Source organism: Benincasa hispida, chromosome 9, assembly GCF_009727055.1.
Source record: "Benincasa hispida cultivar B227 chromosome 9, ASM972705v1, whole genome shotgun sequence".
In the NCBI taxonomy this organism is placed as follows: Eukaryota; Viridiplantae; Streptophyta; class Magnoliopsida; order Cucurbitales; family Cucurbitaceae; genus Benincasa; species Benincasa hispida.
This window is the reverse complement of record NC_052357.1, coordinates 67324731-67385070: the sequence shown is the minus strand read 5'-3', so window position 1 is coordinate 67385070 and position 60340 is coordinate 67324731. Positions and strand designations below refer to the sequence as shown.

The window sequence follows — 60340 nt, the reverse complement described above, 5'->3', positions numbered from 1 at the left end:
CTTAACTATTTGAAGCTTTGAAGATTAGAAGATTTCAATAAACTAACCGTATCTTCACAACCTACAAGCTGAAGATTCAATCTTTTCAAACCCAAGGGCCAAACCCAAGCCCACCTGTGAATTCTATAAATTGAAAGCTCTCCTCGTTTGGAGAGGTCAGCAATACTATACTCCAGAGAGCTTATAGAGAATTCTTTACAATCAAAAGACTCTTTGACTCCTGAAGTTGACCACACCTGAAGACTGAAGTCCTTCAAAGATACAAGTATCCTGAAGATTGAAGTCCTTTGAAGACGCAAGCATTCTGAAGACTGAAGTCCTTTGAAGATACAAGCAATTCTACATTTAGAGAGTCCAAAGAGAATTCATCAACAAGCAGAAGACTCCCAAGACTCCTAAAAATGCACTCTTAGAAGATAGAAGTCCTTTGGAGATACAAGTATTTTTCCAAGACTTCAACTCTACGATCATCACGCGCTTCGCTTCCTCAAATCAAGCGTACACATTCAACTCAAAAAGAGAATCAGAGGATTAAGTACTAGAGATCGAACCAAATCGCATCAAATCAACATCAACATCAACACCAACTTGAGTTCAACTCCACGAAACAAGTTTCTCCGGAAGCCTCGTGCGAACACTAATCCTTCAAGAGGATCAACAAGCCCAAAGGTCGATCTTCCAAGAAAATCAACAAGCCTAAAGGTCGATCATCCAAGAAGATCATCAAGCTCAAAGGTCGATCATCCAAAAAGATCATCAAGCCCAAAGGCCGATCATCCAAGAAGATCATCAAGCCCAAAGGCCGATCACCCAAAAAGATCAACAAGCCCAAAGGCCGATCACCCAAAAAGATCAACAAGCCCAAAGGCCGATCACCCAAGAAGATCAACAAGCCCAAAGGCCGATTGTTCAAGAAGATCAACTAGCTTAAATTTTATAGTTTATTTTGAAAGCATCAAAATACTGTGTATTATAGATTGTACTCACTTTCCACAAAATTAATACAAATACAAAGTTCAAGTCACACGAAATAAATTTCTATTAAAATCTCGTGCGAACAAACACTATTTCAACACTATTTTAATACCCCATTTGCTTTAGTATTTCCTATTTGTTAATTTTTTTTTTACTATTTTACATTAATTATTTGCTACAATGTTTATTACTTCATTCTTAAACTAAAATAGTTTACACCTCAAACACGTACTATTATAGCCCAAACTAAAATAATACACCCCCAAACACAACTTTTATAACTCAACTCAATAACTTATAACAATAATAACCAACTTATTGCCCTAAATGCCCCTAGATATTTACACTAAATTTTAGATCTATATATTTAATATATAACCAATGAAATTTATTTAACATTTCTTCAAATAGACACAACAAATACGTTTTTCTCTAGTTTAATAGTGGAAACCTATTTTAACTTTCTAACTTTTTCATGTATAATTTAAAACTCATTAAACAAATATTTGTAACAACATCTAATATTGAAATATATTTACAACTATTGAGAATGGTAGAGAGACAATATTTTGTTATATAGAATTGAAATCTTACATACCTCCAGTCATAACAATCAAATTTGAAAATTGATTTAAAGAAGACCACATCGTTGTTAGCTTATCAAATGCTTTAATCCGTGTCTTGATGGGAATCACAAGCTTCTTTTGTTAGGCTAGAGAATCTATAGAGAAAAAAATATATTATAGTATCGTTTGAATCGCATATATTGTTTCATGGGTATAGATATTAAATATATGAGATTTGAATGTAAGATCTTTAAATGTTTAGGATAATTAATGTTTGTGTTTGGATGTGCGTGATAATTAATATCAGAAAGTTAAATATTATAGGGATCGAATCCCGAGTGGAAGCATGTGAATGTCTTGCATTTTAAAATTCGATTTTTGAAGAAACAAAAACAATATTCTAAAACAGAACATTTGAAGGATAGACATATGAATGAGATGGAGAAGGGAAACTAAGAGGGAAAACTATTTCTTACCTTTGAAGATTCTCAAGCTTCTAGCAAGATCCTCTCGGTTTTCCAACAAATGTTTCCTCGACCAATCTTACTACCACGAGAATAATCCTGTTATTCTCTAGGATTCTAATGAAAGGATAGGTGGTATCCAACTATTAGAAGATAAATAGGTAGTGAGATTTCTTTGGAGAGAGTAGAGATAATTTTCTTTTGGTGGCTAGGCTAAAATTCACCAAATGAATTCATGCCCTAAAAGGGCCACAAGGAAAAATTTATATGGAGAAGGGTTAGCCCTTCTCCAAGACTTCCCAATTTACCCTTGTGCTCAATTAATTAAATAACGTTTATTTAATTAATCAACACATTAATTAAAGAGACATTTTTAAATATAAAAAATATTTAAAAATATTTACACTTTATAGCAAAATGTTTTAAAAGTACAAAACACTTTTGGAACCTTTGGCATAAAGTGTAAATATTTTTGTGGTTTTTCTATTTATAAGAATTTATCTTAATTAAATAACCATCCATCATTAAATCCAATTTAACATATATATTTAATTAACATAAATAAACATCGTATTTTTATGTGCACCGCCTCTTTATTAATTTAATTGATAAATTCTTTACGAATTTAATTCGATTGAATTAAATATTTGAATTTCATTTAAATATTTCTCTCCAACTGAAATTAAATTATAGATCGCATCCATAATCAATTACAAATTAATCACATTAATATACAATTTTTTCAATTTGATTTGAACAATTCAAATTATTCCTCTTTAATATCCTTTAGTGAGCTAACAAGTGAACCTGATGGACATGTAGAACAAAAGCTCTAACGATATGAGATTAATTGACTAAACTCATTAACCAAATTAATCCATATTTGTTAACGATGGATACACTCCACTAAAGACCTACAACTGCACTATTCTCACTGTAGATAAATTTTTGTGTCCACAAAACAGACCAATAACAATAATTAGTCATTCACGAGTGTTCATAACACCAATAGGGCCCTTAAGTTACCTCTATATTCTTAGGTACCCGTGCTTCTCTAATGAACAATTTGTTTATGATCCAACCAATAAACGGAAACTCTTCTTGGGCTAATGAGAGGATAGAGCCTTTTCTTCAAGTCCCGGAGACACCACTTAAGGGACCACTCGTCTACTTACCCTGGAGTCAGGAAGAAGTGAATTTCATCTTATATTATTATGTTCTCAGCTCCTCACTCGGTCTCTGTCCCCAAAATGGTAGGTTTACTGAGTCGGCAAACTGGTCACCCTCACTCACATAAATCAAAGGACAATCCTCGTGAACAGAAGTTCATAATACACTTAGGATTGAGACTAAGTTGCACATCCAATTGAAATAGGAACCTAACTAATTAACGACGTTACATCTAGTGATTACTCTTTCGCGGTCCGGTCTTTTCCCAACTCATTGCATAGGATACCCTCACCCGCATGTTACCTATATGAACGCGTTGGATCATTGCGCTTGTATCAAATACAAAGTGGGTCGTATCCATAGTGTCACCAAGATAAGGTGTCCAACCTTATCCCTATACTATAGACCCTTTAGGTTGTATCTTGAACATTGATTCCTATATGTTTCTACATACAGTTCAAGACTCATAACACAACCTTGGATGTTAGTTTATTGGAATTAGGGTTATTAAGACAAGATATAATACAAAACAATCAATAACATTTATTGAATCAATATCAATAACTCTTTATTGATGACAGTTAACTAATAACATTTACTATCTACGATTTTTAGGGTATAAAACCCAACAAATATATGTGTTCAGTTCGATAATTTGTATAAAGAAACTAAAAGTAAATAATTACTTAATTAAATGCAAAAGATCAATTAAATTTAACATTCATTAATGTATTGTTATGTTAATTAATTATTTAAGTAATAAAGTAAAAACTAAATAAATACCTTTTAATTAAACATAATTAGACCAATCACTAAAAATAGTTACATTAATAAATAAATTAGTCAGAATATTGATAATTAACTAGAATAATTCATATTAAATAGTTAAGTAGAATTCCATGAAATAAATAGTAATATTAAATATCTGTCTGAAGTCCTCTGTGAAACAAATGGGAGCTTTGGGTACATTCTTCTTCCATCAAGAAGAATACATGGAATACAATGATTTTAAAAAATAAAAAATGTAACCACTTCATCTCCCATAACTTGAGGGAGATCTTTTTGAGTATTGGCCACTAAGAGACCATAGGAGGCCAATTCAAATGAATAACTTACTTACTATAAGTGTGAAAGTGATGTTGCAGAACTTTGACTTTAAAGTTCAAGTAAAGTTCACAAGAAGAAACTTGAGTTTGTCAACAAAGGTGGCAAACCAGATCTACCTAAATAAATGGCAGCACAACATATACATATAACCCATAAAAATTATTATAAATAAAAATTTTAAAAAAATATTACACTTTATTTTCTACTTTTAAAGTAAATAAATATTTTTTTATATTTAAAAATGTTATTTTTTTTAATAATAACTAAATTATATATAAACACACAAGATATTTGAACCTAATATTAATTAATTTTCAAGAAAAATCCCTATGTTTTTTAAGGCCGATTTGGATTGACTTGAGAACAAATATTTTTAAAAAAACTCATTTTTATTTAGATACTTTTGATAAAAATCGATTAAAATACATTTAAAAATTTATTTTAAGTGGTTACCAAATACACCAATTTATTTCAAAATGACTAATTTTTTAAATTAAACATTTGAAAAATATATTTCAAACACACTCTTAATTCGTGTGTTGAAACATATTTTAGTGTGTTTGAGATATATTGTACGTCGTTTGTTTTTTTCCCCCTCTTAAATCTCGTTCAAATTTAATATTCTCGATAGTAGATTGAATTTAGTGGAAGTTTTGTTCTACGACTTTATGTTTTTTAACTTTCACAAGAAAGTGTGAAGTTCAAACATTTGTCCTTAAAGAGATGCAGTATTACTACGTACTCTGAACATGACTCAAATAATTGTAACGATTTTTTTGTTTTATTATTCATAATTCATTGAATATTGCTTACTAGTTTTCTAGAATGTATTTGAATGAGTCCTATTTTCATATTACGATTGATCGATTACATTTAAGCCACATTCACGGAAGATATATCGCAATAAATGAAAGATAATTTGGAATGTGGGACTCATTTTTTTAAAACGTTTGTTAGTGTTTACTGATGTTCCATATTTGTACTAACAAGTACGTCCCAATTGAAAATCTGTAATTAAGTAATATAATATGAACGACGAGCGTGAGATGATAAATTGAATTGCGTTAAAAAAATTACATCGTATAGTTATGGTTATGGATACCATTAATGCTACTATTTAAAAGGGAAAAAAACTATAAACTTTGACACATTTATCATTATCGCTTATGGTTTGGCTCTCAGAGGTAAAGGTAACTATAATAGTAATAGTAAATTTGACACAATTCTTAATTTTAGGTAAATACAATGAAAAGTGATCTATTAACATTTGTGATTGTGATCCATTATGATTGATCTATCAATCAAATTCGATTATGATTACAACAATTTTGATAAAGTAGTAAATGTGGCCTAAGTACACATTTACGGGAGATCAACGGCGAGATGGGAAGGAGATCATCAAGGCACGCTACATACGCGCCACGTGGAAGTGGGACTTTATGCCATGTATCGGCATTGCATGTGATTGGCAGCATTTATGAATCAACTTTTAGTTTGAAATTTTTTGAACTTTTCGCGGGAACGAGCAAAATGATAAATAATTTTTGTTTAAAGGGTCATTTTCGGACATTGACGTTTATTTTTAATTATATTTGTCTCATTAAACAAAGTTTAAAAATATTTGTTGGTGTTTCGTGACCCCACGCAATTATTTGGTAGCTTCTAGCTTGCAGGGTCATTGGTTGGACAAATGACCATTTTTTCCCCTTACAAATGTGATATTGTATTAATCAAATTGGCTCCCGTTTCATTAATAAAATTGTTTGAGCTAAAATGGCATCTTAGGTTCTCATGCTTTGGATTTTGTTCCATTTTTATTTTTATAATTTTATTGTCTAATTTTAGTGAAATACAATTTCAAGAAACATTGAATTTACTAGTTTTATAGGTGATTTTTTTTTCCACAAAATTTTGTTTTATATATTAGTATTTTCCCCCTAATTTTTTTTTTATTTATTAACATGTTTTATGATACAAATTGAATGTCTCGTTTGATAACTATCTAACTTTTTTTTTTTTAATTCTCAATTATGTTTTAGTGCTCTTATAGTAAACATTTGAATAGTAGTCAAAAGACAAGTACTTAAAAACTACTTGTTTTAGTTTTTACCAATGGGGCGTGAACCTAGATTTAGAGAGAGTAAGAAGCCATATTTACCATTAAGCTAGCTTTTAGTATTGGTACTATGTTAGTTATATATGTATATAAACTCACTAAATATGCCGGTGATTTTCACAATCTATAGTACATATAGACTAAATTTTCAGAAACAAAAAATCAAATAAATATCTCAAAATAATTTTGCCAATATACTCTGAGGAAAAAAAAAATGCGATTTTTCTATGAAATCCTGTCAATTTTGTGCAGAAATGACAATAATAATAATTAAAGCATCTACACAAAAGCATACCAAAGTTACAAATTGCAACAATAAATCAAATTTAAGATAAAAATGCAACAATTTTCAAGTTTTGGAATGCTTTGTTATTGCTAGAACCGAATATTGATTGTTGTGTCGTAGATGATTCACTGTCTTGAAAGAAAGATCGGCGCGACCTCGGTACTAAATCGAAGACCGGTTACTCCTCATAGTTAACACAACTCTCGATCTTTGGCGTGCACTCGTCTGAGACCGGGTTGGAATTGGTGAAAAATTGTTCAAAAAATAGTAGAGAGAAGAAGTAAAAATTGGAAATCTTGAAAATAAAGAAATTCTACCTTTGATCTTGCAAAACTTTCTTATTTATAAAGAATATGAGGAAGAAGAAAATGACAAGAAAACAACTAGTTCTCAACAGCTATAAACGACTAGCTTTTAACATCTATAAATAATTAGTTTTCAACGGCTATAAACGACTAGTTTTCAACGGTCCTAAATAACTAGTTTTTTCATTTTTGTGTTTGCTATGAGCCTTGACCCAAAGTCATTTCAAATAGTCCCTCACAGATGACAACAAAGCAACGAGAGAAAAAGAAACTTAAAAATCTTGAAAACTTTAAAACTTTAAAAATGTTTATGAGCAAAGAGAGGAGAACAAGCTTAAGCATCAATATCTTACGATTTGAATTGATGAATAGTGAAGTAGGATAATAACTTTATTAGAGAAAATGAGATTACTTCTCGAGCTTTTAATAATTACGGTTGAGCCTCCACAACATGTTTTACTCCTTAAATTTTTATCCATTTTGCGATAAAAGCGTGTTATTTAAGGCCTGCACATAGAATCTCGGGTCAACGTAAAAGCTCTAGAAAAAGACCCTTAAACTTTTCCATAGAAAATGGTCACACCTTTACAATCACGCTAATTGCTTCATCGAGTCTATTGCAATAGACCACTAAAAAACTGAGCTATGAAGACTTCACATCTAGTTCATACTAGGATGAACTTCATCAAGTTCGTCAAAGAAAAGCTATTAAAAAAATAAGTTATGAACATTTTACAATTATTCATCAAGTCCATGCCATGACCACCCAAAGGAAGGGCTATGAAATTTTTAAATGTTTTAGTTCTGTCCATCAAGTCTGTACTAGGACCACCCAAATGAAGGGTCATGAACCATCAAGTCTATCGTAATAGACCACCTAAATAAAGGGCTATGAACCACTATAATGGTTTGAATCTCATACTTGTTGAAAATTTTAAAATTACGCTCCTTGTCATGCCTTTAGTGAGAGGATCTGCAAAATTCATCTAAAACCTTACAATTAAATAATCCTATTTTTAGTAATTGTTTCTTAGCTCCGTACTTGAGGCATATATGCCTCATCTTGCCATCATACATACTATTCTTGACAATTTCCATGGCAACCTGTGAATCTTAGTGCAAAAAGATTGATACTGATGAAATGGTACCTCTCCCAGTAGACTTCTAAGCCACTCATACTGATGTCCCTTACAACGGTGGCTTCTAAGCCACTCGGCCTCTTGTTCTGCTAATTCTAGAGAAATAAATTTAGATTGCATGGTGGACATTGCCCATACAAGTTTGTTTTGCAGATTTCCATAAAATAGCTCCCCTACCCAATAAGAACATATCCATTAGTGAAGCTTACTTCGTCATTCTAAGTTACCTAGTTTGCATACACTACCCTTCTAGTTGTTAGATTTAGTGTCCTAAATCTCGTATATCTTGTAGTTTGTATTTTGAAATAACAATTTTTTAAAAAAAATAAAGTAAGAGGTATTTTATTTGACATTTAGACTGTATTAATACAATCTAATAAACTAAGATCCAAGGTTAGGTGATGTCACTTAAATAGTGGGTGGTAGACATATAAGTGGTTCGTGTTCAAGTTGAAAGAACCCGAAGGTCTGCAACGGAAGCGAGCATCGTCCCAATTTCAATTTTATCACAAAATACAAAAATTAAGAACAAAAATTATGCAATTCAACAAAAAATATTTTACAGCATGCAAGTGAATGAACTCTTATACAAGAGTACCTCTGAATGTTAGCGAATCGTTCCAAACTCATTTTGACAGAATTACCATATTTATAATCAACCATAACAGATATGCATTTTATAACTAATTACAGGCATGCTTAAAGCAATAAATAACAAAAGAACAAGAAAACATATCAGTCGAATAACCTTTCTTCACCGATCGCTCTTGAACAGGGATTGCTCCTCTCGCTTTCGCTGGAACGTACAAGCAATCATTCACTAAATCACCCGTCGTCTACCCAAACGGACTCCACACGAAGACCGCAGCAATAGGGATGACACCACCACTTAGAACCCTCGGTATTCTCAATGTGAGAATCTAGAAGGTGTGGGCTCTGTTGGTTTTGGTAGAGGAAATGAGGAAATGAAGATCGTATACAACGACCAAGCAAGTGGGTGAAGGCTTATGTCTATCATATAGACGATGCTTAATCATTTAGAATAAGTTACACGATCGTTTAGTAAATAGGTTACGATCGTATAGACGATCGTTCAGTAAACGCTCAGGCGTACGATCGTTTAGGAAAGAGCAAGACGATCGTTTAGCAATTCCTATGTGATCGTCTAGAAAGAAGTGCGCGTGTATACGATCATGTAGAAACGTTGAGCTATCGTGTAATCTCCCGGTTTGCTATGCGATAGGCTGTATACACAATGCATGAGTGAATGACCGATCTTTTTGCAAAATGAAAACGATTTTCATTTCATTCTTTAGTTACAAAAACTGAATAAAACCTCTCACCATCACACGGTTACGGAGAAAACGCCGGCACAATTATCCTATAATTGTCCAAAAATAATAAATATAATCATATTATATTCATCAACTATGGTTTAATATCACATATAAACCATAGTGTTTTCTCCTCCACTAGATATAAATCATATTTATATCATTTTCCTCCAAATAATGTATCTCATACATAAAGTTAATAATATCATATATAATTAATCAGTTCAATCATATTAATATGATTGAACTGCTTCTTCTCAATTTGAACACTTCAAACTGACCAAAAAACTGATTCTCAACTTGAATTCATTGAGCTACCAAGGGGACCTTATGGACATATGACTCGAAGCTCCAATGGTACGTGAATAGCTGACTAAACTCTTTAGCCACGAGATCCATCATTCATTAACTGTCAGACATTCCACTAAAGACAGACAACTGAACTCTTCTTACCACAGATATATTTATGTTGGATTTATACCAGCATGCAGTGAAAGGGAACATGATCCATAAGCACTCTAATTCATTAATTTTGGTTGAAAAGAAACATGCTAAACATAGTATAATGGGTTTCAATAACATACCTTGGCCGAACTAACGAAATCTCTATTTCCAGCTGCTAAATCCCCCAAATTCTTGTGTAAACCACCACAAGATCTTCCATACTATTCTTTTGGTCTATATTGAGTTATGGGACTCAAAATAAGTTTGAATCAAAGAGAATATGGAGAAAGCTCACCAACCCATTGAAGGACACCTTCTTCATCCGAATTTTTCAGCAAAAATTCAGTTGGTTCATCATTCATTATTCACTCTAATCTCTTCAATATATTGCAAACTATCATGCAAAGAGATGTGCTGCATGAGATGCAACTCATGCTTGGAGTAAATCAAGGAAGATGTGGTAGGTTCCTTGTGAGCAAGTTGAAGATGAATTTGAAAAACCTATTTTTTAAGTTTTTGTATTTTCCAATTTCCAAAATCTATTTTGATTTTAAAATTATATTTTATTTCTAAAATCAAAATTTATCAATTTTACAAATTAATTTTCTAATAAAATTAATAAATAATTATTTAAACAATTTAAATAATTNTAATTAATTTAATATCCAATATTAAATTAATTTTGTACACAAATTCATCTTCATATATTTAAATTATATTTAAATATATTTTCTTAAATTCTGTTTGATTCTAATTTGAACGTTTCAAATTAACTTATCATGCTACTCTGAAGCTAATCCATTTCCGAGCTAGTAGAGGGACCTCATGGACCCACAGATCATGGGCTCCAACGATCCAAGATTAATCGGCTAAACTCATTAGACCAATCTAATCCCCATTCGTTAACTAGTGGGTCACTCCACTAAAAACCATAATTGAACTCCCCTGTAGATATATTATGTCCACTCGATATAACCATAATTAGTAAGCTAACCATTCACAGGTTGTTCGTAATAACGATTGGGTCAAATCTATATTTTACCCCCGAAATTACCTATGGTTCCTTAAGTCCCCACTAATCCCCTAATGAACAATTATTTTGTGATCCAATCACAAAATCGAGTCCCTCTCATACCAAATAAGAGGGCGGGATCCCTTGTTCAAGCCCCATAATCAACACTTAAGGGAGCAACCTCTCTACTATCCCTAAAGCGGGTAGGAGTGAATTCCCTCTTGCACCTATGTCCCCAGCTATCTATCTGGTCTTACCCCTGAAATAGCAGTCATATTGAGTCGGCAATGTTGAGTCAACCCTCACCTATGCAAATCTAAAGGCAATCCCAGATAAACAAGAGTTAATAGTTATCCCAGGATTAAGGTCAAGTTACCTAGGTGATCGCTTTGAAACAGTCAGTCTTAAACAGTAAATAATATTATAAAGTACGAGTGACTCGTTTTGTGGTCCGATCTTGTACAAACTCTTTTGCACAATGACACCCCTACTCCTCATGTCCAACATGAATGAATTAGGATCACTTCGTTTGTAGCACTTTACAACTCCTTGTAACAACTACAAAGTAGGGTATCCAATAGTGTTACCAGAATAAGGTACCCAATCTTATCCATATACTATAGATCATTTTGACTATTTACTCGAGCCTATTCACCTTTATGTCTCCGCATAAAGTTCAAGTACTCATATAATAGTCAAGGGACTTTTAGGTTTATTGAATTTCTATTCAAGCAATAGATTTATTTAATAACACAATTATTGAATTATCAGAATAAGCGTCATTGTTTACATACAACGAGTTTTATGGCATAAAACCCAACAATTTCTATGTCCATCAGATATAACCAATCAATAGTACGATAACCCTTCACAAATGCTCATAAGTACGGCTGGGCTAATTTTTCATTTTGCCCCTGTAGTTACATTTAACTTCTTAAGTACCATTGATCCCTCCAATGAACAATACAACATAGTCCTACTATGTGTGGACACCTCTCGGGCCATGAGAAGGTGTGTGGCACCACATCGTTCAAGCCCCGGGATTAGCCCTTAAGGGAGTAATCTATCTACTTACCCGTACTTTGGTGTAATAGTGAATTTCATCTTGTGTAGCTGAGTTCCCAACTCCAAAATTAGACGAATTCCCAAAATGGTAGGTTTGAGTCGGTGATCTGGTCATTCACACCCACAAATCAAAGGACTGCTCTCAAAGGCAAGATTTCCTAACTCATTCAGAATTGAGGTTATGTTACCTATGGTCATCCTAGTGAAGTGAAGTCTCTATCATGAACAACGTTATACAATGAGACGTTAACACTTGGTGGTTAGGTCTTATACAAACTCTTTGTATAAGATGCCCTGCTCGCATGTCCCCACATGAATGATCAGGATCAGACCATCTGTAGCAAGTTACAACACTTGTAACTATTCTACAAAGTGGGTTGCATCCGTAGCGTTACTAGGATAAGGTTTTCCTCATATATTCATATACTACAGACCATTTTGGTTATCACTTAAGACATGATCCACTTGTATGTCTCCACATACATGCTTAAGTTACAAACGACAACCAGAGATTTTAGTTTATTGGTTCATGGTAAAGCAAATAAAACATCAAATGTTTATAGACAAATAAGTGAAGGAAATATTATATATTATACATCACAATCGTTTGTTCAAAACTATGTTTACAAACTACAAGACACGAGAGTTTAGGGCATCATCCCCAACAATCTCCTACTTATCCTAAAGTGAGTGGGGAGGGTGAGTATCCACAGGACCCGACTCAATGAGAATTTTTGCCAACTTTAATTTTACACGTTTGTATACGGTAAGTCATTAATCATAATGGTGTCCCTGAAAGGGTCATTTGTTTATAAAAAAAGAAAAAGAAAAAGAAAAAAAAGAATATACTAAGGAGTATGCGTGTTTAAAAAGGGTATTTATTTCAACTTGTATATAAAAATACTTTTAAGAAATAGTTGTCAAACATATGTGTACCTTTATTTGAAGAAGTTTCTTTTAATCACTAGTGTTTAGATAAAAATGAATTTTTGAAAAATAGTTTTTTTCTAAGTCAGTCCCCTTAATTTAATTACAACAATATATATTTTTTAAAATACACTTTCTCTTTCTTCTAGTTTTGTTTTCATTTGAAATTTGTTCTTTTTAACTATTATTATTTATTAGATTATCTGTTTAAATTCTCTCACTTCCCTTCTTTGCTTATATGTTTCCTTATTTTAGGAGAACTTTTTTTTTTTTTTTTTTTTTTTTTTTTTTTTAAATTTCTCCTAGCTGTAAATCGATCACTTCAAGAAACATCTCTTATATGCTTATTTTCGTATTATTATTATTATTGTTGATGTTATTATACAGACACATTTTTAATAAAAAATGAATAGTAAATAGGGCTAAAAAGTAAATTGGACTAGTTTTTTTGTGTAAAATAATAGCCGCCTGCAATTGTGTATTCAAGTATATTTTAAGCTATGCGTGGGAAACTCTAATTTAAATTAGTTAAAGTGACAAAAGTCTATATAACGTTTTATTTCAAAACCTAGTAAAATCGAAATATCAAATTATTAAAATAATAAATTAAATAAAATTATAATTTTAGTCAAATATCTATTTCAAAATTAAAAAAACAAATATGCTTCTGATTTTGTTAGATTATTATTTATAATAATATAATTAAGATGATAATTTTAAACTAATATAAAATTCAACTACTGATTAAATATAAGAAAATATTTCTTCCTAACCTGCACTGGAAACACAATTTTCTCAAAATCAAACTACATAAACTTGAGAGCCTAACCTCTAATCTTAACATTTACGGAAATCCTAAACTTGCGTGCGAAACGTTCCTAAATGGTTTCTTTTAGGCCTGATGTAAAAAAGACAAAAGAAAAGAAAAAAAGCCCAGGCCCAATAAAGCAAAAATAGACAGAGCAGGACCACCGGCTTCCCCAAACCCACTTCGCAATGAATAACATCATCAATCATCTCGAGGAACCGCAATTCTCTCCATTTTCCCGGATGCCAAACACTCCAGCAACATGTCGGGCGCCTGGCAAGACTGTGTTACCGACTCCGATCGACAACCCGACTCCGATCATCAATATTCCCACATCAATTTTGATTTCTTTTCCGCCATTGTTAAACCCAAGGTTTTTTCAATTACTTCTTCTCTCTTCTTCTAATGCCTATTTCTCCCAATCTTCTTCTTCTTACCTCCGCCTCTTTCTATTTCTAGGATTACTACAAAATCTTGGAGGTAGATTACGATGCTACAGACGATGACATCCGATCCAATTACATACGATTGGCTTTGGTTCGTTCTCTTTCTCTAATTGTTTATCCGCAGCTTTTCTTCTTCTTCTTCTTCTTTCTATCTACTAGCTTTTGATTTTTGGTTGGATTGTGTGTAGAAATGGCATCCTGACAAGCAGAAAGATAAAGACGGTGCTACTTCCAGATTTCAGGAAATCAACGAGGCTTATCAAGGTCAGTTGCGCGCCATAACCCTTCTCCGCCCCCCGTTATTGAAGATAAGCCCTTTAGAAATGGAAGTGACATTCACAATTATTATAGCATTAATTGGTTAGTTCTGCAGCATTGAGCTCGAACTTCAAGTTTGCTTGGTGCATTCACCAGCTGCAGAGCTATCTGAACTACTTTGAGAATATTAATTTTGTGTCTAATAAGTCACTAAACTTCTAATTTGGTGTTTAATAGGATTTGAACGAGTCATTGACAAATTCAAATTAACTTAAAAAAATTCCAATGGGGTCCTAAACTTTTAAATTATTGTGTAGTGGATTCCTGAAATTTTAATAATTTTGAAAGCTGATGAAGTAGGTTTGTAATCTCATAGTTCATGGACTAAACTCTTAATTTAACCTTCTATATTCAATGGATATCTAATCTATTATTTATTCATTTGATATCAATTAAAGACATGACATCAAGGAATATTAAAGCCACAGAAGATGGTTAAATATCTTTATTTACGTATTTATTTATAATTTTAAAACAGGCAGTAGCTGCTGGTAAAGAAAACCTCTGTCTTTCGTGTATGTTTCTACAACTATTAGTTTCATAGCGTCTTTTCCCATTTTCTCCTTGGGGTGGGGTGGATTGAGTCTTGAGAGGCAGAATTTTATTTTTAATTCTCATTTTTATAATGAAGCTTCAGTCTTAGCTTTCTAGAAATTACAGGGAAAGTTTTCAAATCTCAATCTTTGCTTTTGAATATGCTGGTAGATTGTGTATTCATAGGATCTTTGGGGTAATTCATTCATTTAACGTTTGAAGTTAAACACGCACTCGGACTTTTATTTTATATTATAGTCTTATGTTATGTGACTGAAGTGAAGAAAGGAGGCTGGGAATTGGCTAGAGGCTGTTAATGAAAAATTTGAGTTTAGTGAGTTGCTCTTCTTACAGAGACATATTTCTTGTTCATTAGCAAAAGAAGTTGAGTAAGTAGCTATCGTAAGAAGAACTTCTAAATACTTTTTGTTTTTGTCTTATTTTATTTATTTAGACATCCTAATTTTTTCTTGTCAATTTTGGACCGTGTGACGTACACCGGGATAAAAAGTTCGGTAAATTATCATGACTACGGGTCTAGGCTGTAGCACGTTTACAAAATGTTTATGGTACTATTTGCATTTAAATTCAATGGCATCCATCTTTTGCCTTGTTGGATTGTTTGTCACCTATGATGAGGAATTTCCAAATCCTACTGTTATGAACTTTTGTATCTTGAACTCCTGGCGAATCTTCCCTGCTCAGAATCAGCAGTTTACTTTATCTTATTTTCTATCTGGTCGAGTTTGAGTATTCATTTATATCTCTAGCTGGTTAGTGCATGTTCGAGAGTGATTTAGAAATGGTTAAACTTACTTTTGTCATGTTCAAATCACTCCAAAACATGTCTTTTTTCACTCAAAATTCAATTCAACGTTTAATTTTACACTTTTAAACATAATTTTTATACTATTAAAATTTATTTTAAATGATTAAAAGCATATTCGAGTAATTTTGAAAAATGATAAAAGTGATTTTAATGATTTTAGAATCACTCCTAAACATGCCATCAGCCTCTATCTAATGACGGGTGGTCCTATGAATCTATTGTTAAGTTGATATGATTATAGATACTGTTTGGTAGCACTTAAAATTTAAAATTCTAATTCAATATCGACAGTTTTAAGTGATCCTTCCAGAAGGCAGGAATACGATGAGAAAGGGATGCTGTATGTAAATGACGATAACATAGTGGTAAGAAATTTCCATCATCCCTCTCTATGGAATATTGTAATGTTTCCGGTGTAAGAGTTTGTTTAATTTTGAAAATAAATCATTTTGAAAAAAATTGAAGTGTTTGGTCACTACTCAAAATAGCTATAAACATAACTTTTTGGGAAAAATATTTTTTCTCTAGTCAATCCAAACGAGCCAACTATTTACTGCTACAAATTGAAATCTATTTGTGCAGGATTACCTCAAGCGATACAAAAGCCTTATTTTGACATGTAATGGCCTCGGTATGAAGTATTCAATTTGGTGAAATTGAAGTTCCCACAACTGCAAAAAGGCCTTTCTTGGTACGTTTTGGATATTTTTTTGGCCATCTCCCATAGTTGAATTGATCGGTCAAAAATGAAAGGGCAGTTGGGCTTATGTGACTTGTAACAATATAATGCATATTGTTGTAATACATGTAATCAAGGGATGGAGGCCTTTTATTGTGAGGCACTTTCCTGCTTCCCCATCTTTTCTTACTATGTACATATAACACTGACCCTTAGATTAGAGGGAGTGACAGAAGAGAATACAGGCCTTTCTGATTGTTTCTGGTCTTTTATTTTTCTCTCCAATAGAAAACGAATAGACGTGGACGTGAAGAACCGAATAGTTTTGACGAAGGAACTTGTGTCGTGAAATCTTAGCGTCGAAAGTTAGAACTTTTATTTTGTTAGTTCAAATGTAGTGTAACCGTGAGGAGACGAATAATTTAATTGTCAACTTAAATATAGTTTAATTGATTTAGACGTATGCTCTTTCATCAAAAGGTAAGAGGTTCGAATTCCTAATCTCGTGTTGAACTAAAAAGAATTAAAAAGAAGTTTTGATTGAATGCATCTTTTACTTTAGTGGTTGACAAATTGCTTGGAGTGAGTTTGACTTTTCAATGGTAGTATTATTATTTTTATTCTTGATACAAACGTAAAGTCGAGTCAAGTCATTGACATTTGATATGACAATAAAGAACATAGTTTAGTCAAGAGTTTGTTAGCCTTACGACTAAAAACATCAATTTTACTCAACCCTTATATTATGGATCATTTATTTTACAAATTAAATAAATTAAACATTTTCTATAAACATAATCGATATTAATCTAAGTGTATCCATTTTTGTAAAATAATAATTCACTCTTGATTTACTATCCATAAATTTATGGAAATGATCTTCATCATTTTAAAAATACAAATTAAGAGTGTGTTTGGAATACATTTTCAAGTGTAATTTTAAAAATAAGTCATTTTGAAAAAATTGGAATCTTTAACAACCACTTAAAATAATTTTTGAATTGTATTTTAAATAACTTTTATCATGATAGTTTAAATAAATTTTTTAAAAAAATATTTTTTTCTCAAATAAGTTCAAAGCCCTAAATATACCATAAAAATTTAAGAAGTACAAGGATTTGAACAATAGAGAAAAACTTCAAATTTATATACCAATATTAAATATTCACCTTAAGTTATATTACTAATCATACGAATTAGTGAGAGAAAACTATACCCAACAAGTATTAAGACCATGTTTACCAATCTGTAATGAAAATTGTTGTAATCTTTAAGATATTTTATTGATAGATCAATCACAATATGCGACAATAGCAAATGTAATTAATTGGTTTTTTTTATCACGTTTACTTAAAATTATGAATCTGTCACATCTTATTGTAATCTATCACATCTCACCAATTTGAGATCAAGACGACAACAGTAATAATAAATGTAGCATATTTGTAATTCTCATGCCATAAAAGTATAATAACAATAACCATAATGGTAACGGTAACAATATCGACTAATAGGTCTCACGTAATTTTGCAACACAATCGGATCGATCATTTTCCACGCCTCAATTAGATTGTGTTCTTCCATTACAAACTTGAAAGTGAACCCACATTTTATTACAATTACGGAACACAGGTAAACAACAACGAACGTAATCAAATAAGGCACACTTTCCAAATTACTATTGATTTATTACGTTTTCCTTTGGGTAAAGGAGGTCTAAAACTCATTAATATAGCATATGTATGATAAGAACACAGAGACATTGAGGCTTTAAAGTATGGTAAATGCTTAACTCACAATTAATTACTCTTCAGTGATCAACTCATTAAGCAATTCAAATACAGGCAACATTTTTCTCTCCCTGCAGATCAAATCAACCAAAGTAAACCAGGATCGAGGCTCAGGTTTGAAGCCCATCTCTAACAATCCAAACAAAGATTCTACTGCATCATTTACCATTCCATTGTTACAAAGAAGAACCAGCAAATTATTTGAAGTTGCATAGTGAGGTACAAACCCCCTATTTAACATCAGACCCAACAACTCAGTAGCCCTTTTCAATTCTCCTTTTTGAGACAGGAAATTCAACACAATCCTGTAACTGCCTTTGTTTAAATAGAAACCCTCAAAAGGAAGCTTCTGCACCATATCAAGAGCCTCTTCAAACCTACCTTCTCGGCATAGCCCTCCAAGCATCACATTCAATGTTACAGTATCGGCCCTGCAATCTCTGCCCTTCATCTGCTGGAGTAACTCTGTCGCCTCATCGACTCTTCCGGTTCTACATAGGCAGTTCAATAAAGTAGTGTAGCTGATTGTATCTGGCTTCATCCCGAGGCTTTTCATTTCATCAAAAACCTCTTTTGCCTCTTGCAATCTTCCCTCTTTACAGAAGCCATTCATTAAGACTGAGTAATTGAATACATTAGGGCTGCATCCATTGCTTTTCATGAACTCAACTATTCTCCTTGCACGGTCAACTTTCCCTCCTTGACAAAAACCATTGATCAGAATATTGTAAGTTAAGGCATCAGGCAAGATCTTATCCTTTGAAACCATTTCCTCAAAAAGTTCAATGGCTTCTCTAAGTTTTCCACTTTCACAAAGGCCACCTATCAGAGTTGAGTAAGTGATCAGATCAGGATAAGAGACTCTAGCACTTTTCATTTCCTTCACAACCTCAAATGCAGCTTGAAGATCTCTATTTCTACAATGGTGCTTAACTAAGATGTTGAAAATGCAAGTGTTTGGTCTTAAGTTTAGCCTACTCCTGGCATTCACAAGCAACTTCTTAGCTAGATCGACCCGATCGGATTCAACTAGAAGATTGAGACACGTGCTGATCGCTTTAAGAGAAGGCTTCTGACGAACGATCGATTGGATGGCATAAAACATATCGAGCACTCTTTCATGCATAGAAGACTTTGAAAAATGCTTCATGAGATCAAGGAATATACCCTCGTGTAATTTGCAGGTGTCATATGTCATTTGATGCAGAACTCCATCAATAGCTTGGAATTTCTTGGACTTAGCAAGCTTTTGAAGAATGCTTGCATAAGTGGCATTGTTGTGATTAAATCCCTTTTGCTCAGATACCATGTTGAATAATTCAAGGGCATGTTGAGGATCTCTTTCATGTTTGATTAACCTTACGGCTGTTTCGTGAGAAATGTAACTGGATTTGGATTTTTTCTGAACTTCTTTGGAGGTTGTAAAGAGTCTGGTAGGAATATTACTCTTGGAGATTATTGCTTTTGAAACACAAACAATAGCAAGATTCATGAAACGAGAGGAGAAGATGGCAAGATTCATGAAAAACTCCTAAACGGCGATATCATCAAAGAAAAATAAAATAGGCTAGCAAGAACTGGAAATTTTTCTGAACAATCAGACCATGCAATGTAGCTATACAAATCCATCCATAAGCTCGCTAATCCTACATCTTTGATCATATCTATCGTAAATCTCATATGTGTAGCGCTTCAAAAATGACAAATTCATAGCTAAATTGTAAAGATATTCGAATCCCCCACGCGTTGAACTCAAAAAAGGATTTTTTTTTTTAAGCGACAAATTCAGGAGTTTGCTTGTCCTGCTTCTTCTCTTCCTAGCGAGTAGAATCGATCGTTGGTTCGATCCCTTCGTTTTTTTATTCTTTTTTCGGAAATGGAACCAAAGAGAGAGAGAAAGATGGACTCGATGGTGAGAACGAGAGAGATTACCTAATAGGTGCGACGGTGATAGAAGGAGAGTCGAAGAGGCACGTCGCCGGCACTGATACGGCGTCGTTGGGGTGGTGCAAGAGAGTGAGGAGGTCTTGCCAGAACACTGCCGGCGGCGTGGGGAGAGGGTGAGAGAGAGAGAGTTGAGAAATCGGGAGGAGTTGTAGTTGTAAACTTGTATATTTTTGGCTACATTAAAAATGTTAAAATGCAAATTTATTCCATGGTCAATATAAAAGGGTCTGTCGGATGAATGACCCAAAAATTAGGTGAAAAGTGTGAAATGACCCAGTTTTTTAAAAAAATGCCGAATGACCCTTTGTTGACATCAAATTTGAGTGAAATTACCATAATATACTCGCATGCATGTGGAAAAGTAGTCTCGCTCTTTTCTTTTTTCACTCACAAATCACCATATCTCTCGCTCTAGCTCGTCTCACTCTTTCTTCTTTTTTCACTCACAAATCACTGTCTCTAGCTCTAGCCCGTCTCGCTCTCTCTTCGTTGCATCACTCATATAATCACTTCTCTCTATCGTCTCTTGCTCACCAAAATTGGTTCCATTGGAGCTGTTTGCATGGACTCAACATGTTGGAGAAGAAAAAGACGATGTACAAAGGAGAAGAAGCTAGAAAAGACGAAAACGACGTGCAGAGTAAGATTTCTCGCATCGGAGAAGAAGAGGAAAAAGAAAAAAGAATGACAATAATGTAACTTCATGTGGTCATGACATCAGCAAATGGGTATCTGAGTCATTTGCCATTTTCAACCTTTAAAATGGGTCTTTTGAGCAATTATCCAATATAAAATGAAAATTTGTTTTTTCTTTTTCCCCCCTTTTTAAGAAGAGACAATATATAAAGAAACTCAACAGCATGAACCAAGTTCGGGAGACGGACTATCCTTAATCAACGTAGAGGAAAGCCATCCCGAAAAATTATCAAACCAATATAGCCCACCGTCTTCCACAAAAGATGACCCAAACAACTCATCGACACCCTTTAAATTGGCAGCATACCGGGAAAGCCTATAAGCAACAAAGTTCCCAACACGAGTACAAAAAGAAAAAGAAACATGATAAAAGCTCTGAGCCAAAAGAAAGATATCATCAATAACAAAACTGATCTCAGACAAGTCAATCGAATCGCGAATCAAAATCTTCACTACATCCAAAGCATCTGAATCAACCAAGAATGTAGCATCATGAAGTGTCAATTGAGAGGCGCAAAACTCAAGATCTTCTATGATAGCTTGAGCCTCGAGAAACGTAATCAGTTGATTTGCAAAAATACGCTTGAGTCTAGTACCAAGAGAAGACCCAAGGGAGTCACGAACCACCCAACCCAGCCCTCCTCTGTTGAGAGAATCACTCAAGGAAGCATCAACTTTCAATTTTCAAGCATTAGGAGGGGGAGGATCCCAAAAACTATGACTTGCACAACTCTCCTCTTGCAAAACAGGAAGGGACATTCCACAAGAAACATGGACCCTATAAAAAAACCTCGTTAAAACCTTTGGAGAAGCATAGTCTCCCGAATGGTGCAAGCTGTTCCTATAATTCTAAATAGACCAAAGGATCAAAATAGCATCGCGGATCTCATCATTGGATAAAACATCTAACATCCCATCCCAGACGTCTGAAGCATGCCACCATTTAATGTTTTTGCTCAAAAATTGGCTTCGAAAGAGGAAAGACAACCACTCAGAAGCACTTGATAAGCTTGTAGGTCCAAAAAGCATGAGACATCGACTCCATATAATTCCTGCAAAACATATAGAAAGGATTAGTATCCACTCAGTAGTGAATAACATGAACTTTTGAGGGAAGGGCCTCATGGATAATCTTCCAGACATATAATTTAGCTTTGGGAATTACATTAATCTTTCAAAATGCTTCCAGCGAGAAGTAGAGGTGATCGAGCTTGGGGAGGAAGCACCAACGCCATCCCTAAGACTGATCGCCAAGTTGTAGGCGCTTTTAACCGAAAAAACTCTTTTAGAGTTCACATTCCAAATTATCTCATCTTGCAAAAAAAAAAGGAAAAAAAAAGGGACTTGGGATGGAGGCTAAGAACAAGCTTAGAGTCCAGATAATCCAAATTTGCTCTAACTAGATCCTCCTTCTAGAAGCCCCTTTCATCCATCAGACAACTCACATACTTACCTTTGAGACTGTCATTGGTCAGACAAGGGATGATGCAACCAACCCTATTCAACCAAGGGTCCCGATCGATGACAAAATTCGTTTGCCATTGCCAACTTTCCACATGTACCCTTTCTTAAATAACTCCTTACCCCAAATAATTCTTTGCTAGATGAAAGAAGGGTTACTACCAAGCGTGGAATTAAGAAAATCATAATCATGAAAGTATCTCCCCTGCAGAACTTTAGATAGCTGGATGTTTGGGTTCCTAACAATATACCATCTTAATTTAGCCAACATAGCTTGATTGAGTAAGATTAGATCTCGGAAACCCATGCCACCTTTATACTTTCTTTTACAGAGCTTTGGCCAATTCAACCAATGCGCTCTTTTTTCTGTCTTTAGTCGAACCCTACCAGAAGTTGACACATGCTCTTTTGATCTCATTGCAAATGTTCTTTGGTAAACGAAAGCAACTCATAGTGTAGAAGGGATGACTTAGGCAATTGCTTTGATAAAAAATTCCTTGCCCCCCAACGAAAAGAGTTTTTTTTTTTCTTCCAACCTTACAATACTTTCAAACCCTGTCCTTGACTTTTTAGAATATTTTATCCTTGTTTCTAACGTTTTGAGAAGGCATACCTATGTAGACACCCAGATCCTCCGTGTGTCTCACACCAAGGATGCTGCTAATGTGGCCAACACCATCCCGATCCATATTCTTGCTTGCCATGAAATTGGATTTATCAAGGTTGATAGTTTGCCCCAAAACCTCTTCAAACACTTTTAGACTTTTGCAAATTGTAAGACAATCACTGTCAGTAGCCCTGCAAAACAACAAACTATCATCATCGAAAAAAAGATGGGATATCGAAAGGCAATATTTATTAAGCTTAAAACCTTTAAAATTATTTAAGGATTCTTCCCTTGGGAGAATAGCAGAAAGCCCCTCCGCAATATAACAAACATGTAGAGAGCGGGTCACCCTACCTTAATCCTTTGCTAGGCTTAAAACCTTTGCAAGGATTATTAGTACTAATAAGCACAGAGAAAGAGACCGATTCAACACAGTGCATAATTTTTTAGATCCACTTGTCTTCGAAGCCTATATGTCTCATCATAGTGTAGTGCATGAGTAGAGCCATTTCACATAATCAAAGGATTTACTTGTGTTTATTTTCAAGGCCAATGGCCCTTCCCTACATTTCCTTTTGCTTTTTAAGACATGAATGCATTCAAAACCAATAGACACGTCATCAGTGGTAGACTATTGGGGTTGATGCTCTAATTCTTGTGGTTTCGTAGTTTGTAAATTATTTGTACAAACAAATAATTTATTTAATAAAATAAAGTGTTATTTTATTTGGCATTTAGTGTGTATTAACTCAAAATTAATAAACTAAGATCCTAGATTATTTCATATAGCTTAAACATGTATGTGGCGACATACAAGTGGATCATGTTTTAGTGATAACTTGAAAAGACTGTAGTAGATGGATAAGGCTGGGTACCTTATCCCGGTGACACTACATATACGCCCTACTTTGTAATTGTTATAATTATTGTAAAGTGTTACAAATGATCTGAACCTGATCATTCATGTGGAGACATGTGAGTGGAAATATTCTATATAAAGAGTTTGTATAAGATCGGACCATGAAAAGATTAGTCTCTTTTTATAACGTCATTACTTGAATAAACTTGCATTTCACTAAGATGACAATGGGTGACTTGACCTTAATCTTGAGTGAGTTGTGAACTCTTGCCTATAAAAGCAGTCCTTTGATATATATGAGTGATAGTGGCTAGTTTCGCCGATTCAATATGCCTACTATTTTGGGAATTCATCCGAATGGGGAGCTGTGAGCATAGCTACACAAGAAGGAATTCACTTCTTCATGTTACATAGGGTAAGTAGATAAATTGTTCCATTAAGGGTTGATTCTAAGTCTTGAACAATGAAGCGTCTCACCCTCTCACTGGCCAGATAGGGGTCTAATTATAATTAGACCATTATTAATTGTTCATTAGAAGAATCGATGTTACTTAAGAAGTTAGATGTAACTACAGGGGTAAAATGATAATTTTGACCCAATTGTAGTTATGAGCAATTTGTGAAGGGTCAACTTGCTCTTGCTTAGTTATATCCAATGGACACAGAAATATATCTACAGTATGAATAGTGCAGTTATCAGTCTTTAGTAGAGTGACCAATAGTCAATGAAGGTTAATTAATTTAATTAAAAGTTTAATTAATTAATTTCGTATCATTGGGGCTTCTAATCTGTAGGTTCATAAGGTCTCTTGCTAGCTCTATAAGGGTTTAATGAGAACCAATTAATTTTGGATTAATTTTTAAATGGTTCAAATTAATTAAATGGAATTAATCGTATAAGATACAGTTAATATAATGTATTTGAATACCTTATATTATAAAGTTTAGTGAAAAAGATAAATATTTGAATGTGGTTTTAATAGAAAGCATGCTTAGGTCTTAATGTTTATTGTTTTGTACTTCTTTGTTTTTTAAATTTCCTAAAATTAAATTCACTGACACAAGCAATCACTCGCTTTCACATCAGAAATTCGATTCCTTCAATTGGTATCAGAGCCAAATTGTATCTCTGGTTTTTTTTTTAATCAAAATCAAATAATTGGTGGGTTTTTACACTACATTGTGGATGTAGTTTGCAAAATTGAATGTTTTCAAAAGTGGCGATTAGATTTAATGCTTTAAATTTTTTAAAGTTGTAAGGGCCCATTGTTTTGGACATTTAAATTCATGCTATTGAGTCTATAAGTCCGTGTTGTTCGTGGTAAAGAGTTTTCTATGAAGGAGACTTCAATCCGGTGCAATTCTAGTGAAAAACGAAGAAGAATAGTAGCATTTTGGCCCAGAGCGTAGCTGCGCCCTTGCGTAACACTGCGACGCTTGGGAAAAATTGCGTAGAGCGCATTGACGCTGCACAAGTTTTTTTCAAGCGCAGCAACGCTCGCCACAATGCCACTACACTCCATAAGAAAAAACTAGACCGCAACGATGCTCTCTAACAGTGTCATTGCACTTCGAGACGTATGTGTGCGCGCCTATTAGTTTCCATATCATAGTTTCGAGGCAGTTTCAAGACAAGCGGTTTTTTACCTGTATTTTTGTTATTTAATGTATTTTATTGGTTTTAAATTAATTAAATTAATATAAGTGTTATATTAATTTAATTACTTAGGAGTGTCAATTTTTTGTCCAATTTTTACTGTTTAAATTAATTTTACATTTGATGTATGATTATTTTTATATATTGCATAATGTATGCCCTATAATTTAAAATTCTACCATAGAATTAACATTTTATATCATGCATTATATTTAATATAATTATTATATTATAAAGTTGCATGATATATCCTAAGCATGCTCATGCATCATATTAAATACAAATGTTATATTATCTAATTGCATGCATAATTAACATGTTCATGCATCATACTAATTATAAAAGTTATATTATATAGTTTGCATGATAGATGTGTTTACTTTTTATTAGTTTATAATATAGAGTTATATTATATAATGAAAATGAGAATGCATTGTGCATGATATTAATTAGTAAATATATGTGTTATATTTAATAAATATATGTAGATGCATGATTATAGGTTTTATTTATTTTCATTAATTTACTAGTGTTATAAGTTTAATGAATTAGAACTAAAATCTATAATCAAGAGTTGCATGCAAACATAGGTTAAAATTAATTCACCTAGACCTATGTTAAATATTTCTAATGTGATTATAAATAGGTTAATATTTTATTTTCTTTTTAATAGGATTAAATTGGAAAAATAAAGTTTAAATTTATAAAATAATTGTCTATAAGGGACCTTTGTCTAAGGAAGATTATGTCTAGTTGGGGTATTTAAGCTGACGGAAACGAAGCACCCCTACTTGAGAACCAACCTAGAAGGTGAATCATATAAGTATTTGATAAGCATGCTGTGATACCCCACACATTTGTTTAGCAATAATGTAATTTCAATAACTCTATTATTTAGAATTTCAGTAATTGTTATTAGTTGGAGGACATTTATGGAATTTTGGGCTTCAAGTGTAAGTGCGGGAATTTAATTGTTGGTGTGAAATTATTTAAATTGGAAATTAATGGCAGGAATTAATTTTTTTTGAAACGGAAAGGAATTTAATAGTATAAAACGGAAAGGAATTAAATGTAATTATATTTATTTCCTTTTTTGTTTTATTATTATTATTATTATTTTTTTTTTTTATAAAAAGTCNTTATTATTATTATTTTTTTTTTTTATAAAAAGTCAAACCCCACCCCCTTTTCTTCCTCACGTTCGTGAGCCCGTCCGACGCCGTCCAAAGCCGCCACGTCAGTTTCTTCTTCATGACCTCCGTCCACCACTGCTCAAGCGTCGTTTGCTTTTGCCGTCACTAGATCTATCGGGTAAGATTTTTGCCGTTTGGGTTTGTTTTCGATTGATTCTTGAATACTCATTTACTTTTGGCATCAATTGATTGATACTCATTGTGTTTCAACTTTGGATTCAAGTTTGTGAAGGTATTGAGGTATTGTTCAGTGAACTTGGAGTTTGTTTTAGCGAGTTTTGGTAAGTTTTATGCTTTGATTACCCTCTTGTGGATTAATTTTGGTTGTTGAGAAATTTTGGTAAAGTCATTTGGAAGTTATTTTTTTGACAAAGCTACATATGGATAATTTATTTGAGACACTGGTAGTAAAGTATGTATTTGATTCAAGCTTTAATCATGTATGTATTTAATTCAAGCTTTAATCATGTAAGCCTAATTTCAAATTATGATTAGGGGGTTGATTCAAGAATTTCATTCAAGATGAAGAAGAATTTGGTTTGCTAATTATTTGGGCTTAAAATTGGAGGTTTGGAAGGTGAATTCGAATTGAACCACACCTTAGGTAAGGTTATCTGGAAATATTTTGTAATATTTAGATGTTTGGAATATGGCCTTAACTATTAATTTTAAAACTTGGTTTTTGTTTAGGCTTGATTAAGGATTCAAGAATTTCACAAAGATTCAATTGCTTTTTGGTTCGACCTAATATCAAGGTAAGTAATCTTACTACTGGAACTGCCCACGGGCTAGACATTAGATGTATGCTAGCATGATAAATGAATGTTATGGCAGAATAATAACATGATAGACTGATAGTATAATATGATCAAAGTATGTTCTGGTACGAGATCCAAATTATTTATTTATGCACATAGACACTTGAATGCTAGTATGAGATGGTATGTGCTTCCATGGTTGTACTTGATCTGATGATGTTGAGGTATACATGTATGTTGTAGAACCATGATGTTGAGGTATATGTATATGTTGTAGAGCCATGATGTTGAGGTTTATATGTATGCCATAGATTCGTACAGTGATGATTATGATGTTGAGACTGTGCAAATGTCCTTACTGATTAGTTAGATGCCCATTAAATTTTGTGTTTCCTTCGGGATTCACCAGTTTGTGTTTCCTTCGAGATTCACCAGTTTGTGTCTCCTTCGGGATTCACCAGTTTGTGTCTCCTTCGGGGTTCATTAGTTTCTGTCTCTCTTCGGGATTCACCAGTTTCTATTTCCTTCGGGATTCACCAGAGGTAGTGGGCATACTTAACTACAGTAGGATAAGACTCAGTCTCCTTCTTGTTTCATGTGTATATGTGTCCCATGAGGACTAGAGCAATTTATATGTTTCACCAGAGGTGGGTATCTAGAGGACATAAATGCCCAGCCTGACCCCAGTAGTGGGATTACTTACTGAGTATTTTATACTCATTCTTTCTCATGTCTGTCTCTTATACACATCTAGATGTGTATAAGAGACAGGGGTATGGATGTACCGGCGATGGACAAGCGGAATTCGTGATCGAGCCACTGGGACTAGTTTTTACGCTTCCGCTCATGAGATTTAAAGTTCTTTTCATATTCCTCCTAACTTTTAGTATTGATGCTTAAAACTTACTTTTAAGAATTGTTTTTCAGACTTATTTATTGTCTTTTACGATTTATGGGTACCCTACTATTGATTTAGTATTTGAATTTAATGAAAGTCTTTTGAACTTACCTTATTTAATTAGCATTTATTTCGCCATAACTGAGTGTTGTTTTGAGTTCTATGTATGCATGTATTTAGTAACGACCTAACTTAAGTCCTAGGGAGTCGGGTCATTACAGTACTACATGATCATGTTTATTAAAATGTTTAATAAACAATAATCATATATTTTTAAACTATCCAACATAAGAGTTACATTTGGTCAATTTAACGATACACTTAGATAGATTGTTAGCCAGATTTACCGAAGTAACGAACCCTAGGTTTAAAACACATAGTGGGAGGAAAATGATGTATATGATATGTCAATTTTCCTACATGTTCTCTCTAATAGTTCATACCATGAGATCTATGCTCGGTCTCGTGGCACTGTTTGCTTGTGTCCTTTTAAGGAAGGTGTTTGTATGGGCCAATACCAAGGTGAACGAAGAAAGTGTTTATAGTAAGTGGGAGAGGGACGTGTGTCAACACATCCCACAATCTTCTTCATTAGTTTGTAGTAAAGTTTCATGCTTGGCCTTGTGGCACCTTTGTTTGTGTCCTCCTAAGGAAGGTGTTTGTATGAAATTTTACTCAAATTCCAGAAATGGATAGATTGCTTTAGTTTTTTCCCCAAACGGGTTTTCCCTACGTTTGACTTATTTGGGTGGAACTCTAGAATCTAAAATGAAGGGTTGTACTTGTGAGAGATTTTTAAGTAAGTTAATAATTTCTTGACCGAACAATGGTGATTAATGTTATTCTAGTGTAATGATTGGTTGAGAATGTCTGAATTTAGTGAAGGGGTGGTTGTCCACCCTACAATGGCTTTCATCCTAACTCACTGAAGTATCATTGCAAAATTAGATGTCACATAGTGTACATTAGAATTTTGCTAAAATTGATTGGTTTTCTTGGGTATTGTTTAATAACTAATATAAGTAATTTTTATGTTTCAACAAACTTCAATCATGACTAGTGCTACATTGAATCTCTTAAGTGTTGATAAATTAAATGGCAACAACTACATAAGTTGGAAAAACATAATTAATATTGTGCTAATCATTGATGATTTGCGATTTGTCCTATTTGAGAAATGTCCTCAAGTACCCACTCAAAATGCAGTCCAAAATGTTTGGGATGCTTATGAAAGATGGGTAAAGGCAAATGAAAAGGGTCGAGTGTATATACTTGCTAGCTTAATAGAAGTTTTGGCAAAGAAGCATGAATCCATGGTCATTACATGCGAGATCATGGAATCATTGCGAGAGGTGTTTAGACAACCATTTTCACAACTCAAGCAGATGCTCTTAAATACATTTTCAATGTCCGTATGAAAGAAGGAATATCTGTTAGAGGACATGTTCTCAACATGATGGTACATTTTAACATGGATGAAATAAATGGGGTCATCATCGATGATGCCAGTCAAGTTAGCTTTATTCTGGAAACTCTGATAGACAGTTTTTGCAATCCATAGTAACACTGTTATGAACAAGCTAGACTACAACCTGACCACCCTACTCAATGAATTACAGACTTACCAATCCCTGATAAAAGTCAAGAAGTAGAAGAGAAAGGAAAATGTTGCCATTTTTTCGAAGAAGTTCTACAGAGGTTCGACCAATGGAACCAAGTCAGCGTCTTCTTCATCTAGAACCAAAAAGTGGAAGAAGAATAAGGGAGGTAAGGGGAATAAAGCTAACTTTGTTGCAACCCATAGGGGCAGGAAGGCTAAGGTTGCCAAAGGAATCTGCTTCCATTGCAACTAGGAGGGACATTGAAAACAAAACTATCCCAAATACTTTGCAGAGAAAAAGAAGGCCAAACAAGGGGAAGATGTTTTCCTAGCTATGGAAACCTGTTTATTGGAGAACGATGATTCTGCCTGGATAATTGATTCGGGGGGCCACTAATCATGTTTGTTCTTCTTTTTAGGGAATTAGTTCCTAGCTGCTTAGGACTGGCGAGATGACTATGCGGGTTAGAATTGGGCAAGTCGTCTTAATAGTGGCAGCGGGAGGCCTCAGACTACAGTTACAAAAATCTTTTTTGTTGTTAAACAATATTTATGTAGTTCCTGATTTAATGAGGAACTTGATTTCTATAAAATGTTTGTTAGAACAACATTATTCTTTAAATTTTAATGTAGATAAAGTGTCTATTTACAAGAATGGTGTTCAAATATGTTCAATAAACTTAGAAAGTAATTGTTATGTGCTAAGAACGTTGGCAACTAAGGCTCTTTTTAATACTGAAATGTTCAAAATTGCAACAACTGAATATAAAAGACAAAAGATTTATCCTAATGAAAAGCCCAATTTTGACACCTAATATGTTGGGGATGATGCTCTAAAGTCTCGTGTCCTGTAGTTTGTAAACACACTTTTGTACGAACGATTGTGATGTATAATATATGATATTTTCTTCACTACTTGTCTTGGAATATTTTATGTTTTATTTGCTATACCACAAAAACTAAAAAGTTGTGTTGTCATTATGTAACTTAAGCATGTATGTGGTGACATACAAGTGGATCATGTATTAGGTGATAACCAAAATGGTCTGTAGTATATGGATATAGGAGGGAAAATTTATTCTGATAACGCTATGGATGTGGCTCGCTTTGCGGAATAGTTACAAGTGTTGTAACTTGCTACAGATGGTCTGATCTTGATTATTCGTGTGGGGACATGCGAGCGGGGGCATCATATACAAAGAGTTTGTATAAGACTTGACCACGAAGTGTTAACGTCTCATTATATAACGCCGTTTATGACAGATACTTCACTTCACTAGGATGACCGTAGATAACATGACCTCAATCTTGAGTGAGTTAGGAACTCCTGTCTTTGAGGGCGGTCCTTTGATTTACATGGGTGCGAGTGGCCAGGTTGTCGACTCAAACCTACCACTTTGGGGATTCGTCTTATTTGGGAGTTGAGAACTCAGCTACATAAGATAAAATTCACTCTTTCCTCGAAGCAAGGTAAGTAGATAGATTGCTTCCTTAAGGGCTGATCCCAGGATTTGAATGATGTGGCGCCACACACCTTCTCATGACTTGAGAGGTGTCCACACATAGTAGGACTACGTTGTATTGTTCATTAGAGGGATCAGTGGTACTTAAGGAGTTAGATGTAACAGGGGCAAAATGGTAAATTGGCTCAACTGTACTTACGAGTATCTGTGAAGGGTTATCGTACTGTTGATTGGTTATATCCGATGGACACAAAAATATATCTGTAGTAAGAAGAGTTCAGTTGTCGGTCTTTAGTGGAATGTCTGACAGTTAACGGATGGTGGATCTCGTGGCTAAAGAGTTTAGTCAGCTATTCACTTACCATTGGAGCTTCAAGCCATAGGTCCATAAGGTCTCCTTGGTAGCTCAATGGATTCAAGTTGAGAATAAGTTTTTAGGTTAGTTTGAAATGTTCAAATTGACAAGAGAAAGTTTGATTATATATTATATGATTGAACTAGTTAATTATATTTGATATGATTGACTTTCTATATGAGATATGTTAATTGGAAGAAAATGGATATAAATATGATTTATATCTAGTGGAGGAGAAACACTATGGTTGATATGTGATATTAAACTATAGGTTAATGAATATAATATGATTATATTTATTATTTTATTTTGACAATTATGAGATAATTGTGCACGCTGTTTTCTCCGTAACCGTGTGTTAGTGGGAAGTTCTAATCAGTTTTCATAACTGAAGAATAAAATAATTTTTTTTTCATTTTTCAAGGATCACGGTTATTTTTCTCACGAAGTGTTTGCTGCCTATCGCTTAGTAAAATCAGAGACTATACGATAGCTTGAATTTACTACACGATCGCTTACACGCACACGCATTTTTCTAAACGATCGCCTACGTTTTACTAAAAGATCGCTTAGCGCCTGAGCATTTACTAAACGATCATATAGACGGTTGCTTCCTTTTTACTACACGATCATGTACTTCATCTAAACAATCAAGCATTTTGTCTATACGATAGACTAAGCCTTCTCCCACTTACTTGATCATTGTATACGATCCTCTTTTCCTCTTCCCCTCTACCAAATCTGAACAGAGTCCACTCTTTGGATTCTCATATCTAGAATATCGAGGGTTCTAAGTGGTGGTGTCGTATCCATTGTTTCTGTTTGTGTGGAGGCCGTTCGTGAGTAGACGACCGGAGTTTTGGTGAACGATTGCTTGGATGTTCCAGCAAGAGTGAGAGAAGCAATCCCTTTGGAGAGAGCGAGTTTTTGGTGAAGAAAGGTTTTTCAACTAGTACGTATTTCTTGTTCTCGTGTTTGTTATTTTTAAAGCATACCAGTAATTTACAGTATGATACATATCTGTTTGTTTGAATGTAAATGTGGTAGTTTTGTCACAATGTCTTTGGAAAGATCCGTTTCCGCTCAAAGGTACTCTTGTATAAGAGTTCCTTCATAATATTAGGTCACATAAATCTCAATAGGATTGAGAGGTTGGTTAAAAGTAGAGTTCTAAGCAAGTTAGAAGAAGACTTTTTACCAGTATATGAATCATGCCTTGAAGGCAAAATGACTAAAAGACCTTTTTACTGGAAAAGGTCATAGAGCCAAAGAATCCTTGGAACTTGTATATTCAAACCTCTGTGGTCCGATGAATGTTAAGGCAAGAAGAGGGTTTGAATATTTCATCTCTTTCATAGATGATTCTTCTAGATATGGGTATGTTTACCTAATGCAACATAAGTTTGAAGTTCTTGAAAAGTTCATAGAGTATAAGACTGAGGTTGAGAATTCATTAGGTAAAACCATTAAGACACATTGAATAGATCGAGGTGGAAAGTATAAGGATTTAAGATTCCAAGACTATTTGATAGAATAAGGAATTGCATCCCAACTCTCAACACCTGGTACACTTCAGCAGAATGGTATATCAGAAAAGAGAAATAGAACCTTGTTAGACATGGTTTGGTATATGATGAGCTATGATTATTTACCTGATTTATTTTGAGGTTATGCAGTAAAGACTACAATTTATATTTTGAACCGTGTTCCATCCAAAAGTGTTTCTAAAACACCTTTGGAATTATGGAATGGTCGTAAAAGTAGTTTATGCCACTTTAGAATTTGGGGTTGCCCAACATAAGTGCTTGAGGTAAATCCTAAGAAATTGGAATCTCATTCAAAATTATGCCTATTTGTAGGCTACCTCAAAAGAATGAGGGGTGGTTACTTCCATGATCCTAAAGAAAATAAAGTATTTGTGTCGACAAATACTACATTCTTAGAAGAGGACCACATCAAGGAGCATAAGCCCCGCAATAAAATTGTGTTAAGTGAACTTTCCAACGAAACTATTGAAACTTCAACAAGAGTTATTGAAGAGGCTAGTACAAGAGTTGTTGATGTCGGTTCATCTAGTCAAGCACATCCACCTCAACAGTTAAGGGAGCCTCGACATAGTGGGAGGGTCTCAAATGCGCCTGCTCATTATATGGGTTTAACATAAACCCTAATCGACATATCCGATGGTGAAGTTGATGGGTTAAAGCTATGATCTCGAAATGGAGTCAATGTACTTCAATTCAGGCTAGGATCTTGTAGATCAACCTGATGGGGTGAAACCTACAGGTTGAAAAGGAATCTACAAGATAAAAGAGGATGTAGATGGGAAGGCACAGATCTTTAAGGCTAGATTAATGGCAAAGGGTTATACTTAAGTTGAGGGAGTGGACTGATAACGGGTAGAAATGCACGTTATCATAGTGCTAAGTTCTTAAACAATGCTGGTGTGCGTTGATAAAAATGTTAAATTGCGTCCAAAAAGCATCAGATTCATAATATTGTGGTCGCATGCGTTCATCGCATTAAAACAGTTGATTTTTGTATTTTTGTGCAAAATATGCAATGACGCAAGGCGAAAATTGCGATCATAGGAAATCATTGATCAAATGCAACTTCACCTCAAGGCTTTGCGGTGATTGTGTTCGTAAACATTCGCTCAAGAAGGATTACCGCAACTTGGTCGGCATGGTGGGCGCATCTGGGTGAAAGGCTAATTAATCGCGATGGGACAGAAAGCTGACGACAGTCGAATCCGAATTAAGTTGACAGCCGCTAACGGATAGAAGTACATTCAGCTTTTCGGTGACAAATATTCGGTGCATCAATCAGGATTAAAGTCGTCCCATCTGTGCAATCATGAGAGAGAATTCGCCGTTCACCCTGGATGATCTATAAATATCAAGGGCATTCTTCAGAAAAGGGGTTAACCATTCCACCAGTTCGAAAATTTATACGTTCGGATCGCACGTCTTATTTCATAGTTTTCCTTTCATTTTAAGGCGAAGCAAGAGAATAGTGGTGACGTCAGAGATCACTCAGGGAAACTCGAGAGAGAACCTTGAGGCATAGAAGCAGAGAGATGGCTGACTCTCGCGAGAGCGGGATTATCTTTTGAACACGAGTAAAAATACAGTGTAAAAGCCTGGGCCGCAAGAGATTGCTACCAGGCTCTTTATTCTATTCTTGCATTGTTGTTTTGTACTTCATCTTTACATTTATACAATGGAAGTTCTTATTCTACATTTGTTCACTCTTCTAGTATGCATGAGTAGCTAAACTAGTCGAATGGGTTGAGAAGAACTAAGCTAACATAACCTAGGACGTTCATTGCTTGCGATTATCTTGTGTTATATTGTGCCAAATACCCCTTTAGAGCTATTCGAGAGAGAGTTTGAAGAAAGAACCTAAGACTCGAGAGAGCTAGGTTAGAATCTAGACTCAAGAGAGCAAGATTAGAACTGCATAATCAAGAGATAGGAACTTAGAGATAAGCTCTGTTTTCCAACCTGCATCGCATGCATCCTAGAGATAGGAATGATATTATACGGTCACCTTATTTGTGTGTACGTTATTTTGTCATCGCATAAATAAGAATAGAGGCTTATTTGTAGATCCTATAGATTTATCGCATATATCGCATGCGTTCTAGCCTTAGAAGTCGTAGCATTGCATCGAGAGATGGTTTACTATTGTATGCATGTTGCATGATCGCAAAGCATGAATGCATCCTAGGAAGTGTTAGCTGAAATCCTTCTCAATTCGTTCACCGCATACTCATCGTATCTTCCGTTTACCAACTTTTTTCAAACTCCGTTGCATTTGTTATTTCTTTTATCATCGCAAACAACAACCTCAACAACTATTTATTTATTTGGTTACCGCAAAGTTTTCTTAAAAATTACCAATGCAACCTGTTTTCACAAGTCCCTGAGTTCGACCCTGGACTTACCATGAAACTCAGTGGAGCTTACACTTGGATTCTGCTGAAGAAACTTGAGTGCTCAACGCAATTTCACCATCGCATATCATCCATAATTCACTTCATAAAATCAAGCATCAAGTTTTTGGCGCCATTGTCGGGGTCTTCGGTAAAATAGTGTGCTAACGATAATTTTTCTGATTTTGCAGACTCTCAATCTCTGGCGAATTACGACCCAGAGATTGAGAGAACGTTTAGATGGAGACTGAGAAATCGCCAACAACAACCACAGTCATATAAAGAAGAGATGGCGGAGCAGCCTGGAAACGGAGCACCAAATGATAACAATGTCATGGCGAATCCAATCATGCTGGAAAAGGATCGCAATAGACCCATTAGAGACTACGCATCTCCAAACCTCTATGATTTCTCTCCAGGAATCATGAGGCCTGCCCTCGATGGAAGCATATTCAAAATGAAAATCGGTGATGCTGCAGATGATCCAGGCCGCAGGACATTGAAGAAAGGTGTGGCGAGGACCTGCATGCCCACCTACGAAGCTTTATTGAAATCTGCAATACTTTTGTGTTCCCGAACATCTCTGCCGAAGAAGTTTGACTAATTTGTTCCCATTTTCTCTTTGTGATCAGGCTAGGAAATGGGCATATTCTCTCAAACCGGGAAATATCACTTCATGGGAACAGGTCGTGGAGAAGTTTATGAAGAAATACTTTCCACTCACTGAGGATGCCAGACGAATGAAATTAATTACAAATTTTGAACAAGACATGGACGAATCGCTCAGCGATGCCTGGGCGAGGTTTAAAAGGTTGGTTAGGGATTGTCCACACAATGGTTTTCCAGACTTCCTTCAGATGGAAATTTTTTATCATGGTTTGAATCCCGCTTCGCAGACCGCTGTCAGGCTGCTTGATAAAACGTATGACGAGGCGAAGAATATCTTGGATCGCATCTCTAAGTACCACGAAGATTGGAGAGAGAGTGACCAGAGATTGAGAATCAAAGACAATTACGCAAGTAATGATGCTATTGCTTCACTACAAAATCAGATGACAGCAATGATGAACTTAATCCAGGGAATTGTGATCAGCAGCCCAACACTACAAAATGGGCAAATCAACGCAATTAGTCAAAACACCGCAAGGTGTGCGACTTGCGGTGATGGGCATGTGAGGGAAGATTGCCCGCAAAATACACAATCTGTTTACTTTGTAAAAAATAATCCCTTTTCCAATACCTACAACCCCGGGTGGAGAAACCACCTCAATTTTACTTGGAAGAATCAACAACAGACATTCCAACCTGTGGCGCAGAAAGAAGGGCCACCAGGATTCTTCCCACGTAACAAAGGTTAGACAAACAATCAAACAAGTAGCTCACAACCACCGCAATCCTCTTCCTTGGAAAGCCTATTGAAGCAATACATAGAGAAAAACAAAACGGTGCTTCAAAGTTAGGCTACATCCATCCGCAACCTAGAGTTACAGATGGGCCAGATCGCGGGTGAGCTGAAGAATAGACCGTAGGGGGCTCTTCCAAGTTCAACAGAACTTCCACGCAACCCGGGGGGATCAGGTAAAGAGCAATGTCAGGTTGTGACATTGCGAAGTGGGAAGACTGTGGAGGGAGAAAAAAGGAGCTTAATCGGACAGCTTCCATTGCGGAAGAATCTGAAGTTGTGGTGACGCAAGAAGAAGAAGGAGAAAAAGAAGCAGTAGAACTAGAGGTTTCTCAACCTCAAAGCCAACTGAGATGGGAACCGTGAAACTGCAGTTACCCCCTTTCCCGTAGAGACTAAGGAAGAAAAAGAACGAAGAGGTACAGTGTTAACACTTTCTGTCTATGTTAAAACAATTACATATTAATATTCCATTCAGTGAAGCGATTGAAGAAATGCTTGCCTACGCAAAGTTTCTGAAGGATAGGGTAACCAAGAAGAGGGGAGCTGGTAAGTTTTCCACGGTGGCGTTAACACAAAGTTCAAAATCAATAATTCCACCGAAGATGAGCGATCCTGGGAGCTTTACTATACCCTGCTCCATAGGAGGACTATACATTAGGCAAGCCTTATATGACATGGGAACCATCATAAATTTGATGCCTCTGTCAATCTTTAGGCAGCTGAATGTGGGGCAACATGTGCCCACAACGGTGATTCTTCAACTGGTCGATAAATCTTTGGTGCATTCAAAGGGAAAGGTGGAGAACGTGCTGATAACCATTGAAGAATTTATCCTACCAGCCGACTTCATCATTTTGGACTACGAGGCCGACAAAGATGTGCCCATCATTCTGAGGTGACCATTTTTATCAACAGATCGTGCTTAGATTGAGTGCATTAAGGGGAAATCGCTTTAAGCATCAACGAACAGAAGCTCAAGTTCAACATAATACGTGCCATGAAGTTTCCAGATAAAGAAGACTTGCATGACTCAGATGACGACCAGAATTTGATTAAAGAAGAAAAGTTTGATAAAGAGAATGAAGAAGAGATTGCCAGCGCATCCGTTGCTGGCTGTAATGCGATCGTGAAAAAAACAAGCAAGGAAGAAGAGATGATTGCAAATCAAGAAGAAGTGCCAACAGAAAAAGAAGAAAGAAAAACAACGCAACCATCCCTAGTAGAACCACCAACACTGGAATTAAAGACCTTACCGAATCATTTAAAGTACGCAGTTTTGAGACAGAACGAGAAGCTACCAGTTATCATTTCCTCTGAGCTCAACGAAGACCAGAAGAATGCGTTGATGAGCATTCTAAGGAAACATGTGCGAGCAATTGGCTAGACGCTCACCGACATTGAATTAGCCCAGCGTACTGTATGCATCTCATTCGTCTTGAAGAGGACCACAAACTAGTCGAATGGGTTGAGAAGAACTAAGCTAACATAACCTAGGAAGTTCATTACTTGCGATTATCTTATGTTATGCTGTGCCAAATACCCTTTTAGAGCTACTCGAGAGAGTGTCTGAAGAAAGAACCTAAGACTCGAGAGAGCTAGGTTAGAATCTAGACTCGAGAGAGCAAGATTAGAACTGCATAATCAAGAGATAGGGACTTAGAGTTAAGCTCTGTTTGCCAACCTGCATCGCATGCATCCTAGAGATAGGAATGATATTATATGGTCACCTTATTTGTGTGTGTATCATTCTGTCATCACATAAATAAGAATAGAGGCTTATGTGTAGGTCCTATAGACTTACCGCATATATCGCATGTGTTCTAGCATTAGAAGTCGTAGCATTCGCATCGAGAGATGGTTTACTATTGAATGCATGTTGCATGATCGCAACGCATGAACGAATCCTAGGAAGTGTTAGCCAAAATCCTTCTCAACCCGTTCACCGCATACTCATCGTATCTTCCATTTATCAACTCTTTTCAAACTTTGCCGCATTTGTTATTTCTTTTATCATCGCAAAAAACAACCTCAACAACTATTTATTTATTTAGTTACCGCATAGTTTTCCTAAAAATTACCAACGCAACCTATTTTCACAAGTCTTTGAGTTCGACCCTGGACTTACTAGGAAACTCAGTGGAGTTTACACTTGGATTCCGCTGAGGAAACTTGAGTGCTCAATGTAATTTCACCATCGCATATCATCCATAATTCACTTCATAAAATCAAGCATCATGGACTATGAGGAAACTTTCACACTTGTTACCATGTCGAAGTCTATATTATTCTTCTGACCATTGCCATGAATTATGACTATGAGATGTGACAAATAAACGTCAAAACTGTCTTTCTAAGTGGCAATCTTTAGGAGATCATTTATATGCAACAACCAGAGGGATTGATTAAACAGGGTCAAAAGCAAATGGTTTGCAAGCTTAACCGATCCATTTATGAATTGAAACAAGCATCTCGATCTTGGAATATAAGATTTGATATTGGGATCAAATCTTATGGCTTTGATCAGAATATTGATGAGTCTTGTGTCTACAAGAAAATGATCAATAGTTCAATAGCTTTTTTAGTATTGTATGTGGACAGTATCTACTCATTGGGAATGATATAGGGCTACTGACAAATGTTAAAGATGTTAGATTTAGTGTCCTAAATCTTGTTCATCTTGTAGTTTCTAATTTCTTAATACAAATTATTTATTTAATAAAATAAAAGGTATTTTATTTGCCATTTTAACATTTGCAATTATTACAACCTTACTTGAATAAGATTTGTTTTACAAGTTGTACACAATCGAGTCTTTGAGTTCTAGAAAATAATATTTGCAATTGTTACTAATGGTAATTTGACCTTCTTTTGTTTTTGAACGACCTGAGGCATTTGAAGAAGCGATTGTAGAATTGGATACATTAGGTGAAGAATCATATAAAGATGACACTCTAATCATGAAACTCTTAAGAGACAATCTCCCCTTTGGACTTCTGATACACAGGTATGTGCAATAATAACTTTATGCTTCATATTTTGGAGTAATTTAGAATGACACTTAAGGACGTTTGACCCATTGAATGGAGTTGATAAGTCTAGAGTTAATAAGTTTGTGTTTGGGGTGTAGATCAAGAGGGTAAGATGGAGTTACTCAATAAATATGAAAAGTAGAGATGGAAGGGAAGATGGAGTTACTCGATAAATGTAAAAAGTAGAAAAAGTTGGGAAGATGGAGTTACTCGATAAATATACAAATTTCAATAGTGTTTACTGGTGAAGTTATTAAAGTTGAGTTGTTTATACCAACTTATAAAGTTGTTGAATCAAATGATTCCTAGGTATTTAAAAATTAGAAAGTCAATTCAAATAGGCTACTTGTTGCATTCAATGAATTTTCTTCCCGATGTCGGGTTGATGCAAGACCAGTTACTCGAGCCATAGACAGCGTTGTGGAGCTGAAGGTCTATTTTATTCTTCTTTTGGAGTAGGTGGGCTTCAAATGTCATTTTTCTTGCTTTGTTTAGTGTAAATTTGACAATGATGAAACTTGAAAAATTGGCAACATACGATAAAACATCATCCGTCAGTTAAAGCATGTTTCTTAATTCATGTAGATTATCAATTTGACCGAAACCTTGTAAGTAAGATATTTCTAATGTTTTTTGTAATTGGCAAAAGCTGTTTAATTGACATCGTTACGACTATTTGGAGACCCGTAATAGAATTTTTTTGTACTGTAATGTAATCCAAAAAATATATTTGGATTGAATGTTTTGGACCTGATTTGTAATGTTAAACTCATTCCGTCCCGATGGGTTTTCAATTCGATCTTTTTTCCAACATTTTCACGCTTCACGATCCTATTTTTGTTCTATCCTCGATTTCTCATGCATGCAACACTTCTTTGATTCCCAGTAATCTGATTATATTCCAACCTTCCAATCAGCCGCTTGATGGTTGGTTTATAACTAAAAAAATACTATTAAGAGACGTTTGGTGCACAAAATTGAGTTTAGTTAGTAATTATTATAGGAGTAAAGTAATTGGAAGAGTTGACACGAATAACCAAGTGAGAAATAGGAGTTAATGTGAATAAGGCAATAAACCTCTTTAGTTATTGGTGAACCAAATATTGGCTGGGTTTTTTTTTATCCACCCAAACCCAACCCAATCCAACTGAGGGGCCAAATGCCCCTTAGTAGCATGCATGGTTTTAATATTTTTTTTTTAGATTTCTATTTAAGAATGGTAATATTTATTCATAGTTTATGTTTTGTGATTTTTTTAGTTGACATGAGAAATAACAAATTTTAAAGATTCATTTTGAAAAATAGTAAAAATGTTTCGAAATTAGGAAATTAGTAAAAAAAAAATTAGGATTATTAATTACTAATTATAAAAAGGATGAAAATATAACACAAAAATCCATTAATTCAAAAATTCAAATCAAGTTGATTTGATTTGGTAATTCAATAAATTTAAAATTCAAATCATAACCATGAACTATTAAAAATCAAATATTTTCCATTAACTATTAAAAATAAAAATATTTTAAACTCTTTACCTTGAAATTAAAGAAAAACGCATACATGAGCATAAATAAATACAAGGGAAATTTGGGCCAATGACCTAATATTTCGGTCCATAATGCCAAATGACCTCTTTTTTTAAAAGAACTGTCAATTGACCCTCTGCTTACGTCATCACGGTATGAGATTACAAAAATGCCCCTCTAGTCTATACGATACTCGTGCGCTCAAACTCAACGGTCGTCCCACGCTCAAAATTCTCATGCAAGTGTCATTCAATCTCACTCTACAAAACCATCGTCCATTTACTGCCGTAATCAAAGTTCTCTACTGGGTAAGTGAATTTAATTTTTGTCTTGCATGTTGTGTTGTGTTTGTTTAGGTTGGTTTCGTTTGATCTATCGTCACGTTCATAACTGGTTTCGAGGTTTAATCGACCGTGTCTATTTTTTATTTTTGGTTTCGATGTTGGTTGAGGATGAAGAAGATATAGTTAGAGTCAGACAAGGTAGTGGACGAGTTTTGTGAGAAGGAGATGGACTAGAGCGAGACGAGCGAAAACGAGATGAGCTAGAGTGAGATGGGCGAAAGCGAGATTATCAAGAGCGAGGTGTGCAAGATTGGTGAAAGCGAGACTTTTAACATTATGTTTTTTTAGTGACTTCTTAGTACGAATCTGTTAATTGATAAATTGAATGCTCATACAATGCAAGAGTAATTTAAGATGTCAAAATCTTTGAAAATTTGTGAAGTTGATAGGTTTCCTGGGCAAGTAATGTGCCTAGCCCACGTTGCCAATTCCAACAAGATTATAAAGGAGAAGCTTACCAGAAGGCAGTTAGAGATGTTCAAGAGAAAAATTTTTGGTCGTTTTGTCGACACTGAACTTGTATTCAACAGCCCACTAATCCACCATATGTTATTAAGGAAAGTGAAAAAGTCAGGAGTTGACTCGACTAGTTTCTTTGTCAGAGGAATGGTCGTCACATTTTCGAAGGATGACTTTTTATTGATCACTGATTTGTGGCGGACTCTTACGCGAGTTATACGAAGTGAGGAGTCCTCACAAGAACTTTTGACAAGGTACTTTGGTAATTGGTCGACCTCAGATGCATTCCACTTGAATTTACTTGAAGAAGAATACAAAAAAATTGGTATTTGAAAATGACGATGATGCTGTTAAAATTACCCTAGTATATTACACAGAGGTTGCAATGATGGGTAAAAACTAGCAAAAGAAAATTGTTGATCGTACTTTATTTGACGATGTTGAAGACATAGATTACTACAAAAATCTCGATTGGGGTACAATTATTTGGGAGAGGACACTCGATTCCCTGAAGACTGCACTAAATGACAACGTTGGTTTATACAAGGAGAAGGTGAGGGGAAATAAAAATTATGTTGTGAAGTACTCGCTTCGTGGATTTCCCCAAGCATTCCAAGTAGATGTTCCTTAACTTAACTTTATCTTTGGTTTAACATTAACGTAGTTATAAATTTGAGTTATTTGGATTTAGGTGTGGACGTACAAGATCCTATCATTAATAGCAGGGAACGTTGCCACTCGAAAGAGTAGGGTAGCTGTGCCTCATATATTATTGTGGTCATGCTCTCATCGATGTCATTCAAAGCACTTGAGAGAGACATTTTTTAGTCTTAAAATGTATGTTTATTCGGTTGTTAAATGTATATTAGCCATCTTACTAGGTTCCTTAATGCAAACAAAAGTCAAAGAGGGTCTTGTCATGTCCAATGCTGAAAAGAAGTTTCAAGACACCCTAATTGATAGACGGGCTATATGACAAGCACACTCTGACACCGAGAGTTTAGGGAGCTCTAGTAGTTTAAAGAGTGGCAGTAGTTCAGAGAATAGTTCAGAAGGTGGGGAAGGTAAACATCAGGGTAATTCAGAAGGTGGATGAGGGACAACAAATCTGATGGGGACCAAAACATCCACCAACCTATTTACACCCTTAGAGAGGATATGTTTCATGATGTGCTGATGGGTGATGTACGTCCTGAGCCTGAGGAAGAGTGTTCTGTCTCGGAGAAGGATCGTTCTGAGCCTGAGTTTCGGACCACAGAGAGGGAGGCAATATTGATCCTGATGTATATTCGTACTTGCGAAGCATTGACAGCTCAATATCGAGCTTGGATGCCCATGTATCGAACCTGGAGACAGACACGAGAGACATCTAAAGCACAATTGTCAACTATTTTGTCTATATTACAGTCTATGAAGGGTTCCACGATGTTTGAGGCAACGAGGTCCCCCACTCCACAAATGGGCCACGACATAATTTGTCTCTATTACACTATATTACAGTCTATCTCGGTCACCCATCTAACCTGTACGTAGGACACCTACCCCACCTCCACCTATGTCACCTAATCCATCTCAACCTCTCAATTCATTTGTACAGCTTAATATCACGACCTCCTCTAACACCATACATCTCGATTCACAGGTATGATCATTATGTGATTCGAAAATTTATTTCTTCATATTTGTTATTTGACATGTTCACCATTTTGTTATATTTTTTTAGGTTATGGTCAAGAGTATAAAAACAACACGTAAGAGAAAGGTCGTTGATAAATACACACCTCCCATCGAACCAAAAAGGAAAATAACAAAAGAGAAGGAAATTAAGGTTTAACTTCCTTTCGATCGTCCAAATATTAAATACCCACTTCCTAGGGTACCTACGATACAATTTAAAACGACGATCTAATACTCCTTGGAGCATGAAGTTCTAGCTGCTATATTCAAGGAAGTGGTGAACTGGATTGCCGATAAAAATACGGACAACGAGGTTTGAGAAAATACAGTTCGACCATTATCCAAATCCTTTTTCCAAGAGTTGGCCGAACCAAGTTCATGGGTTGAGTGTGACGTAAGTTTACGATCCTTGTCCTTTTTACCAAGTACATACAGTTTACTCCCCTCTCCTAACGTATATCTTGTTCTGGATGCAGACCCTAAATATCCTATTTCAGTTCATAAAAGATAAATTCTATAGGCGACCAAGACATGTATATGGTCAACTTCACTATCCTGCCAATTGGAATAACGGTAACCATTTACTGCACTTCTAAATAGGAATACGTTGGTTGACTATTATGTGTTTTTAATGTTCTTTTCGCCGTGCAGAGTCACCTAAATTCTCTAGATGGAGTCTACAAACATATTAAGAACAAGTCGACTTTGCATGCTGTTGTAGCATGGGGGGAAGAGACGTTTCCAGATTATGTCATGGGTAAATTTGATGTCAAGTGGTCAGATATGGACTTCGTGTATACGATAACAAACATCGATCAACATTGGATGTTGATTGCATTCGATCTAAATAGAGGCTGGTTGTTCGTATTTGATTCACTACCATCCATGATATCGAAGAAGAAGCTGGAGTCTTTTCTTGAACTGTTGACTTACACCCTACCATCGCTTTTCATTATTGTGGCTTGTAACGTTGGAAGCCGAACATAGAAACGTTTCGTTGGAAGATATCCCGACCTACCTTTACGAACACACAACATGGGTCATTAGATTGTGGAATATTTGTTGTGATAACTGTTGAGGATGATGCCCTAAACTCTCATGTCCTGTAGTTTGTAAACACAATTTTAAACAAACGCTTGTGATGTATAATCTATGATATTTTCTTCACTTTTTTCTATGAACACTGGATGTTTTATTTGCTTTGCCACAAACCAATAAACTAAGATCCTTGGTTGTCGTTTGTAACTTAAGCATGTACAGGGAGACATGCAAGTGGATCATGTCTTAAGTGATAACCAAAATGGTCTGTAGTATATAGATATAGGAGGGAAACCTCATCCTGGTAACGCTACTGATGTGGCCCGCTTTGTAGAATAGTTACAACTGTTGTGACTTGATATAGATGGTCTGATCCTGATTATTCATGTGGACACATGCGAGCGGGGGCGTTCTATACAAAGGAGTTTGTATAAGACCAGAACATGAAGTGTTATAGTCTCGTTATATAACACCGTTCATGACAGTGACTTCACTTCACTAAGATGACCATAGATAACATGACTTCAATCTTGAGTGAATTGGGAACTCTTTCCATTGAAGGTGCTCCATTGATTTCCATGGGTGCGAATGGCCAGATCGCCTACTCAAACCTACCACTTTAGGGATTCGTTTGATTTGGGAGTTGGGAACTCAGCTACACAAGATGGAATTCACTTCTTCCTCAAAGTAAGGGTAAGTAGATAGATTGTTCCTTTAAGAGTTGATTCCGGGGCTTGAATGATGTGACGCCACACACCTTCTCATGGCCCGAGAGGTGTCCACACATAGTAGGACTATGTTGTATCATTCATTAAATGGACCAGTGGTACTTAAGGAGTTAGATGTAACTATAGGGGCAAAACAGTAAATTGGCCCAGTTGTACTTATGAGCATCTGTGAAGGGTTATCGTACTGTTGATTGGTTATATCCGATAGACTTTAGTGGAATGTTTGACAATTAACGAATGGTGGATCTTGTGGCTAAAGAGTTTAGTCAGCTATTCACGTACCATTGGAGCTTCGAGCCATAGGTCCATAAGGTCCCCTTGGTAGCTCAATAGATTCAAGTTGAGAATCAGTTTTTGGGGCAATTTGAAGTGTTCAAATTAACAAGAGAGAGTTCGATTATATATGATATGATTGAACTGGTTAATTATATATGATATGATTGACTTTATGTATGAGATACATTAATTGGAGGAAAATGGATATAAATATGATTTGTATCTAGTGGAGGAGAAAAGACTATGGTTAATGTATTACATGATGTGATATTAAACCATAGGTTAATGAATATAATATGATTATATTTATTATTTATTTTTGGACAATTATAGGATAATTGTGCCGACATTTTCTTCGTAACCGTGTGTTAGTGGGAGGTTGCTTTCAGTTTTCGTAACTGAAGAATAAGATGAAAATCTTTTTCATTTTGCAAGTGATCAAACATTCGCTCATGTTTTGTTGTATACTGTCTATCGCATAGCAAACCGAGAGCCTACACGATAGCTCAACGTTTCTAAATGATCGTATACACGCGCGCAACTTATTAAACAATCGCATAGGATTTGCTAAACGATCGTCTAGCTTTTTTCTAAACGATCACGCGCCCGAGCGTTTATTAAATGATCGTCCATACGATCGTAGCCTATTTACTAAACGATCATGTACCTCTACCTAAACGATCAAGCGTCGTCTATATGATAGACCCGATATTCTCCCACTTGTTTGGTCGTGGTGTACGATCTTCTCTTTCTTCTTCCCTCTGCCAAATCCAATAGAGCCCACACCTCCTGGATTCTCACACCGAGAATACTGAGGGTTCTAAGTGGTGTGTCCTCCCCGCTGCTGTGTTCGTGAGGAGTCCGTTCATTGGTAGAAAATTTGGTGGACGATTACTTGGACGTGCTTAGGGAGAGCGAGAGGAGCAGTCCTTGGTGAGAACGAGATTTTCTATGAAGAAGGGTTCTTCAATTGGTACGTATCTCTTCTCTTTGTTGTTTAGTTTTCAAAGCATGCCGGTAATTTGTTGTATAATGCATGTCTAATCTAATTTATTGTGAATGCGTTCATTCTATCACAATGAGTTTGGAACGATCTCGCTTTCACTCAGAGGTACTCTTTGATAAAAGTTCCTTCAATTGGTATCAGAGCCAGGTTCTGATATTCCAAATTCATTGATGCAAAGAATAGAACTTACTTTCTCGGTGGGTAAAAGCACGTCTGCTCTCTGTTTAAGCGTTAAATAGTTTGTGAATGTGGATTAATGGATTTTCTAGGATGAAGCCTCTGGTTGTTTAAATTCTTTTACATTTTGAAGTTAATTGTAAGGGCCCCTGCGTTTTGGGCATATTAACTTACTATCGAGTCTGTAATTTAGAAGTTGTTTGAGTCTCTGAGTCGTTTGTGAAGAAGCTTCAATGCAAGGGTTGCTGTTCTTCGAGGATGAAGACGACCAAAAGTCGATCGGGTCGTGTAAACGATGGGGTAAATGATCATTGAGTATCGGATACTCAGGAGTAGGTTGTGTGAATGCACTAGACGATCGTGTAGCTTAGCAAGCTTCATCGCTTAGTTCCTGACCACACGATCACAGAGTAAATCGTCTACTTAATCTCTTGTTAAGTGTTAGTCTAGACGATCGTGCTTCACAACTACGTTGTCATCTAAACAATCGTTTAGAACTCACGTGTTTTGTCTTATGCGCTAAACAATGGGGTACCTCATGCTTCATCGTATAGTTATTGGTACTCAATCGTAACTAAACGATCATATACCTAGCCCTGTTTACTAAATGATGGAAGCTTCGTCCGGCGGTTCAAGACCTAGTTCGCCTGTGAACCGATTTGATCAATGGAAAATGTAATAGATAGAGTTTTTTATTTTTGGTTTTGAGGCGGTTCATCCCAATTCATTAATCTTTATGAATGTACATAGGATGTATGTTTATTTATATGTCATATGGTATGCCACATAGAAGAAATCCCACCTTAGGTTATGCATTGGTCATGCATCATCTCTTTATTATGAGTGTTATGATTTAAAGAATCATGATTTAAATTACGTAAGAGCATGCTCATGCATCATATAATATATGATTTATATTTATGCATGCATAAAGCATAGACATGCATCATCTTTATATTATAAGTGTTATAGTATAAGGGTGTATGGAAAGCATGTGAGCTTGGTTCATTACTTGTATATAAAAGTTATGTATAGTAATGAATGGATATTGCATGAAGCATGACACATAGGTGAAATTTATAAGTGTTATGAATACCTAGTTGTGTGGAAATTAGGTTGTAGTTGTTTCTTTTATAAAGGTTATAAGGAAATTAGAACTAAAAACTATAAGGAAGACATGCATGCCAACTTAGGTTTGAATCATGGTTTTAAAAGTGTTTTAAAATTTGGTTGAGATAGACCCAAGATCACGATTCTAATATGATTAGCAACCTTAGGCTTTAATCTTTTAATTAGTTTAATAGGATTAAATTGACTAATAAAAGGTTACAATGTAGTAAATCTATCTATAAGGGACATTTTGTCTGAGGCGGGTTCTGTCTAGGTTGTGGTATTTAAGGTGACGGAAACGGAACATTCCTACCTGGGAAGGTGAATTAGATAGATTTGATGCATGCATGCAAATTTGAGGACAGTCCATTAAATAGTTTAATGTGACTACTTGAACTTGCTTAATTTCAAAGACAAAAGTTGTTTTTGGGCAAATTAAATTGACTTAGATTAAAACCAAGAGTCGGATTGTCTAAATTAATGAACCCCTAGGTAGAACATTAAGTGGGAGGTACTTGGGGCATCTGATGCTTCATTTAAACCTCTCGAGTTTCTCTCTTTATTGTCCACACAGTGAGAACTATCCTTGGCCTCATGGTAGCTTGGGAGTGTCCTCCTAAAGGATGGTGTTTGGGTAGGTCAATATCAAGATGAATGGAGAGAATTTTCATAGCAAGTGGGAACGGGACGTGCAACAGCATATCCCACGGTCTCTCTTGTTAGGTTGGATAAAGTTNATATCAAGATGAATGGAGAGAATTTTCATAGCAAGTGGGAACGGGACGTGCAACAGCATATCCCACGGTCTCTCTTGTTAGGTTGGATAAAGTTTCTGTGCATCGCCTCGAAGCACCCTGGGAGTGTCCCCTATAGGATGACAGTTTTGTACGTTTCTTTATATGATATCTTGTATAGGATAAGGTTACTTATCTCTTGTCCTAATCTACTTTTTCTCTATAGTGGGCACATTAGGGCTGAACTCTGGGGTCGAAAATGAGGGGTTACACTTACGTGGAATTGTTAAGGGTTAACAATTCTGAACTGAACAAATGGTGACTGTTAGCTACAGTTCCAAGAGTTGGTTCTGCCTAATGGTTGAGAGTGTCTCATCCTAGTGAAGAGGCATCTGATCAACCCACCAGTGACGTTTGTCCTGCCTTGTTAGGGCATCATTGTGAAACAGAAGTCTTTATCACTTAGGGTACTTACCCTAGTCAGGTAGGAGTGAATTCCGTTTTGCACCCTATGTCCCCAAAATGATAAGCTTATTGAGTAGAGGTAGTTGGTCTACTCTCACCATTTGCATATCAAAGGATAATCTCGAACAAATAAGAGTTCATAATTAGCTCAGAATTAAGGTCAAGTTACCTAGGTCATCATTTTGAAATAGTCACTCTTAAACAGTAAACAACATTATAAAGTAAGAGTGACTGGTTTCGTGGTCTAATCTTGTACAAAACTTATTTGCACAGAACACCCCCACTTCTCATGTCCCAACATGAACGAATTAGGATCACTTCATTTGTAGCCCTTTACAACTTTTTGTAAAACCTACAAAGTAGGCCGCATCCAATAGTGTTACCAGAATAAGGCACCCAACCTCATTCATATACTATAGATTATTTTGACTATTTACTCAAACCTGATCCACTTTTATGTCTCCACATAAAGTTCAAGTACTCATGTAATAGTAAAGGGACTTTGGTTTATTAGATTTCTAAAAAAACCAATATATTCAATAACAACTTGATACCTCAGTATAGTAGACTACTGTGATCTTCATAACATCCTCATCATTTTCAAACTTCAACTCCTTGTATTTTTCTTCAAGTCGATGAAGATGTAAGGTGTCCTTCATCACTCGATTACCAAAATACTTGATTGCAAGTTCATACGAGGACTGTTGGTTCTGATCAACTCGTGTTAGGGATTACCACAAACCAGTCATCAACAAAAAATCATCCTTCGAAAAAGTGATAACCTTTCCACAAACAGAGAAAGATATTGAGTCTGATCTTGTCCTGTTCACTTCTCTCAGCAACATGTAATGGATAATTGGGTTGTTAAACACCATGTCAACATCTACAAATCGTCCAAAAACGGTTCTCTTGAACATGTCTAACTGCCTTGGCGTAAGCTTCTCCCTCACAATCTTGTTTGCATTAGCAATGTGGGCCAAGCTCGTTACTTGACTGGAAAATCGATCGCTAATGGGTATTCTAAAACGTGTTGCCATCTTAAATCACTCCTGCATGAAATAAAGATTCAATTAGTAAACTCCTTAAAAAAAAAAAAATTGTAAAACAACATTCTGTTTAAATCTTGCTGGATTCGATTTCGCCAGTATCACTCTCTCTGGTGTCGCTCTCTTTGGTATCACTCTCTCCAGTATCGCTCTCTCCGGTATCACTCTCTCTGGTGTTTCTCTCTCCATTATCCCTCTCTCCGGTGTCGCTTTCTTCGGTATCGCTCTCTCTGTGTCGCTCTCTTCGGTATCGCTTTCTCCAGTGTTGCTCTTTCTAGTAACTCTCACTTATCTCGCTCACATTCTCTCTTTTTACTCATCTTCAACAACATAACACATCGAAAAATAGAAAAACAAACAAAAAACCCATAGGTTCACAGTATTTCTAAACCCCAGAACAACCCACCCTTTCTGGTGTCGCTCTTTCTATTATCGCTCTACCGATTTCACTCTCACTTATCTCACTCACAAAATCTTTCTACTCGTCTTCAACCACAGAACACATCAAAAACAAAAAAAAAAAACCATATGTTCACAGTATTTCTAAACCCAGAACGACCCACAAAGCCCCATTACCGATCAGTGTAAGACATTTTTAGGCACAGATTGAAAGATTTACCGATCATATTCGATTTGTCAGCGACAGTAGAATCGTTTGCAAGCCAAAATGATGGATTCTAAAGAGTTTTTAGTTTATGAACAATACAAAGCTGTTAGCCTTGGGAAATTTGAATGAAGAATTTTTAGTTTTGGTGGGTTTTCAATAAAAAGGTAAGAAAACGAAGAAGTAAGGGAAATTTACATAATTTGGTATGGCGATGATGTCAATAGAGGGTCAGTTGACATAATTTTTAAAAAATGGGTCATTTGACATTTTGGACCTAAAAATTGGGTCATCCGTATAAATTTCCCCAGAATAAGGCACCCAACTTTATTCATATACTATAGATCATTTTGACTATTTACTCGAACCTGATCCACTTGTATATCTCCACATAAAGTTCAAATACTCATGTAATAGTCAAGGGACTTCGGTTTGTTAGATTTATAAAAAAAACAATATATTCAATAACAACTTTATTTAATTTTCAGAATAAGTTCTACTGTTTAAAAACCACGAGTTTTAGGACATAAAACCCAACACAGAGCGTCGACTCAAACCTACCATTTTGGAGATTCGTCTTATTTGGGAGCTGGGAGCTCAACTTCACAAGATGGAATTCACTTCTTCCTCGAAGCAAGGGTAAGTAGATAGATTGCTCCCTTAAGAGCTGATCCCAGGGTTTGAATGATGTGGCGCCACACACCTTCTCATGGCCCGAGAGGTGTTCAGACATAGTAGGACTATGTTGTATTGTTCATTAGAGGGATTAGTGGTACTTAAAGAGTAAGATGTAACTATAGGGGGAAAACGGTAAATTGGCCCAGCTGTACTTACGAGTATCTGTTAAGGGTCATCGTACTGATGATTGGTTATATCCAATGGACATAGAAATATATCTATGGTAAGAAGAATTCAGCTGTCGGTCTTTAGTGGAATGCTGGCAGTTAACGGATGGTGGATATCGTGGCTAAAGAGTTTAGTTAGTTATTCATGTACCGTTGGAGCTTCGAGCCATAGGTCCATAAGGTCCCCTTGGTAGCTTGGATACAAGTTGAGAATAAGTTTTGGGTCAGTTTGAAATGTTCAAATTGACAAAAGCGAGTTCGATTATATATGATATAACTGAACTAGTTAATTATATATGATATAATTAACTTTATGTATGAGATACATTATTATAGAGGAAATTGGATATAAATATGATTTTTATCTAGTGGAGGAAGAATACTATGGTTAATATATGATACTAATCCATAGGTTATGAATATAATGTGATTATATTTATTATCTGTTAATTGGGCGACATCTCTTCTGTTTTCATAACGGATGAGTAAGATGAAGAATCACTTTGAGACGCTTAAATAGCTCACGGTGTGTTAATCATTTGATTGGCAGAGTGTGTTATCGCTTAAGTGTGTCATCGCTTAGTAAAATCAGAGCCCATACGATAGTGTTGAACGATTGCTTACTTATACGATAGTACTGAACGATTGCTTAACGCTTACACCCACGTCCGCTATTTATTATACGATCGCTTACCTTTTACTAAATGATCGTTTTGTTAGAGTTGATGCCCTAAAGTCTCGTGTCCTGTAGTTTGTAAATAATATGTATGAACACACCTTCTCTTAGCCCGAGAGGTGTTCACACAGGACTATGTTGTATTGTTCATTAGAGGAATCAGTGGTACTTAAAGAGTGAGATATAACTTCAGGGGTAAAACGGTAAATTGGCCCAACTATACTTACGAGTATCTGTGAAGCGTCATCGTACTCATGATTGGTTATATCTAATGGACATAGAAATATATTTGTGGTAAGAATAGTTCAGCTATTGGTCTTTAGTGAAATCACTGACAGTTAACAGATGGTGGATCTCGTGGCTAAAGAGTTTAGTCAGCTATTCACGTACCATTAGAGCTTCGAGTCACAGGTCCATTAGGTCCCCTGGGTAGCTCAGATAAAGTCGAGAACCAGTGTTTGGGTTAATTTGAAATGTTCAAATTGACAAGAAGAAGTTCAATTATATATGATATAATTGGACTAGTTAATTATATATGATATAATTGGCTAAATATATGAGATACACTATTTTGGAGGAAATCAGATATAAATATGATTTATATCAAGTAGAGGAAAAAAATACTATAGTAGATATGTAATATCAAACTATAAGATATAAATATAATATGATTATATTAATTAATTAATTAATTGATTAATTATATGATAATTAACCAATTTTCCACGTTGGGACGTGGGTAGTGGGCAACGTTGGTTATGGTAACTGACGGGTTAAAAATGAAAAGATTTTTTCATTTTGGATAGCGCATTCAATATTTCTTCGACCGCTCAAAATAATTCGTGAAACGATCGCCCGAGAGCCTATACGATAGTTGATTCTCTGTCTAAATGATTGTCCACCTCACAATTTATCTAAACGATCATATACGTTTTTTCTAAACGATCGTTCAGCTTTTCCTATACGATCATGTAGGTCCTCTATGCGATAAGCATTCCTGCTATACGATAGCACCGTTATATCTCCCACTTACTTATCGTCTACACGAATCGTTGTTCTCCGTCCTCTACCAAATTCACCAAAGCCCATCCTTTAGGTTTTCACTCTGAGAATACCTGGGGTTCATTAGTGGTGGTGTCGTCCCCGATGCATTATTCGAATTCGCGTTGATCGTGTTGTTACAGTCGACGTTCCCGCAGGGTGTTGGTAGATCTGTTGGAGGGATCCGCTGCGTTGGGGTTCAGAAGTTCGAAGAGAGTCTTCAACTGGTATGGAACCCTTTCTCTGTTATTTATCATGTTCTGAGCATGCCAATAATTAGATTTATGTGTATAACTGTATGTGTTGAATGTATATCATTTGTATTTTGGTCACTGTGAAATTGGAGTGATCTGAACACGCTCATGGAACTCTCGGTATGAGATCCTTCAATTGGTATCAGAGACAGGTTCTAATACTTCGATTTCATCTGTTGCAACGAAATGAAATATACATTCATGGTGGGTGCATTTCTACGCTGTTTTAATTGTTAAATCTGTCGTGGATGTGTCGGATTAATGGATCTTTTCGGCATGATTAGCCTCGGTTTGTTTAAATCCTTTTACATTTGCGGTTGTTTGTAAAGGCCCCTGCATTTTTTGGCATTAATGATCGTTATCGAGTCTGTATTCAAAGTTTGTTTGAAGTTTTGAGCCGTTCGTCGAAGTTCTGGGCAAGCGTTGCGGCTCTTCGAGGAAGGAGGCGATCTAGGGTTGATCGCATCGTGCAAAAGAAGTTCTACTTGATCGTTGTCCATCGCATTGTAAAGATGAAGAAGTAGGCGATCACGGTTGAACGCATCGATTAAACGATGAGGAATGCGATCAAGTGTTGTCGAATCGGAGTATGACGATGGGTACGCGATCCACTGGATCGTTTAATGCGTGGGCGAGCTAGACGATCGGTTTAGGTCGAGCAAGCTTCATTGCCTTAGTAACTTACTAAACGAATTACTTAGCATCGCAAGGTAAATTGTTTGCCAATTTGCTATGATTCGGTTAGACGATGAGACACTCGTGTATCGTTTAAAACACGTGCGTAGACAATCATTTAAGTTCAACAAGCTTCATCGCTTAGTAACTGACTAAAGTGATCGCTTAGTAACTAAGGTAAATCGTTTACCTGTCGTCGCGCTAACACCGATCGCATGGACCGGTTCAGGCTTCGCAGCCTTGTCGTCGTCTCGCGATCGTTTTCTTATGCTCTTATCATCTAGTGTGTGTTGAACGATCGTCTACCTGCTGGAGTTTGCTACACGATGAAGATCTCCTGGCGGTTCAAGACCTGGTTCGCCTGTTGAACCGTTTTGTTCATGAAAAATGTAATAGATAAGGTTTTTCATTCCCTTTTTTTGTGTATAAAGCTCATCCGGTCCATTAATCCTTTTGTTTATTACATGCGAATGTGTATTTATTATTATGTCATATGGTATGCACAGTATAGAAATGCAACCTTAGGTTTATGCCAATGATCATGCATCATCTCTTTATCTGTAATTGTTATAATTTAGAGAAGCATGATTTTAATTATGTAAGAGCATGCTCGTGCATCATATAATATAGAGTTTATATTTATGCATGATAAAAAGCATACAATACATCATCTTTATATTTATAATTATTATAGTATAAGAGTGAATGATGCATGTTTGCTTGGTTATTATGCATTATATAAAAGTTAATATATATAGTAATGACCAGACACTACATTGTGAGCATGACACATAGCGTTATTTTATGAATGTTATAAAATGCTCGTTGTGCACGATGGTTTTAGTTGTTTCTTTTTAAAGTTAAAGAGAAATAGAACCAAAGAAATAAGAAAGACATGCATGCTCAATTAGGTTTAATTCATGGTCTTAAATGTGTTTAAAACTTGGATCACATAGACCTAGATCACGGTTCTAATATGATTAGAAACCCTAAGGCTTTAATCTTTTAATCAGTTTAATAGGATTAAATTGACTAATAAAAGGTTAAAGTGTAGCAAATCTATCTATAAGGGACCCTTTGTCTAAGGCGGGTTCTGTCTAGGCTAGGGTATTTAAGTTGACGGAAACATAACACCCCTACCTGGGAACTTACCTGGAAAAGTGAATTAGATAGATTTTATGCATGCATGCAAGTTAAGGACAGTCCATTAAAGTGTTTAAATGTGACTACTTGAACTTGCTCATATTTCATAGACAAACGTTGTTTATGAGTAGAGTTTAAGAAGACGACTTAGACTAAAATCAGTAGCCGGATTGTCTAGGTTAATGAATCCCTAGGTAGAACATTCAGTGGGAGGTACTTGGGGCATAAGATGCTTCACTTAAACCTTTCACTTTTCTCCTAAATAGTCCACACTGTGAGATCTATCCTCGGCCTTGTGGCACCTTTGGCGTGTCCCCCCAATGGATGGTGTTTGGGTAGGTCAATATCAAGATGGATGGAGAGAATATTCATAGTAAGTGGGAGCGAGAAGTGCAACAGCATATCCCTCGGTCTCCCTCGTTATGTTGAATAAAGTTACTGTGCATCGCCTCGAGGCACCTTGGGAGTGTCCCCCCTAAAGGATGGCAGTTTTGCTTGTTTCTTTATTTGATCTCCTGTAAGAGGATAAGGTAACTTAGTCTCTTGTCTTAATCTATTTTTTCCCTATGCTAAGCGCATTAGGGCGGGACTCTGGCACCGAAAGCAAGCGGTTACACTTACGCGGAATAGTTAAAGGTTAACGATTTTGGACCAAAAAAATGGTGGTTGTTAGGTTCAGTTTCAAGAGTTGATTCTGCCTAATGGTTGAGAATGTCTCATCCCAGCGAAGGGGCAACTGATCACCCCACCAGTGGCATTTATCCTGACTCATTGGGGCATCATTGCAAAATAGAAGTCTATACCTTAGGGTACTTGAAACTGTTTTGCAGAACTGAATGGTTTAAAAGTGGTTTAGCAAAATCTAATAAAGTTTTGTTCGTATTTTCAGCAACATTTTCAAATAGCAACAACCACCTTATCGTTGTTAAGCGTCAAAAAACTAACTGGCGATAATTTTTCAACATGGAAACACATGATCACGACGATCCTAATAATCGAGGATCTCATGTTCGCTCTCATGGAGGCTTGTCCTCTTATTCCAGCTCCAAATGTCACTTGAAATGTTTGGGAGGCATACGAGCGATGGATAAGGGTAATGAGAAGGCCCGAGCCTACATCTTGGCAAGTCTTTCTGAAGTCTTGGCCAAGAAACATGAGCCTATGGTCTCAGTGCGTGAAATCATGAAGTCTCTGCGGGGGATGTTTGGACAACCGTCTGAACAACTTATGCATGAGGCTCTTAAATACATTTTCAACTCCAAAATGCAAGAAGGCACCTCTATTCATGAACATGTGCTAAACATGATGGTCCACTTCAATGTGGCGGAGTTGAATGGATCTACCATCGATTAGGGCAACCAGGTTAGCATAATCCTGCATTCTTTGCTGGAGAGCTTCATGCACTTTGTTAGTAATGTAATTCTTAACAAAGTGAAGTATAACCTTATAACTCTCCCCAACGAGTTGCAGACATACCAATCTTTACTGAAAAGTAAAGAGAGGGGGAAGGGTGAGGAAAATGTTGCTTCATCCTTTAGGACGTTCCATAGAGGTTCGACCTCAGGAACGAAGTCTGCACCTTCCACTTCTAACTCTGCAAAGAGAAAAAAGAAAAAGGGTGGTAAAGAAAAAGGGAAGACACCTGCTAACCCACCGCTTGTCGCCCCGATGAGGCGTCCACAAGTTGCTAAGGGAAAGTGTTTCCATTATAACCAAGTTAGACATTAGAAGAGGAACTGTCCTCGATATCTGAAAGAGAAGAAAGCAGCCAAGGCCGATAAAGGTTAATGTGATTTACTTGTGCTTGAAACTTGTTTAGTGGAGAATGATGATTTTGCCTGGATAATTGATTCAGGCGCCACTAACTATGTTTGTTCTTTTTTTCAGGGGATTAGATCTTGGCGACTACTGGAGGCTGGTGAGATGACGATGTGAGTAGGCACCAGGCACGTCGTCTCAGCTGTGGCAGTGGGAGGACTTCAGTTAGCTTTACAGAATAGGTTTCTTATCTTGAATGATGTATATATTGTTTCTTAACTAAAAAGGAACCTTATTTCTGTAAAGTATTTATTGCAATGTAAATACACTATTTCTTTTGATTTGAATAAAGCGTTTATTCATAAAGATGGTGTTTTTATTTGCACAACAAATCTGGAATCGAATTTATATGTGCTAAGGCCGTTAGCCATTAATTCCCTCCATATTACTGAAATGTTCAGAACAACTCAATCAAAACGTCGATGAATTTCTCCAAAAGAAAATGCCCATCTTTGGCATCTACATTTAGGATACATTAATCTCAATAGGATTGAGAGATTGGTGAAAAATGGACTTTTAAGTGAGTTAGAAGAAAATTATTTACCTGTGTGCGAATCTTGCCTTGAGGGTAAGATGACTAAATGACCTTTTACTGGAAAAGGTTCTAGAGCCAAGGAGCCTCTTGAGTTAGTACATTATGACCTTTGTGGTTCTATGAATGTGCGAGCCCAAGGTGGCTATGAGTATTTTATCAGTTTTATTGATGATTACTCTAGGTACGGGTATGTTTATCTTATGCAACGGAAGTCTGAATCCTTTGAAAATTTCAAAGAGTTCAAGCCTGAAGTTGAAAACGTATTAGATAGACGGATTAAAACACTTTGATCGGATCGAGGTGGAAAGTTTTTGGACTCGGAATTCCAGGACTATTTAATAGAACATGGAATCGTTTCTCAACTCTCAGCGTCGGGTACACCTCAGTAGAATGGTGTAGCGGAGAGGAGAAATAGGACCCTGTTAGACATGGTTCGCTCGATGATGAGTTATGCTTCCTTACCGGACTCGTTTTGGCTTTCGCAGTGGAGACTGCGGTGTATATAATCAACTGTGTTCCCTCCAAGAGTGTTGCAAGAACACCTCTGGAGTTGTGGAACGGGTGTAAAGCTAGTTTACGTCACTTCTGCATTTGGGGTTGCCCTGCACATGTGCTTGAGGCTAATCCCAAGAAGTTAGAACCACGGTCGAGATTGTGCCTCTTTGTAGGCTACCCTAAAGGTACAAGAGGGGGTTATTTTTATGATCCGACGAAAAATAGGGTGTTTGTTTCAAAAAATGCTACTTTCCTAGAGGAGGATCATATAAGGGAGCACAGTCCACGAAGTAAAGTCATGTTGCGTGAGCTTTCAAATGAAACTACTGAAACTTCAACGAGAGTTGTTAAAGAGTCTACTACATCAACAAGAGTTGTTGATGGGAGTTCATCCAGTAGTCGGTTCCACCTCAAAAGTTGAGGTAACCTAGACGTAGTGGGAGGGTTGTGAACCCACCCGTTCGCTATTTGGGTTTCACGAAAATCTTGCTATGGTAGTAGATGGCGACGTTGAGGATTCGTTGTCTTATAAGAAGGCAATGGAGGATGTTGACCGGGATGAATGGGTCAAGGCCATGGATCTTGAGATAGAGTCGATGTACTTCAACTTAGTATGAGATCTTGTAGATCAGACTGATGGGGTTCACCCTATAGGTTGTAAATGGATCTACAAGCGCAAACGGGGTGTTGATGGGAAGGTACAGACCTTCAAGGCTCGACTTGTGGCAAAGGGTTATACCCAGGTAAAGGGAGTCGACTATGAGGAGACTTTATCGCGGGCAGAGCGGCGATATAGGAGGGACGCCGTGCGTCATGCTCCGTCAACCGTCTTGGGAGGCGTTTAGGAGGACATTTCCTTAGACAAAAGTGACTCTATGCCTGAACGGCAGTTAGGCCCCTCTTTGAGTGCTGCATCGAGTACTCTGAGCAACATCTTGTCAGATGTACGAGGCCTAAGACAGTGGTTAGCACTTGTTCTACAATCCCGAAAGATCTGTATACCTAGAATAAACCGAGCCTCTCCAAAATCTTTCATTTGGAATTGGGTCGCTATGCCAGTTAACTGTAGTCAGTCAGATCCCTACTATCATTCCCCAATTAGTAGGATATCGTTTTACATACAACACTAAGAAGACTACTAAGCATTGATGATCTTCTTGTAACAAAAAGGTTCATCAACATTTTGGTTCAAAGCCATACGACTTAATCACAGTATCAAACCGTATGTTCCAAAGATCGAGATGCCTAATTTCAATAACAATAAATGGACTGATATATTATGTAAATCCTTTTGCTCGTGACCTTGGCGTATGAATCCCACGTGCTGTACGGATATAGGAGATGGTCTTCGGCTCAGAGTGAGTTTCATTTAGAAAGGCCGGTTTTGACGTGGCCATGGGGAGGGGGGTTTGCCAAAGCTCATAATTATAATAGCTGCAGCATGGACAGGGAGGATGCGGATCGACTTTAACATGGCAACGAGGGCGAG

At 36.0% G+C, this 60340-nt stretch overlaps 2 protein-coding genes across 2 annotated transcripts; one reads left to right on the top strand and one right to left on the bottom strand.

Moving 5' to 3' along the window:
- Nucleotides 1-13899: 13899 nt before the first annotated feature.
- On the top strand, nt 13900-16794 carry LOC120084945 (chaperone protein DnaJ-like). Its single transcript, XM_039040757.1, has 5 exons — nt 13900-14091; nt 14178-14255; nt 14353-14428; nt 16137-16210; nt 16428-16794. The coding sequence occupies exons 1-5, from the start codon at nt 13981-13983 to the stop codon at nt 16497-16499; spliced, it is 411 nt and encodes a 136-aa protein (XP_038896685.1). The 5' UTR covers nt 13900-13980; the 3' UTR covers nt 16500-16794.
- Nucleotides 16795-18286: 1492 nt separating this feature from the next.
- Nucleotides 18287-20428, bottom strand: LOC120087301 (pentatricopeptide repeat-containing protein At5g18475). Its single transcript, XM_039044255.1, has one exon. It carries the CDS (start codon nt 19834-19836, stop codon nt 18328-18330), a length of 1509 nt encoding a protein of 502 aa, XP_038900183.1. The 5' UTR covers nt 19837-20428; the 3' UTR covers nt 18287-18327.
- Between the last annotated feature and the right edge of the window lie 39912 nt (nt 20429-60340).

What these genes read in the sequence shown, in the direction of transcription:
- LOC120084945 (XM_039040757.1), top strand. Translation starts at nt 13,981, where the DNA reads ATGTCGGGCGCCTGGCAAGACTGTGTTACCGACTCCGATCGACAACCC. An exon ending in AATCAACGAGGCTTATCAAG is followed by an intron (nt 14,429 to 16,136) that starts GTCAGTTGCGCG and finishes CAATATCGACAG; the next exon opens with TTTTAAGTGATCCTTCCAGA. An exon ending in TAAATGACGATAACATAGTG is followed by an intron (nt 16,211 to 16,427) that starts GTAAGAAATTTC and finishes CTATTTGTGCAG; the next exon opens with GATTACCTCAAGCGATACAA.
- LOC120087301 (XM_039044255.1), bottom strand. Translation starts at nt 19,836, where the DNA reads ATGAATCTTGCCATCTTCTCCTCTCGTTTCATGAATCTTGCTATTGTT.